Source organism: Manduca sexta, chromosome 7 (genome assembly GCF_014839805.1).
Source record: "Manduca sexta isolate Smith_Timp_Sample1 chromosome 7, JHU_Msex_v1.0, whole genome shotgun sequence".
NCBI lineage: Eukaryota > Metazoa > Arthropoda > Insecta > Lepidoptera > Sphingidae > Manduca > Manduca sexta.
This window is the reverse complement of record NC_051121.1, coordinates 12,465,055-12,532,569: the sequence shown is the minus strand read 5'-3', so window position 1 is coordinate 12,532,569 and position 67,515 is coordinate 12,465,055. Positions and strand designations below refer to the sequence as shown.

The window sequence follows — 67,515 nt, the reverse complement described above, 5'->3', positions numbered from 1 at the left end:
GTTAATATTCAATCTATGGTTGTAAAATGTGACTGTTCAACTATACTAGGCTGGAAAACTTGTGAAGACCAACCAGGGTATTGTCAAAAGATTATTTAAATTAACATCCAATCAAACTCAAAGGTCAGTACAATCATTTCTTGATACATATTCAGACACATTTGAAGGGTTAGGTTGTTTACCACATGAAGGGCTTACACATTGACACTAGAATTACACCAAAAATATGTCCAGTTCGTAGAATTCGCTATGCATTACATTCAAAACTTAAAGTAGAATTAGATAGAATGGAACATCTACAAGTAATTGAAAAGTAAATAAGCCTACTGACTGGTGAAACGCTATAGTCCGCATAGAAAGGGGCCGTTTAAGTATTACGTAAGCAGATTTATTACAATTATTTACCGCTCCCCGTCAGCAAAGTAAGCAAAGCTCTTACCTCTCTTTAGTCAATCAATGTATAGTTTCTTTTTTATATTATAATTATAACGTTATAATTATAATTTGAAAATTAAGAAAATAGATTTAGGATAGAAATTATATTTTACTGATATGGTATTCAACATAGAGTAAAGGACAAAAATATATCTTACTAACATAAACTTATGTTAAATTTTGGTGCACATATTAAACTCAAATTAACAGTCTTCAGTCCATGAAACCTGAATCCATGATTCTAAGTTTTCGATGACATTGGATTGCTTCGATTGCTGCTCAGTGTTGTGAATCTGCTCGCTTTTATCCGATTTTAGAATGTCTACGTCGTTCTTATCGAGCCATTCAACATCATGGTGCTCTAAATTTTGAATAATGCACATTAGTTCATTAGCACGACTAGCGCGACTCCTTTTTTATGGATCTTTTCGATGTGTCGATTTAGTGACTTGACGGAAGCACGATGAAAACCACACGTTTTGTATGTTCGACTTGATAGCCTCAATTTTACCGTCGGACAAAAATAATCGTAGGGCATTTGCAGGAAATCTTCGAGTGAAGCACTTAAGCGTAGAGCTTTCACATCGTGAATCAGCATTTTTTTTTTCATTTTTACTTTGGAAGAACAAGCATTATTAAATTTATTAAAATCACAAATAAATAAGTAAATGGATACTCAATTTCTCCTTCATACTTTACACGGGCTTAGGACCGTCGGAAATACCTACTTTATTTAAGCATTACTTTCCGATAAAATACCTACTTCATTTATTGTCATAGTAATAAAATAAACAGTGCGAACGAACTATGAGTACTTTTGGCGTATTTAAAAAATTGGGGCTATTTACAAAATAATCAACTAACATACCTAAACAGTTTATTTACAAATTACCTATTTACACTTCCCGGTAACGAAGCAACTGCTCGAAATGGAGTCCGCCGCGTTCGATACACAAACGTGCACTCTTAAGTTATTGTATTTAAGCTTTCGCAATGTGTCTCTGTCACTTTTCACTCGGTTAAAGTCGTCCACTGTCGCACTACGTAACTCGTCAGGTGTTTCGTGTTCCAAAAAATACACGAGTCTTTGTTTCCGACCACAAGAAAATATCCAGGGGTGTTAAGTCCGGGCTCTCGCCGGCCAAGTCACGGGGCCGCCGCGCCGCGGCCAATCCATAGTCCCGTAATGTTCATTACCAGTGCATCGTTGTCGTGAATTGCGTGCGCCCGATGGAAATGATACGGTGTAATCCGTAGGTATTTAATGTTTTCCACACAAATACTAATATTAAATTCCCGTGCCGCCATTCTCGTGCTTCGCCGAGGATCCCGCTCAAAGTACTCTAAAATGTCCACTTCGTTATCCGGCGAGTCATTCACCCGTCCTCGGCGTTGCACATGAGCCGGCGCGTGGAATTATCCGTGGTCGAGGAGGCGCTGGGTTGCAGCCAAGGTAGTGGGAGTAGATGGAACTTGAGGAGTTTCGATCCCGTGAAGTCGCAGCGGATTCAAACGATCCGGCTAGGAGTACAACCGCCTAGCCTCTTCCAAATTGTACTTACTTAGCTACAGCGTATAGCTGAACCATTGACAAATACCCGCGTTTGAATATTAGTACTGACGACTCATTTTCGTAATCAAAACAGCCTAATCGCGCGCGTGTTGTCCTATTACTGACTGAAGGACGGCGCGATGGGCGGGGGAGCGTGGAGTGTATGCGCTCGCCGTTCTGAGGCATAAGTACATCAGAGGGGTGCGCGTGATTGGCTACGATGTGACGCGACGCGGCGGTCTCTTTGTACCTATTTTTTTGGAGAATATTTTGCCACTTAGTTATGAATGGCACCAATCGTAGTGTTTGTAGTGGTGTTACCACGATTTCTCATTTATTATTCGGAAACGAGTATTCATTTTAACCCTTGAATGCGTGAGTCCTACAAACTGACAGCTGTCACGAAAGCCCAGCGGCTGTATGTGTCGGCGCGTAAAAAACGCGCGATTGCCACCTTTATAGACGATATGCGCCATAAACAATGTAATAAATCATAAATCTTTTTTTCCGTAAACGGTGTTATATTCATAAAAAGATTGTGAATATGGATACCTACAATATATAAATTTGATATTACGACTTCAGTATTTAGATATAATAGGGTACCGGACTCATTTTTGTTCTTTACTATTATCAAATATTTACATAATATAAATTATAACACAGAAGGAATTATTAAAATCCGGTTAAAAATCAACAGGTTATAAGTCTTTGAATTTCGGTGGAAGGGGTAATTAACAAGAAACAGAAAAGAGACGAAATACCCACATGTGACGTCATCGGGAATTAAGACGCGTGCGAAAGAAGAGATGAAGCGATATCCCCACATCGCGCCCACTTCTGCACATTACAATATTTTAAATATGAATTACTCGCTCATTTTTAACCAATTTTATGCAGTTTTCGCAGCAGTGCTTCTTTTCGTATTATTAGCCAGTATATATAGAATAATGTACAAAATCAAGCATAGGCCGGTCCCCTATTATTACTAGTTTTAGGTACCCGAGCTCGACACTAAATGTCGAATAATATAAAATCCAAACAATATTTTGTATGATCGTTACACTCAATACAATGTAAAAGAACTAAAGTATCAGCAAAACATCACATCGAAGGTACCTGAGACCGAAATGTTTATATTAGCCACTTGAAACTATAAACAAAACTGCTTGCGTCATCTGTTTATACTTCACATTCCAAGCCTCGGTTTTTGTTTTCTTAGGACATAAGTGTTGAATGATGCTTGTTATAAAAACAAAACATTCTTCGACCCATTTTTTTTGGATTTACCCTCATTTCACTACGCCGAAACTTATCAAATTATATTATAATTGAAAGGTCAATTTTCAAGGTCTCGAATGGTTACAAGTTTTATTTAGCTAACCACTATTTCCCTTAGAATCTATATATATTGTGTTTCCTGGAAATTAGATAACATTCCAAGTTGAAGATATCAACAATTGTAAAAAAAACATTCTATTGTTCCATTGTATGTATTGTTTGTGCTGTAGTGTTGATCCGCTAACTTTTCGACAATATTATCGACTATTATCGATAATTGTCCGAACCATGTCTTTACAATAGTAATTGTAAATCACAAAATAAAAAAACTATAGCCAATTTGTATTGTTGTTTTATTGCATGATAAGTTATAATAAAACATAATTCCCAATTTGGTATATGTAATAGTAACAAACATATTATTACACTTTACATCGCGTACGTACATATTATCTTTTCATAGAACTAAACAATCGAGACTATTTTCATTACACAATAAATAAAAGTATACAAAAAGTATATGATAAAAATGGTAAAATAAAATTGATATAAACACAATACCATAACGCATAAAGTTTGAAATACAAAATATTATAAGGGCAATTACGAAAGAAATGAGAACGTATAGGTATATTATTAGCTTGGCACTTCACGACATGAAATATAATAATAGGGTCAACAAAGACGACGACGGGAGCATATGAGAAAGTCTAATCGTTGGTAATGCACCTGACAGGTCAGCCGCATGTTTTTATGAAGATGATCGTCATTGTTGGGTCATCCGAGGCCGTAAGTATTAAAATCGGTTTGTTTTTTATTTCTTGTGTATACTTGTTCTATGACTTTTGTAACTAATGAAAATAATATCTACGAGCGTTACAACTACCGCGAAAAGTTATTATTAGTTTATAAGTACAATACGCAGAATTTTCAAGTACAATGGAGTCAACAAAACACCCGCTATTATTTTTTAGAGTGTACTTTGATTTAAATTTTCTTTCTACCTTCACCATTTTATGCCTTCTGAGTTAGACTCATTAGAAGGTTATACATCATTTCTTTGCCAGTTGATCATTCTGCGGCTGAGCTCCGTAGTACTTTTTTTCTTTTCTTTTTTTTTGTATATTGCCTCGACGGCCCGAAGCCCCGCTGACGGGGCCTCCAGCCTGAGCCGCCGGATTCCTGCCCGCTCCTGGACGCCTCCTCCCTCCAATGAAATGCATTGGAGAGAGCTTTGGCGTCCAGATCCCGGGGCAGGAATCCGGCAAGGAAATGAGTTTTCTTTTGGGAGCTTTTTCAGGACGTAGGCCACGATCGCGCTCGCGTTCTCTATTAGGTCAACCAAAAACAAAGGTCAACAAAATCTCTAAATCCTCTTTATTGAGTCTAGTAATCTGCTTATTCTGCCTGGACCATTGTTTTGGAAAATAATTAAAAAAATTAAAAGACAAGAGTGTTGCCATTTTTAAACTTTCTCCTAAAATAGTATTATTTGCAGATACCAAAACTATGTGAATAGGTGATCGCAAACAAAGCTATCGACTTATGGCAGTACTACGGAGCTCAGCTGCAGAATGATCAACTGGCAAAGAAATGATGATCATACAAGCTATTGCCATCGTTTATCAAAGTTGGATTTGGACAATTTAAATAAAAGTACTATGGATGAAGATTATGGGCAAGATCCAGAAAATCACAAACGCAGAATTCTCAATTCTGCGTCTGCGTTTGGGATCTGTATCTTTAGAAAATTTGGCGTCAGAAACGTAAAAGTTTATTTACTACAAAGAGAGGAGGTCGAGGGAGAGTCCACCACGCTAGCCTAGTGCGGATTGTTAGACTTCACCACCCTCGAATATCCTTGATTTTATCTTTTTACATAATGTGCATGAAAAAGCTCTTCCAAGAGAAAACTCTTGTATTAGATCTAAATCAAGTGAAAATTTATTTGGCAAAATATTTGGAAAATGTCCGTGGACAAAAAATGGACGTGGCCGGGGACCCAGCCGTGGACGCGGACGTGGTGGAAGGCGGGGAGTGGGAAGTCGTTGTCGGGTTGATGACCACGGATTATCCCGGATTGAAAGAAAAGGATATAGTGGAGATCTATCACCCAGATATAATAATTAAATATGGGCAAGATCAGAAAATACCCAAACGCAGACGCAGAATTCTCAATTCTGCGTCTGCGTTTGGGATCTGTATCTTTAGAAAATTTGGCGTCAGAAACGTAAAAAGTTTATTTTACTACAGAAGAGTGGAGGTCGAGGGAGAGTCCACCACGCTAGCCTAGTGCGGATTGTTAGACTTCACCACCCTCGAATATCCTTGATTTTATCTTTTACATAATGTGCATGAAAAAAGCTCTTCCAAGAGAAAACTCTTGTATTAGATCTAAATCAAGTGAAAATTTATTTGGCAAAATATTTGGAAAATGTCCGTGGACAATAAATGGACGTGGCCGGGGACCCAGCCGTGGACGCGGACGTGGTGGAAGGCGGGGAGTGGGAAGTCGTTGTCGGGTTGATGACCACGGATTATCCCGGATTGAAAGAAAAGGATATAGTGGAGAATTACTATCCACGTTTGCTTCTACAAGTTACGAAGGTACACTCTAAATAATGATTAGCATCTACTTTAGTGCGGATTGTTAGACTTCACCACCCTCGAATCTCTTTGATTTTATCTTTTTTCATAATAAATGTGCATGAAAAAGCTCTTCCAAGAGAAAACTCTTATATTAGATCTAAATCAAACGAAAATTTATTTGGAAAAATATTTGGAACTAAAGTAGATGCTAATCATTATTTAGAGTGTACCTTCGTAACTTGTAGAAGCAAACGTGGATACTAATTTTCTGGGTGATAGATGTCCACTATATCCTTTTCTTTCAATCCGGGATAATCCTTGCCCTTATGACGTCCCGTGCCATTTGCCGTAATTCGGGTGGGACGTCGTCATCGTCATCAAATAACTTTCAAGTTTCTGACGCTAAATTTTCTAAAGATACAGATCCCAAACGCAGACGCAGAATTAAGAATTCTGCGTCTGCGTTTGGGATCTGTATCTTGCCCATATTCTTCATTGTATTTTCTGTATCTTTCCCATATTCTTCATTAAATTGTACAAATCCAACTTTGATCAACGATGGCTATAGCCACTTGCCAGTTACTATGTACTAAAGTTTTTGTAGCGTTATTTTAACCTGTCAGGTGCATTTGCACCGTTTAGAGTTTATAATATGCTCCAGGTAGAATTAGCAGATTACTAGACTCAATAAAGAGGATTTAGAGATTTTGTTATGACCTTTGTTTTAGAAAATTAAAAGCATTGGAACTGCATTTCTTATTAATGATAAAAAAAATGTTTTAATTTTATTAAAATGATATTTTTTTTCACTTCTATTATTGATATAGAATTCAAAAATTTAAAAACCAAGGCAAAATGAACTGAGTATATTGGGCGACGTGATTGGAATCCTACACCAAATACAAATATTCGTTCTTTACATTTTGAGAAGAAATGCATAAAACACACGTTTAATTAACGCGAGTAAAAGATAACTGTTTTCCAACAATATTCCCGATAAGTAAAATAGTAATGATTATTATAAGTACTTCACCTAATAGTCATATTACTTTAATATATTGTTATGAATAAAATTAGAATTGTTACATAAAAGAATAGATAAACATAAAAGAAACAACATAAAGATGAAATGTAAGATATATTTTTACAATTGGCGGTCTTATGTTTCGAGCAACCTTTGCATGCACGGAAATAGATACATAATCATATTGTTGTTATTGCAAATAATTATTATAATTCATTATCTTAACCACCATCCTTACGCTCCTTGATTTTAGTTTGCTGAAACATAGTTATGTTTCTCGATCAAAGAGCATAATAATAAAATAAAATAAAACCAACCAAATAATTGCTGACTACGCTATCTTATTCCAGTTATCATGTATTAAGTAAATATCTTAATCTGTAACTTAATTTTTTAGCAAGGAATAGTGCAACATACAAATATAGATCAAACACAACTGGTTGTTTGTCACAACAGGTACTGCTTTCTTTAACAATTGTTACTTATAAATCAGTTTCAGTTTGTTTGTTTATATTATGGTTTGTTATATTTATATTATGGTAGAACCTAACCCTTTTCGTATTTGATCTTTTTTGGGCTTGTTAGTATCTCGTTTAATTCTTCGATGTCGATACAAAATTTCCGGTACTAGCATATCACTATTGTAAGGGGCGGAGTCGGCGCCATTTTATGCATTAAATGAGCCGCATGTCACGTGACCATATCACTCATCCTCTATACTCTTTAATCATTGCATGACATTACTTAAATAACCAAAACAAATTACAATAAACAAACCTAAAACAATTCTAATTAAACAAGGTAATAATATCACTGTAATAATTGGTTACAGAAATGATTAAACTTAATAACATTTAAAGGTTTTGTCATTATGTCTGCTATATTTTCTTCAGACTTTATATAATGCAATGAAATCATCTTTTTACTAACAATGTCTTTTACAAAGTTATATTTTATATCAATATGTTTGCTTCTTTACACTTCTTCCACTTCTTGTGGTATATTTATCTCTTTCTTCATCTTGACTCTCTATCTCTTTCAATTTACTGTCAGTTTGTTTTATGTTATCCTTGTTTCCTTCATAATTTATAATATTTCTATTCTAATTCCTTCATAATTTGTAACAATCGGCAACGCCGCAAAAATGGTATTTTGAGTTGTTATCTCGCCACGAGGGGTAGCGGGAGAGTGCAGGGCGCGCGGCGTCGCTCGGGCGGAGCGTATGTGTTTACATTGTATGTACGTATGCAAATAGGTAAAGTGTTATGGACACAACAATAATTACTTAATCAGTCATTACACACTCATAGCCACAGCACTTATTATACAATTTTTTTAATTTTCGATATGTCCGCCATCGTTATTAACACACGAATTATATCGACGAACAATATTGTTTTGAATTGTTCTAATAATGTCACTATTAGCGGTTAAGGGTGTTTCCGCCAAATTTCAAAATTTGGAAGAACGAAATAAAAATTCAGGTAATGATTTATTAATAACATTAATTTATTTCCCCAATTATTAAAAAGGTTCTACTTTGGGTGTACAAGATTTGTTTAAAGTAGTTTAATTCAAAATTTAAAAAACAAAAACGACATGGACACATAAGACACGGTAAGGACATGCTAATAAATATTGTTAATATTAGGTAATATAAATTATCTCATGTAAAAGAAAACCGAAAAAATAACATTTTGACTGAAATATTTTTTTGGAGCTATTGTAGATAATAAAATATGAAAGGAACGGTAAAGACATCGAAATACGGTAATGACAAGCTTTATATGGGTAAAATGTTTGAATTACTTATTGAATCTTAATAGCTATCATATGATATTACAGAGATTGAGACAAAAAGAAAACAGTAAAGTAAGTTAAAATCAACTAATTTATTGTAACATAGTTCTAATGGAACTAAAAAAAATATTGATAATCATTATTAAATCAGTCTCATTATTTAATAAAATCACAGAAAAATTACAACAAAGTCAGTCTATAAAGCAAGCAAAATGTTACTGAAACGAAACATATATTATAAATTTTAAACATAACGAAAAATATATAATAAACTTTAAAAATATATATGCTCAATATTTTCAAAGTGAAAATTCAATGTTGCGTCTATATGTGGTGCTGATAACACTGAAACAATACAGTGCCTACTAATTTAGTCTCTTTTACGTGTTTTAGGCCATCCGAATCCACTAGGTCAGTGGTTCTCAAACTTTTTAAATGACGGAACCCTTTTGGGAAGCAAAATACTTGATGGAACTCTACAATAAAACAATTGTTTTTATAAGTGTATTTTTTTATTAATCAGCATAATAAAAGTACAATGTAACAGTTACTAATTATTATTTACTTCACCACTTGGCAAGGACAATAATAGAAAACATTAAAAAAGAAAAAATCTAACTAGTGGGAGGTATGAAACTGTTTTTTATTTTTCATCAATTGGTTGATATCAGGTTTGATGGAAGAAAGTTGGAGTCTCATATCAGCTTCGGCGTCCAGTCTATTGCGATATTTTGTTTTCGTGGCTGCGTAGGTAGAGAATCCTGTTTCGCACAAATATGTAGTTGGGAACGGGAGAAGAATATCCAGAGCCATTTGGCCAAGCATTGCACATTCATCTTGGATTCTGCACCAAAAATCATTGAGAGGCGTCGTTTTGAACAGTGACTCCATACTTGTGTCTGATGACATTTCTAAAAGAGATTCATATATCTCGTTTGACATGTTTTCAGGCTTTTCCAAGTTGGGTAAAAAAGGATTATGAATCCATGAATTCACTTTAATTTTTGTATTGTGTTCTTCGGGAAAATACTTTTCAAAAGATGCGCGCATCGAACTGAGATATTGGACCAATTCTTCAAACACATCATCTTCAAACATTTCTGAGTCGTTTTCGCTAACAAACTCACTGAGTAACGTAAAGCTTTCTATTTCTTTCTTACCAATGCAAATGATCCAAAAATCTAATTTTCTTTTAAAAGCAGTTATTTTATTATAGGCCTGAAACACTGTTGTCTGTTTACCTTGCAACGATAAATTCAATTCGTTAAGTTTTTGAAAGATATCCGCCATAAAAGACAATCGGAACAACCAAGTGTTATCATAAAAACGGTCCTTCAAATTAAAAGAAGTATCTGCTGAAAGAAACATTTGTAACTCGGCTCTAAGTTCAAATAGCCTTGTTAAAGTTTTACCCCGAGACAGCCATCGCACTTCTGTATGGAGCAGCAGTGTTTTATGTTTGCTGCCATAATCTTCACACAATAATGAGAACAATCGGGATTGTAGTGGTCGTGATTTGATAAAATGAATTATTTTTACCGCTTCATCCATAACTAATTTTAGATTTGACGGCATTTGCTTCATCGCAAGTGCTTGTCTATGCAGAATACAATGACTGGAACTACAATTAGGCGCTTTATTTTTCATTCGTGACACTGCTCCTGCTGTTTTACCTGTCATCGCCTTGGCCCCATCTGTACAAATGTCAATGCAATTGTTCCAACTGAGATTATTTTCTTAAAAAAATATATTTATTTTTTTAAAAATTTCTTCCCCGGTAGTGTTTGTAAGCAGCGATGAACACATAAGCATGTCTTCTTCAAAAGAACTTTTATATGGATATCTCACAATAACCAGCAGGATAGCCAAACCAGCGACATCAGTCGACTCGTCCATTTGCAAGGCGAATCGTGTATTTTGTAGACGTGTAACTAGTTCTTGTTTGACGTAGCTTGCCAAATCATGGATTCGTCGTGAAACAGTATCGTTTGATAACGGAACAATAGAAAGATGCTTTGCAGATTTTTCATCGAGCATACATTTTGTTATGTCTAATACACATGGTTTTATTAATTTCTCAGCGATAGTATGCGCTTCACCTGCTTGTGCAATGCGATAGCTAACTAAATATGATGCCTCCGTGGCCTTTTCGTTGATAGTTTGTGTTACATGCATCATATTTTTTTGACTTTCTAATAACTGATCTTTTTTGCGAACAAAAAATTCTTTATTCTTGTCTTTAGACTCGGGGTGTACAGTTTCTAAATGTCGGCGCAATTTGGCAGGTGCCATGGAACTATTAGGAAGCAGTTTACTACAGAGCATGCAGAGAGGTGAGCCGTTGGAATCAACAAATCCGAAACTGATATAAGATTCATCATACTTCCTTCTTTTCGTCTTTGAAACCGTCGAGCTTGACGTCGTGGTATCATCTTCTGGATCGGTGATTGCTATATTCTCCGCGCGCACTGCTTTTGAACATTCAGCGTCATTAGATGTTGTTGCAACACGTTTAACACCTTTAAGCCAACGTTCCATTCTTCTTTATTTATAATGTTACACGTCAGGATAGTGGGGTTTAAATAATACACAATCGTTACTGCGTATAAGAGACTAAATTTAGTACCTACAGTGAAGAAATGTATAAAACTGAGGCAACAGAATACAGCAGGCAGTAAAACAATCAACACTAGTTTCTCGCTAGCGAGCTTGTAAGTAGGTAGTAACTTATCGCTCCGAACGCTAATCGTCAACTGACGACGGGCGGAGAAATTTAAAAATTGCGTTATAAACAATATCGACTTTATCCTTTGATGAAGTAAGAGTCGAAAGTCGCTTGTTGACAACTAAAGCGTCTAATTCAGAGGCGGCTTTTATCAAAGAGACTGCGCGCTCACAAGTATACTACCCGCTCGTTTTAAGTTTGCCGCTGGCGATAGGTATGATGTTCGAAAAGTAGCGTCAGCAAAACATAATATAAAAATATTTTTTATTTAATTGTAACAATAAAAATTGTGTACGTACATATTTGGGTAAAACTATGACACATTATAAGTTTTGTTGTCACGTGGGGGAGGGTACGCGCATTCCACAGACCGGCAAACTTAGAGCGAACGGGTTGTACAAGTATAAAATTGTTAATACGAAACTTACGAGATATTGTACCAGCTATTGTAAAACATGTTTCTACAAAGACAAATAAATAAATAAATAACGTTCATAGCGTTTTGTCTCCGCGCGGGCGCGGAGCGACCAGAGAGAGGTGTTTTGATTTTTTTTTCTAAATTCTTGCGGAACCCCGACAGAGGTATCACGGAACCCTAGGGTTCCGCGGAACACACTTAGAGTATAGCTGCACTAGGTAATTTTTAAAAAATGGAGATTGAATATTATCGCCATATACTCCAATAATTCTAGGTATCTGGTGCTTCCGAGCCTTAGGGGACTTTTTGATCAAAATCCAATCAGCGGTTTTTAATGATGCATTTGACGTAATAGTACTTAGACTATTGATCGTAGTCACAGGAACCAATTCATCAAAATCACAATTAGTAGATGTGCCAGATTTGGATGTTGATGGTGTACACAGCGTTTCAGGGAGAATGTTGGACACTTCCTTTAATACAGGATTTAATATTTGAGAGTAATGACTCTCAAATATTAAATCCTTAATTAAAGGAAGAAAATGAAGAATTGTAACAGATCCGCAAAAAGGAATATTATCCCTCATACTTTTTGTAGCAGCTAACATTGTTAATTCAGCTGATTCTGTTATATCAGGCACTTTATGGAACCCCAGGTGAGCACCATGTTCACATTCGACATGTGCTCCGCAGCTAAAACAACAGAATTTTCTAAATGTGAGATCCGGACCACTGAATATATCCCAAAGAACTTGATGCACATCAAGAGTACCTTTGAAACTTGGCAAAATAAGAGGTATACTTTTTAATTTTGCAGTAATAAAAATATCTTTAACGACTTCAATTTTTACATTTTGTATGCTTTGCTTTAATAGGTTATGGAAATCGTCGAAGTTACCAATATCCTGTCCAAAGTTAACAAGACTGTCGGCAGTTCTTTTAAGGACGGCACTGACTCCATCTGCAGCCCCTTTCCCATGACCGGACTCACTATAGTTCCAAGACAACTTGTTTAAAAATCCTGTATAATTATGTAATTGGTTCATTATCCAAAAGATCTTTTTGTTTCGATACTGGTTACTTGGAGAGTCTGTCAATATATGAATTGTGTCTACATTTGGATTTGTATGGTAAATATAATTAAGAATAGGTTTTAAGTGCGCCCAAACGGCTGCAGCATCATGACACACATTATCGCGTATGGTACAAAAAGATTGTGCAACTTTGTTGCCGGTCAATTCTTCATGCAAATATAATACTGATCTATGCAGAGCAATTCGACGACGACTACTGCCAAAATGCATAGATTGCACTTCTTCGTGGTATTTGAGTTCATAATTTTCTGACCAATCCATGTGGTTAACTGCCTCGTTACTATGTAGTGAATGTTTAAGGTTCTTCATTTCTTTATACTGTTTTTCTATAATGAAGCAATGCTTTAAAAATCTTTTTACATTATCCTGTAACTTTTCAATTAAGTTTAAAGGTTTAGCTTTTTCTTTTTCTTTGTAGTTATAATTACAATTTTCTTATTTTCTCCAAATTTGGTTTCTTTAATTTTGCACCAATAACTATATTCTATTAAGCTATCATTATTAAATTCGTTACAGATGAGGGTTTTACTTTCGCAAGCTTTGCAGTTTCTCAACAAACAGTCGTCACTTTTTGGGGTACGGCTTAACAAAGCGTAATCATTATTTTCATTAATAATTTTTGCTTTATGTAAAGCCTCAATTAATAAGTTAATATTTACGTGTTGTTGACATGCACAAGTTTCCCGATGATTGCTCTTCGGAAATACTATCCAAAAGGGTCTATATTTGCAGAACATAGAGTAACTAACTTTCATCCTTGTACTTGTTATAAATTTATCATAAAGATTTTTTAAGGTCATAAGTAAATACCTTTTTGTCTTTTTATTACCTTTTCTTGTGATAAACTCCTTTTTTCCTGCGCCTTATCTACTATTAGTATCTTCTTCATAAAATTTGTGAATTCCGTTAATAATATTTGTAAAATGTACCCTTTTGTTCGTCTTTGGTTTTCGTATGGATTTATTTTGGCTTATTAACCTATGCATTCTGACTCTATATAAATTGTTTTTCCTCTGAAGAATTTTAATTTTTCCTTCATAAAGTTTTACTTTTCTTTTTAACTGATATACTAAACTTTTGCACTTGGATTCTTGACTCTTTTCATTATTTATCGTTTTTTCTAGAGAATCTTCTTCCTTATTATTGATTATGTCATTAACTATGTTGGTTTCTTCAACGTTAACTTGGTGTGGTACAGACCTTAGCTTTATTATATCCCTAGTTTTTTTTTTTATTAATTTTCCATTGCTTCCTTATTGTTCTCTTTTCTCTTTCAGTCATCTCCGCTACGCTTTTAAGCTTTTTTGTTTGTCTTCTTCTTTTATAACGCTCCCTTTCTTTTTCCAGTAATTCTGCATATTTTTCTGCATATTTTTTCCCTTTCTTTTTCCAGTAATTCTGCATATTTTTTTATTTATTCTTTTTTTCTCTTATTTTCTGAGGTATTCCCCTTTGACATTTTGTATTAATCACTGAAATATCAACGTAATAATTAATTCATATTCATAAAGCCTTAAACTGTATAGTAGTTTTAAGGACCAACTTGATGATATACTGAATAGTGGCACTTAACCGATGCCTTACAGAGAACTCACGATAAGTGACGAATTGTTCCGTTTCGTACGATAAGTGAAATGTTCGGAGAATCAAATACCCCCTCTTCCCTTAATCCTATTCTTATTGTGGTGCCTTGAGTATTTAGGGCTACTGGGCAGCATGGTTCATTTCGAATAGTTAGATGACCCTTTTTTAATACGCTGATTTATGTATTATATAGGAAATCAGTGGTCAAACTTTTATATATATTTTAAAAATTATAAATGTTTATCATAACAAGCATAATATGTAGTGTAACAAACCATGTTTTCTTACATTCAATTGAATTTTACAAAACACCAAGAAACAAATCAGCTTCAAATTATTATTTATGCAATAAATGCACTTTACACATGTCCGATTATAATATATCCTCAACATATACGTCGTGGACATACGTTCTTTTTGTTGTAATATAAACGTGTGATAAAGAACGGTCCTTACCAAATCACTCACAAAACATAAATTCTTACATTATAAACGCCTCCTCCCCACTATCTCAATTAGTGCTGCGATGCGAGCACGTCAGTACCAAAGAGAATACAAATACTACGTAAGAAGAGACGGGACTTCCATATATAAAAATAAATGTAAGAAACGTCAAAACAGGGCTTAGTTAGCATAGCTAACATAACGACAATAACGAGCATCATAAAGTGCTACCAACATAAGATTAAAAATGAATTAGTGATGTCCATTTAGTAGGAATATCGAAATCGATAATAATCTGCATATCCAGAATATCCACCGGAATGAAAATAAAATATATTTTATTGTTATCGCGAAACCGCCTATGAAAATACTGCTGTCATTGGCGGTTTCACGACCGTCAATCTAGTATAAGGTAAAATAAAGTAGTGAGTACAATTATAATTTTTATTCAGTCAAACTTAACAATAAAAAAACAAATTGTATTTTTTTTTTCTCCTCTCTTTATCATGTACTATATGTAGTCTTTGCCTTAAACTGATTTTGAAAAGAGCAACACCAGAGTTTCTTGCCCGTTCTTCTCTTGTGTGATCTGCTATCCGAACTGGTGGTAGAGATAATATTGACGGAATCTAATAATGTAAAACATTTTTGCGGATTTAAATAAATCATTTCATTTCAATTATTCTAATACTATATTACTTAGCTGAACTCGTTAATTGAGCAATTTTATTTATATCTGCATTTGATTGTTCCCCTTCGGTAATAGCCATATTTATTTTATAACATTCATTTCTTATAAGTAAAACGGACAATTTGGTCAATAAAGCGTCTATGAAGAAGCCATTGTGCTCGTCACACACCCATGTTAAATTAACTTCTTTATGCATCGTCACACAACAATATTGAACTCTGTCATTGATATATACCCAGTGTTTCACATCACGCTCAAATACAGATACACATGAGTTTACAGTATTACAGAGATTTAGAGTTGGATAGGTAAGGGAAAGCTTATCTTTCCACCATTCTTTGAGGGCTATATAATTATAAATTTTCTCTTTTTCTGGCTTCAACGTCCTTACACTGTCGCAACATTTACGACAGTTAGTGCCTTTAACTAGTACAGAGGCCAAATAACCACTAACATAAACAACTGGTTGTTTGTCGAAACGTTCAAACAAATCCTTTTCTACATCCGTCTCAATATCTGGTAAATGTAAAATAGCATCGTTGCTATCACATAAATAATCGTCTACATCATAAGCAACTGTGTGATACGAGTGCTCTACACCAATAAAATCTTCTGATTCTGATTTTTTACTAAATACCAAATCATGAAATCTAACATCAATTGGTTATCATCAGGGTCACAATTAGCTCCCCTTGTAGGAGTACTAAGTTTCGTTAATATAGTGGTTTTGAGTGCAGCGGTAAAATGGTGGCATGTCGGATTTTGGTTTGTTGGAGAATGTTGCCTAATTAAACCGAAAAGATTCTCCAAAGAATCTTGATAGAATTGGCGCAAATTAAGGAATTTAAATACAATTGATTGTACGTAGTTCCAAATATCTTGAAGAGAACATATAGTTGTATAGCACCCATTTACACATCGGACGTTTCTTAATCTTAGTCGACTATCAGATTTTAAAAAGTGCATGGATTTGACTTTCTTTTTCAACTCTAGCCATAACTTATGATGTATACTGTTTTTGGATACATTTACGCGTATACCTCTCCTCACATCTTTTTTTGATGCTGGACCGTTAGTTATATCAAATAATCTATCTAACTGCTGAATGACATTAGCGGTTTGCAAAATTGACTCACGTTTTATTGTTCCATCAACATCTTTTACATTAACATCAAATGTTTCAGCAAATAATTTCAAAATAGCAGATACATCATGACTTAGTATTTGTGCGGCTAGTTTTACCTTCATTCTAGCGCGAAACTTAGGACTTACGTGCAGCGGTGTAATTTTTTTGAAATGAAGTGTTACTATTTTTTCTTGAATTTCAACTAAATGTGACCACTTAGCTTTAATTCCATCAAAAACCAAAATACCGCCTTCGAAAAAGTTGTTCCGGATCGATTTGAATAAATGAGGTACATCATAAATTATATAAACTCTCTCATTATGCACCAAGTAAGAGTTACTATCAACGGGTTGTCCAGATAATTTTTGAGCAAATTTAAAGCACCAACATTCGTTGGGCCTTGATCACAGACAGTCGCGATTACTTTAAACCCGATTTCGGTAACAATTTTTATTGCATTTTTAATAATGGCTACTAATTTTTCTGAAGATATTGTACCTTTGACAAAGTAGTGTGCAAGCGGCTGCTTAAAAATTTTATGCACACCTTGTGATAATAAAACTAAAGCTTTATCAGCTAAATTTCCCGATCGACCATGTTCTCCTAAATCTTCATAGCCCTCAACTTTATCATTAGCAGAATTAAAGATTAGCCTCTTTTTTAAAGACATCTCATCGAATAAAATAACGCAGGTTTTATTTTTACCCGATAATTCATTTGCCTTTCTTTTGAGATGATCAATAACCACTTTGTTAAATCCAGGATGTATTGGCATCTTACTAAGAACATTTTGTAAAGTCCTTGGACTAGGTAAGGGTAACAAATGTCTTAAATACCTATATAATTTCGGTGATTTTTTATACATTGCTATGGCTAAAGCTTTTTCATCTTCAGACCATCGTTTGCCCTGAACAGAACGATTTTGATTTCTAATTACTGAAAACATCATCGTCTTAAGAAATTTTGATTCAATATTATCGAAAATTTTTGCCTTTTTTTTAAATATTCTCATTTTCGATTTCAAATGTTCAACCTTTTTCATTAGTTTCTTTTTTCGTGGAGAGAAATTTTGATCGTACGTTTTCTCTGGTCGCCTACCCTTTATTTGCGCAGCTGCAAAAAAAAAAGCTTTTATTTAGTTAAACCAGAAACATTGAAAGTTAGAGAAAATTGAAAGATGAGGCAGACATTTGTCCAGAACAATGCAAGTTCAAGTGTCTACGAGCAATATATGAAACAAGATAACAATAAAGCACTCTATTAAAAAATCTAAAAACCCGATCATTAATGAAAATCTGGATCTAAATTAAATTTAAGGCGACATTGTATAATGCGTCTTTGAACACATTCTTGGAGAGGAAAATTACAATATTTATTAAAATTTCCCATGCAGCCAAAATTAATAAGTGCATGAGTTACACAATCAAAAAAGAATTTTTTACCACTATTAGGCTCACCTAGCACAAACATACAATTACGTTTAGGTATCTTACGATTTAAAATACTATAAAGATCATTCATTAACTTATAGCTATAAAATTCATCAGGATATTGGTGCTTAAGTAAAGCTTCCAATACCTTTACAGAATCGTAAATATTATAATAATATGAAGATAAGTTATTCCACGGACCAACATAAATTAAACGATCGAGTGGAATATTTCTAGTTCGCAAGAATATATCTTTAACAGACATGTCACACAATGTTTGGCGTATATTATGAAATGAATTTTTGATTAATTCATGATTTTTAGACCAATACTTATATGGACCATTACACCAATGACCTGTAAAAAATATATTGTGCGGTGGACATATAACAAAACCATTTAGCCATTTTTCGAGCCTGCAAATCTTGTTTCTATTTCTACATTTTTGTTGCTTTTACCTGCTTCACTAGTTCCTTCGTAAGTTCTTCCATCAGCTTCGCTACACGCGAGTCGTCCGAATAGCACAGGAACGTTGACCGCAGGGTCGCGGATTTCCACCATTCCTGCTTGGGTTTTCGCAAGCAATCTTTGAAGGGAAAGATCTCGAATTTTACCACTTTCGTACCACGCTCTCCCCGCGACTTCATAGAAATATATTTGGCGTGGTGCTTTTCACAAATATTCTGTGATATAGAGCCAGTGGTCCGGAGTGTACACTGCTGCTGTACCACACCGTCTAGCATAGCGTCTAAGGCATCGCTTCCCTCCTCCTCCTCCGATATCGCTTCCTCCACTGATGACACTCTCTGGTGGTGTCTCGATTTCGGTTTTTTCGTCAATGGTGGTAAGATCAACTCCTCCTCTTCCGATTCGTTCTCTATTGATAGGCGTCTCTTGCTAGGACGCTTCTCCGAGTCCGACTTGTAGCTTTTCGTATTCATCGTCGATTTCAAGGTTAAGAGATTTCTCAATTTTTGACCATGGGGAGCATTGAGAGTCACTGTCTTGGCTTTCTTGTGTTGTGTATTCCTGGAAGTAGCGCATGAATCTGCATCGGCACGATCCTCCACTGTACGTGCAATCGTGGATGACATGCATGTGGTCGTTGTGTTGCGAGATGATGAGTATACCTCTTCCTCTTCTGTGTCGGACTGGTTCTCGGTCTGCATCCATTGAGTATATGTTTCCCCGTATATGTCGTATAACATTGTCTCGAAACCTTGTTCCCAAGCCATCGTTTGGAAGTTCCCATACATCGTGGACAATCCTTGGTTTAAGGCCCACTCCTCGAAAACATCCCAGGATACTTTTTTTAAAGGCTTGTCTAACTTCGTCAAGTCCGCAATGAATTGTTTCATTATTTGGCTTAGGGGTCTTACCATTTTGCCGAGAGCCATGTTCCGAGTCTGGAGACTTTTTTCTTTTATTGCACTCACGAACTTGCCCATTATCTGAAGGGTCGCATCTCGATCCCAGTATGTCTTCAACCATACGTACAGTCCCATTTGAGTTATGAATCGTATTTGACGACTTCTTGAACACTTTCCGATGCCTTTGTTCTTTACAACGTTTTTCTTCTTGGTCGGTTGACTCACCACTGGAAGAGCCAGTATCGCTTGCGTATTCGCCTCGATGTCCACGTTGTTCGTAGGGTTGTCCATTTCCTCCTCGCTTTGGGCACCGTTCAAAGTTTGCTGTGAGTCTTGGTTGGGTTGTTCCTCTTCGTGGTACGACTGTCGCTGTTCCGCTTCGTCCTCGGAGCTTCTCTCGGTAGGTTCGCAGAGATAGAGCAACGTTGCCATGGCATTCGCCGTTAAACAATTTCAGTACCTGCTAGCCCCCGGAAAGACGCAATAGCAACAAACTGACTTCTTTCTTTTCCTTTTACGCCTATTAAATTAGAGTAAGATGTTTACAATGATTTGTCACTCTCATAATGAAAGAGAAAAGTGAGAGTTTTTATTGCTTCCTTGTTTTAACAACTTATGGTGTAATAATATGCGTGCGTCTGCGTGCTTATTCCATTAAATTAAGAATCAATTTGGTGTAATTTGTTACTTCAAAAAGTGTAAAAATGCTAAATACTAAATATCAGAGCGGCAACGTAATCGGATTTTCATCGTTTTAACACATTCATCCTCGGAATGTTAAAGTGTAAATATAATAGGGCTGTCAGCTATGTCGATCTGAAATCCGGGAGAAATAAGAACTAATAAAAATCTAATATTTATTATAAAGGGAAGGAAAACATTTTTTTTAGGTAGATATGGATTATTCACATGTATGAAATTTTATTAAAGCTATTTTGAGGTTAATGTTTTTTCATCTTAAAGTTGTATTCTTTAACACCGCGAGCAGCTTAGAATGTCTTTTTATTATAACCGGCAAAATCGTAAAATCTTTACATGACGTGTGGTCAAATTTAACGTGAGATTCATTAAGGCGATTATGACTTTTGACTGTAGTTTATTAACTATGCTGAAAACACGTCCGGCAGTAGCATTTAACCCTTAAATTCATAATGTAGGATGCAGACTACAAAACATTCTGATGGCTGAATAACATGCGCCTTTACCTTGAAAAAAAAAATATATATCACCGGTCGATCAGGAACAGACTTTTTTTTTTAATTCTTATGTTGGCAGTACTGGAAGTTTATTTCAAATTTAAATTTGGCTGCTAAAACTTTTTGGCGGGCTGCGATTTGAAGAAGTTGTGATTTAACTGATTTTGTGAACAGATTTTTTGGATTTTTCAAGGTAAGATGTGCTGATTTATTAGTATTTTGCTTTTATAAATAACAAATATTGAGTAGAGTTAGTAAAACTTACAATTGTAGTAGGCATGACCACAAATCTTGGAAATACTTTTATGTAGGCCATATCCTACACTATGCATTCAGTACCAAAGTAGATGTTTTATGATATTGTATGAGATATTTATAACAAAGGTACAAAATTATACTTCAGATGGCTAATCGAAGATGGACTGGTTCTGATGATGAAATAAGCGCTTATTTAGTTGACTTAGATGGTAATGAATCAGAAGATGGGGCTGAAGAAGAAGAAATTGAGGAAAATGATGAAGAGGTGCAGTTTTATAGGGACCGAGATGAAATTCGTCGAGTTTTGGAATCTGAACCAGAAGAGGCTGATGATATTCCTTTCGAAGGCGAATCTCTTAGTCCTACGTACGTAGACCCCAGTGAAGAGGATCCTCCAATAATCCAAGATCCAGAAATGGAACAGGAACCTGCTGTTCGTAACGGGCAAACTCCACGTCAAGCGATGAGAAGATTATTATGGAAAAAGCAGGGTATGAAAACATCTGAAGATGACATAGTTTTTTTGGGTAATTTACAATATGGTGAGCTGGAGTCTTTAGATACAATGTATGGTCTCTTTTCATTTTTCCTTTCTGATGACCTCTTAGAGAAAATTGTTCGAGAAACTAATTTATATGCTATCCAGAAAGACCCTAATTCCACTTTTTCAACCAGTATCACAGAGGTCCGAAATTACATAGGTATATTATTATATTTTATGTCTGTAATAAAATACCCGAATGTTAGAATGTATTGGTCTCCTAAGTATGGGTTTGCTCATATATATAATTGCATGACCATAAATCGTTTTGAGAAACTCAAAAGCTTATTACATTTCAACAACAATGAATCACAGCTTCCATCTGATCATCCTCGTCATGATAAATTGCATAAAATTAGACCAGTTATAGACCATTTCAACAATCGCTTTGCGCTTTTTCCAATGGAACAACGATTGTCGATCGATGAACAAATGTGCGCGACTAAAATATCACATTATTTGAAACAGTATCTTCCCAATAAGCCCCACAAGTGGGGCTTCAAGTTGTTTTTGTTGTGCAGCATTTCTGCTGGTTTACTCTTCAAATCAATTTTAATTTCAATCTAAGACCAATCCGATTCCAATCTCAATATCGCTGTCACAATATTCGGTACTCTTGAAAGCAATGTTGTCAACATTGGATTGAAATTGAGATTGTCCCACGATTGTGTTTTTGATGAGTGAAGTTAGTTACACACTAGTGTTGTTATACAAATTACAATAAACCGGTAAAACGTCTTATGAAAAATCTTACAAATAACAAGTCAAATAAATTAAATATGATATGGATTATTTTATGATTGATGAACTTCCACGTTTCAATTCATTTTACCTGTGAATATTATTAAATTTATGATATTACCCATGACTCTGGCTGTATGCGATAGGATCGTGGCCACTACGCTATTTAGAAAAAGTGATCCTAAAGGGTCTCCAATTTCAAAATACGAACTACGAATTATTGTTAGCGTTTAGAACATTCTACAGTTTGATTTTACAAATATTAACTATTTAAGTTTCAAGTGGTAAGTAAACTATTATTATGTGCTCTTTATACTTACAAAATTTAATATCAAAGTATTTTTTATTTGAAATTTTTATATTAGTCGGTGCATTTAAAATATAGTGTTAAAGTGAATGATTTTTTTTCTTCAGTGACAATGAATCGTCCAAGTTACGCTCAGCTCGAAGGTTTAGTGGAGTTCCTGGAGCAAAATCTAGGTATTGCTAAAGGGTTGTTACGGACTGCTCAAGCCAAAATCGAGACCAAAAGGAAATGGGCAACTGTAGCAACATCTTTAAATGCTCTTGGAGGAGCTGTTAAAGATGGTCAAGGATGGGCTAAGGTAACATTATCCATAATAAATCATTCTTAAATATGTATCTGCTATTTTTATGAAACAAATTAATTATAATATATTATGTATATTTTAGTACTGGGCAGAGAAGAAATGTGAACTAAAGAAACACTGTGCACAGTATGCTGCTTCAGTTAGGCGCACTGGTGGTGGGTCGGCAGATAACTTGCCCACATTGTCTGCCATAGAAAGAGATTGATGGCAGTAATGGGTGGCCAAGAATTTGCTATTGGCGACAAACATTTAACAGTTAATCCATTCCCAGAATTGGTAACATAATATATATTAAAATGTTTTTGGTTTAATAATTTATAAAATATTTTTTTTATAATCAAAAATCACTTTACTTTTTCAGGCAACCCCAGAAATAGCTACAGAACAAAATGAAGAAATACAGATATTTGAAAATATCCAATTATCCCCCATACCTACTACATCAGAGGGTGATGCAATGCAAGCAACATCCATAAGTAAGTATTTTAATTTGTTGGGAATGCAAAACAAAATAAAAAAAACAATACATCAATCACTATGTATGATACACATCATCAATAATATTTTTGCGCATGAGAAGAACACTTGATCATTTGTTACTTAACTTGAATTTTGTAATGACTAAAGTCTTAGTAGACTGTAAATAATTATATTATTACATTTCAGTTCCACCGATAACACCTGCGCTAGTTCAGCCCACCACACAGCCACCACGTCGGCGTCGCTCTTCAATTCGGAGGCCTGTGGATGAGATGGAACGCTTCGCCAATATTGAAGAGCGACGCGTTGAAGCAGAAATGCTAACTGCGCGAAGTCTAGCTGAATTATCACAGCAAATGGGCAATATTGCCAATGCTTTATTAGCTATCTCCAAATGCCATTTTAGAAATGGCTAGAAGATAAAAGGTGTCAGAGCCTTGACAATATTGCCCATTTATTTGTGAATGAAAGTAGTTTATATTTTGTAGTTTTAATATATTTTTTTGTATGGATTATATTTTTTGTTATGCGGTTAATCTAATGTAATAAATAAAAATAAGTATATTTTAAGTTTTAGGAATATTTTAATTATTTGTTCATAATCAATAAATTATTTGACAATATTGACAATAATTATACTTTCATTTCTTAAGCCATTAAGTCAGTAATTCATTTATGAGAAGTTATACAAGAAACAGGAATTAAGTTAAAAAACATGCAATGTCAGGAATAGTAGCTAAGATAAAAGAAATTAACAAAATCAATTAAAAAGTAAATCTTATAAGTGTTAACTAGTTACAACATGAAGTTTTTAGTTTTACTATAAGAATAATGACAAATCAAGTCTCACATTTAAAACTAGTAATCTACATATATGCCTTATATTATAATTAATTGAAAATAATAACAAAGACATTTAATATAAACAAAATCTCTCTAAACACAATGAAATGACAAAAATAAAAAATAGTATGTTATCATTAATAAAACATTTAAACTTAAAAGGTATAGATAAAGTTGTTCCTTTTAAATGGCACGTTTATCCTACTGTTCAACTACCTATAATATACCTATAGCATAAAAATGTGTGAGATTTAAGTATTCATTAATTACATTAATAGCTCTCAAAATACTATGTAATAAAAAATAATTAAAATTTTTAACTGTACCTAATAACTAAAAATATTTAAAAATATCTAATCGCAGTTTTACCACCATCACTGATACTTCATGCTTACATTCTACGTGCCCACAACTGTTGAACTAAAACAGCTCTCTTTTCTATGCCTCGCCTTAGGTCAGCAGCTGCTGTACTAGCAGTTGAATGTTGAGATATTACATTAAGGTTGTCATGTCCATCATCTTCGGAATTCCCCTCAGGATATATTATTGTATTACCTAATTTGGTAATGCATATGTTATGCAAGACACAACAAGCATTGATAATTTTGGATGCTACATCGGGATGATAATGTAGAACCCTATGCCGTAATAAGCACCGCCATCTATTTTTAAGTACACCAATAGTACGCTCCACTGTATTTCGAGCATGGCAGTGCATCTTGGTGTAATACTCTTCCGGGGACCCTACAGGAGCATCCACTATAGGTGTCATCATATATTCCCGCTGTGCATATCCACAATCACCTAAAAGTGGGTGCTAATTAAAATGTATGCATAATAAAATCTATGAACATTTCAAAATAATACTCACCTAATAAATATACATTTTCTCCATTACTGTTCAAATTGATTAAATGTTGTTTTACAGGATGCTGATTCCAAATAAAGCTGTCATGTGTAGCTCCTCCATAGGAAACATCTACAGACAAAATTTTAAATCTGCATCACTTATCTAAAAAAATATAAACAATAAAAGACACAAGTTTATTTGTTGAAAGTGAGAGAAAAAGATTCTTATTTTTATATACATACAATCATAACATTTTTGGAATGAAAATGTTTGCGATTAAAATATCTCTCTTCATTTTCTTTGGGTCTTATTATAGCTACATGAGTGCCATCAATACATCCTAAAATGGATGGAATATGATATTTTTCATAAAACCTTAAACAAAGAAAGTTATTATAGCTATTAAATGTCAATAATATATCATGTACAATAATATAAAGTTACCATAAAGGGTTAAAATAACTAGGTATTACCTCCTTTTTATTGCATCTGTTTCTTGGCGAGTTTGAGGAAATTTTATCCATTTATTTAGTACTAGTTGATGGTTAAGGGCTGCTGTTACATCTCGTATGGCGCGAGATACAGATTGCTGCGACATTAGTGTCCCATATGTGCCACCAACTAATTTTTGGTAACTGCCTGTTGCATAAAATGATAATGCCACTAAAATCTGTAAGTTAACCCTTAACCAGGCTATGGGTTGAGGTCCCCCCACATCGATTTTAGTATGTTTTTCCCAGGTTTTGATAAATTATTTACCGCAATCTGTCAAAATCGCAAAAATAGAAATATTATCTATGGTCACATAACAAAATTTGCTTGAATCGAAACGCAAATGTCACTTTTACGGCCATTTTTTCTTTGGTCGTCCGCTCAACTGTTGTTTCTGTGGAAAGTGCGGTGAATTTTAATCGTAATGGCGGATCGGAGAAAGGTAAGTCGTACAATTTTTTTATATGCTGTAGAATTTGAGTTTTTCTAGTGATATGTGCATAAATTATACGTAAGCACTTGAAAAATATCATGATATAACGAAATGAAAAATGTGGGGAACCATATAACCTTAGCCTGTGAAGGAGGTGCACATTGTGCACAATTATATGCCCATTGCCTGGTGAATTATAATCTTTATTTTGTGCTAACTTTTTGCCGCGGGTTTTCTTTTTTATTTATTCACTCTAAAAATTATGAGGAAATTAGGTTTTGTTTTATCGAAATATAACTTGTGGGTAGAGTGATAAACGTGATTTGTCATCATCGATTTGTCAGTCAGCATTTACCTACTTTAGTGTATTTTTGTTATACAGGTATTAAAAAGACATCAAATTGAAAATGCGCTTCATGAGATGTTTTCGTCGGAGGACGAAAGTGACGAACATGACAATGATTATACTGATTATGTCCCAAAATCACTGAACGCAAGGTTAAACGATATTCAAGGTATGTCTAATCGACAGTTATTACTATTAGACGGCGATGCACGTCAGTCTTACGAAGAATCACCTAACGAGGAAGTTTCACCTTGTTTTGCACTGTCTGTACCATCGCCTGACTTTCCTGAAGTGCTTGCACCCGCTGTTGATGAAGAAATAGGACCTTATGTTCCATTGTCTGCACCATTGCCTGACTTTCATACTCACCCTGAAATGTTTGCACCTGCTGTTGATGAAGAAATATCCCCTTGTGTTCCAATGTTTGCACCATTGCCTGACTTACCTACTCACCCTGAAATGCTTGCTCCTGCTGTTAACGAAGAAATGGCACCTTGCATTACAATGCCCGGACCATCTTCTGGCTTACCAGCTAATATTCCAACTTATGCTGAATTGCAGGCACGGGATAGAACATGGACTACAGATGTTGAAAATTTTGACGAGTTAAATTTCGGCAAGGAAATTGAACCTACTAAATCATATAGCTATCAAAGTCTTCCCATTGAATATTTTAGTAACTTGTTCCCTGATGAGATTTTTGAAATGATCGTCGAATACACAAATAAATACGCGAAGTTGAAACAAAGTAAATTCTGGAGCGACACCCACGTAGACGAAATAAAAGCATTCCTAGCTATAATCATTTTAATGGGAATAAATCCTCAGTCAGATATAGAGCTGTATTGGAGTGCAGATCCTTTTTATAATAACATAGAGATTAGTGGCACAATGACAAGCAAAAGATTCAAAAAAATTTTAGAAAATTTTCAGCTAAATTTCTAAATATAATCGATAAAATCGCATACTACAGGTTACTACTCATATAAATCTACAAAAAGATCACTATTACTGCAGTATTTGTACGAGGCCTGGTAAAGGGTTAAATAATAATATAAATGTTGAGTTGAGACCAACACGTAACTGCTACCATTTACTTAACGCAACGTATTTACTTACCTTAAACTCAGGCGATATATCACTTTTTCTTTTAGGCGTTGGCATAAAAGCCTTTAGATTTTGGTATATTTCTTGAAACAAATCTTTGCTAACTCTATAATTAGCTATAAATTCGTTTTCACACATAGAAAATGCTCGATCTGTGTATCGCATCATTCGACGGTCATTTCGCCTTTGTTTTAATTCACTTACATGTGATTTACGTATAATATGGTACATAATTGCTAATCTTGCCATTTTATGGACTTACTATTAAGTTAAAACCACTTAAAACGCAAAACAATTTCAAAAAAGTTACACTTTCGTTATTGGAAAAATCACAATCGCCAAACAATTTGTGCACAATATTAACGCAATATACAGCTGTCAAATTAACTCGAGTAGCGTTTTGTGTCTCGCCAATCCCGATCCCGATTCCATTTAGTTCCCTAAAATGGACACGCAATCTTAAACCAATTTGGCGCTAGTGTTGAACTCAAGAGTACGAAACGTTGAAATTCCAATATCTAGTGATTGGAATTGTAATCAAGAGTAAGCCAGCTGGTTACGCTCATAAATTTGAAGTTTATGTTGGTGACAATAATATTCAAGAACCCAATGAACCAGACTTGGGTGTAACAGGAAATGTTGTGGTGAGACTTGTAAAGATGGTACCCCGAAACATCAATCATATAGTCTATTTTGATAATTATTATACATCCATTCCATTAGCTTGCTATTTGCACAAACAAAAAATCCACTGTTTGGGTACTGTCCGAATCAACAGACTGCCTAATAATAAGTTGCCTAATCCTAAAGCTTTCATGAAAAAGTCTGTTCCAAGGGGATCTTATGAAGAACAGATGACCACCTATGATGGTACAGATATTTCTGTAACCATGTGGAAAGATAACAAAATAGTTACTTTGTTATCGACTTATGTGGGCGTTGATCCAGTCCAAAAAATAAATAGATACGACAAAACTAAAAAAGAAAAAATTCTAATTGATTGCCCACAGATTGTCAAAGACTACAACTCCCACATGGGTGGCGTGGATCTCCTTGACAGTTATATTGGAAGATACCATATATCCATAAAAACAGAAAGTGGTATATGCGATTGTTCCATCACGTTTTGGACCTTGCTATGATAAATTCATGGTTAGCTTATAAGAAAGTTATGTCACAAAAACCTGGATTTGGTGGGAAGTTATGTAACCTGGGCACCTTTCGCCTAGAAATAGCTGAAACCCTTTGCCTTTTGGGGAAAAAAAATGATGTAAAAAGGGGTAGACCAAGTTCGTCATTAGAGCATGAAATACAGGCGAAAAGGAAGAAGGGTGTTTGCCAGGTTGCACCAGTAAAATATGTTCGCCTCGACCAAGTAGCCCACTGGCCAGTTTTTTCTGACAAAAGTAATAGGTGTAAAATGCCTAAATGTACTGGATTTACACAAACAATATGTGAGAAATGTAATATCTCACTTTGTTATAACAAAAGAAATAATTGTTTTAAAGATTACCACAATAAATAAACTAAAAATATAATCTGATTGTTTTAATTTTGAGTAAAATCATTCTATGTATAAAGCTACTTACGAACGTACCTTTTTTTACTTGGAATGCATAATGTAGGCTGGATCCTACAGAGACAAAATGAAGAATTTAGTGGACTAAGACTTCTCAAATGTTTTTTTTAGTATTTTTCCAGTAATTCCCAGACCCTGAAACGTCATGTACATAATTTTTTAACTATAAATAAAAAATCATCCATTTAAGGGTTAAAATGGAAATTTCACACAGTTCTCTTAGTAAATAGTTGTCATAGTTCAGTTTATTTGGGAACAAAACCACTATAAAACACCGAACAAAACCGAGTGGGTAAGAGACTTGAGTGCGTGCGCTACGATGACGACCGGCGCGGCGAGGCAGTCCAGTTCCGGGTGATTTTTACTACGTTCTTAAAGTCAGGAGATTTTAAAATCGGTTCGCCTTTTGCCAGGAGAGTTGGCAACCCTAGGTGTACATGACCCTAGATAAGGAGCCATATGTAGATACATCACGTTCTGAATGAGTAAAAACTAAAATAAAAACCTGTGACTAAACTACTGCTTATATTTAAATGATCTTATGTGTAGGGTCCGAAAATATTACATAGTATACGTGGTTTAATTTAATGTCTGTCTGTTGTACTAACCTTGTATACTAACCATTATTACTAATTCTGCAAACTAATTATCGCTGCGAAAGGCTGACTTTACAAGGTTACCTAAAGAACGTGATTATAATTTAACAAGAATGAAATGATAATGATTCGACTGATTTTAAGAAAGAAAATTATAATGTGATAGTAAATTATACAGCTATACTGTTTTTATTCCGAAATTAAACGGATAGTATGCCAAATTACATGCATGTTTTATTTTTATCTTATATGTTGATAATCAGTAATGGATTTAGCTTTTGCATACGTTTTCCGTAAAATATACTCAATCTCGTTCGAGATTTCGTAAAGCACGAAATGTCGCGAGACTGGATTCATGGTCTCGCGATATCTCGGTTAGGTCTAAAATGTCGCGAGAATGCATTCCCTCGTAGTGTAAAGTTGAATATTAAAACAAATGTCATAAATGCAAATAATGTCTTCATAGGGGATACCCTATGGATATACTAAGGATACTTAGTGGTGTAACAGCAAAATTTAAGCCTTTCGATAAACCCGGAATAGGGGACCGGCCTAAGCTTGATTTTGTACATTATTCTATATGTAATGGCTATAATACGAAAAGAAACACTCCTGCGAAAACTGCATAGATATTGGTTAAAAAATGAGCGAGTAATTCATATATAAAATATTGTAACGTGCAGAAGTGGGCGCGATGTGGGGATATCGCTTCATCTCTTTTTTTGCACGCGTCGTAATTCCCGATGACGTCACATATGGGTATTTCCTCTCTTTTCTGTTTCTTGTTAATTACCCCTTCCACCGAAATTCAAAGACTTATTTTAACTAAGTTTGGCGACCCGACGTGATGGAGAAGACCGAAGCAAACCAGGAAACGAAGCTCGAACTCGACGTGGCAGCTGTCTCCATACAGTCCAGACTTCTACCTTTCTGGCGAGAAATTCCTCGGGCATGGTTCGTGCAATTTGAAGCCGTTGTGGACCCGCTGAAGACTTCGGATGATCAAAATATCGCTACGTGCTGCAACAGCTACAGGCAACGGACCTCCAGCACCTCACAGATATTCTTTACAATCCACCCGCAACTGACAAATATAATACTTTGAAGACTCGTTTGTTAGCTGCGTACGAAGACTCTGATGTCAGAAACTTCCAAAAACTCACCAGCGGCTTAGAGTTGGTGATCAAAAACCCTCTCAGCTGCTGCGCAAGATGCGAGAGCTTGGTAGAGGGATGATTACGGATGGCGGACTGCGTATTGAATGGATGAAGCATCTACCCGCCCAAGTACGCGTTGTGCTCTCAGTTAACACCGAGTCGTCGCTGGAGACACTGGCGGCCATGGCTGACAAGATGGTAGAGTACTCAGAACCCGCCACAGCAAAGATTGAAGCGGTATCGGGAGAAACAAGCGACCCGGGGGTACCCACACAGTTGGAAATATTGGCAAAACAAATTGAAAGGCTGACCTTGGAGGTTGCTGAACTGCGTGGACGGTCAATGCAGCGTTACTCACGCAAGAGACGCCCTGATCGTTCTCATTCGAGACCTCGACAACGCAGTAAGTCGTCTACCAAACCTGGCAACTTTTACTTATAACTTGTTGATTTTTTACCGGATTTCAATAATTCCTTCTGTGTTATAATTTATTTTATGTAAATATTTGATAATAGTATAGAACAAAAATGAGTCCGGCACCCTATTGTTTTTTCATCCAATGTTTCACGTTGAATTTCTTTCTTTCAATTTTAATGTTTTGGATAACGCTTCTATTATAACTTTTATTGCAAATGATATACACCCAAATGAACTGAAAATGTGTATAAAGTCGAGGTTCAATCAGTACTTGAAAAATCTGGTTTAGGCAAGTGTAGGATCATATTCTTGAAATCTACACATGCAATATTTGGAAAACCAAAAAACATCAGCCGCACTCACTGTTTCGGGTCCGTATTGACCACTGTTTTAAATCGTTTTCGTTTTGATTAAATGAAACGCAGAACTGGGTATGCGTTGACATTTTTTATTCGAACTGAATGAGGATGGCAAGTTAAAGCTAATCTCAGATGGCGCTGCGTATGCTTGTTCTCACTGGCGTCAGTTTGACAGTTTACGCCGCTTGTAAACAAAAGGAATAAAATCATTTTGCGTTGGAATTGAGCTATTTATCAGTGTAATGGATGTGACAATGTATTCTTCTTGGAGTCTACTTCAGTTAAAAGCTGAATTAAAGAGACGAGGTGCGTCCGTTAAAGGAAGGAAAGCTGATTTGGTGGAAAGGTATTTTTGTTATTATAATGTTTTCAGACACATTTCTTTGATATGATGCCGTGATCTTGTTTTGTAACTGATACTATGCAATCTTACATAAACTATACATTAAGTTTTTATGACTTGATACCCAGTGAACCCAATAATATTATCCAATTTTAATTATTAAAATATTCCACAATTTAGTTTAATAACTATGCGAAAATTAGTTAGGGACTAGATAATAATGTTGGTCATACTAGTTACAAAACTAGCTCTTGACAAGCTGAAGGTCTTGAATGTATTTAATGTAGGCTTGTAGCTTTATTTTGCTATTGAAGTATATATTATGTAACTAATTTTAGGATATTGTTTCAGATTACAGTTGTATGACAAGAATTTCAACTTTACTACACTACTACTTTCACCAAATCAAGAGCCCTCTATGGAATTTCCACCAGTGATAATGTATCATGACATAAATAGTGCCTCTATGTTACCACCACTTCAAAGGCATTATCTGAGATATTATTTTGAAAGGTAAATAATTATATTTCTACTTATAGATTTTTTGAGCCAGTGTATTCATATTATTACAATTACATTCTTTTATTTTAGGTTTAATAAGAAAACTGACGCTGCAGAGAAGTTATAAGAAGCAAAATGTTTATTACTTGCAAGATCTGCTTTTGTGAATGACAGTTTTTATATCAGAGGTTTTGTAAAAAAAAAACATGAAGAAATTACAATATCAAGTTGACATCAAACTTGATAGAAATGGCAGTATTGAAGAATGCCATTGTGAATGTCCAGCAGGAGCCGGAATTGAAGCTCATTGTAAGCATATTGGTGTACTGTTGTTTGCTATATTACACATGAAACAAGACAAAATAATGTTAACTACAGAGACAAAAACGCAGCAGTTGCTTTTCATAAGCCAAGGAAAACATTTTCTGGGACACCTGTTAAAGTTAAAGATTTACCTAGAAGGTCTAGCAAAAATGTAATTTTTGAAGCATACCCAATGGGGGACAATTAATAAAAATAATTATAATTCAAGAATCCGAAATTTGATCTTGAATTTCAAGTCAAATATGCCCCTTAAACAACTGTTGATACCAGCAAACCCTATTGCGATCCTACAAGACCATGACTACCTAGAAAAAAACCAGGAACAAATAATTTTAGACAAACTTAAATTAACAAAAATAACTGAACATGAAATACTTAATGTCTATTGAAATAAAAACTAGGAACCAAATTAAAAACCCACTTTGGCATGAACTTCGTAGTTGCAGAATAACAGCCAGTGTTTTTCATACGGTGTGTCACTTGAGGACACAATCCTAACAGTCTTTAGCTAAACAACTATTGCAAAAAAGAAATTTACGTCAAGAGCCACAGCACATGGCCTTATGCATGAAAAGACTGCCATAAAAAAATATTCTGAAATGTATGATCTGCATCTAGTTCAAGGAGATGATAAAGAAATTAGACAGTTTTTACAACAATTGTATGAAGCTTGAAATTATAAATAAGTATTTATATAAAGATTATTATAATGTAATCAATAAAAACAATGATTAATAACATATCAGGCTTTTATTTTTTATTTACTATACATTCTCTAAAATTACACAACATTACACAAATATAAAAATTTTTGGATGCTAATGGAACATAATATGCATTCATTTCCATTTTTAAAATCTTGAAAGTTTTAGTTAGGCCAATAAGTCGTTCAATATGTACTCTTTGTGCAGCTATTTTTCTGTCATGTAAAAGTGCAAGACCAGGCAGCTGAGCCTTACCTTTTAAAAAATGGGGAATATTTATACCAATGTTCTTGGATGCAAAGAGGTCTTGTACATTAAAACCGCGGTCTGCCATTATGCTGTCTTCTTCATCACATAATTCCATAAGGCTACTTCGCTCTATCATTTGCCTATCACTAGTTGATCCTCCATAGCCTTCAGAACAATATGAAATCAACCCTCCTGGTGTAGCACCAACTAAAAATTTTATTGTGTTTCTATTTTTGTAGGAGCTGATATGATCTGCTTGGACATTGGGTCACCAGGTTTAGTAATTGGTATTTCAGTGCAGTCAATAATAACTCTGGTGGGCATTTTGTATTCTTTGTATTCTGCAGGCATATAATAATTTATAAGATATCTTTGAGGCCATATATCTATGATTGACCACAAATCATGGACAAAATTTACCCAGGTTATAAATATGTTTGACACTTGTGTCTTGCTGACTCCAAACATTTTATATAATTCAAGGTCAGGTTTAGCTCTCCTAAGTTTAATTAACATAAGTAAGAACCAGACCATCTATATGTAAGATTTTCTGCCATAGGCAATAATGTTGAGAATACTAACTTAAATTTTTCAATACTCTCTAGACCAGTGTAGAATCGAACCGACTCATTATCACTGAGTAAAATGTCACTTGAAAATAAAGATAGCAGTGTTGATGTCTGAGTGCTCACTGTTTTCTGAGAATTTCGAGTTGAAATATGGTCACCATGATCAGCAGATGTTGAATTTAAGGATTCTTTGAATTCTTCCTGGTTATTGGTATCCGGAGTATTGAATGAAGTAGATGGCTGTGGATCTAGTGCAGGAGAAATTGGTGTAAGTATATCACTAGATAGTTGGTCAAAAAGTTTCTTTTTTATATTTCTTCTGCGAATTCTTTTTTCTCTTGCACGTGAACTATTGGAAAATATCTTCTGGTTCCATGGGAAACGTCCACAAAGTAAGCCTAAAAATAGATGAAATTTAATTAAAAACACATTTTTTTTTAAATATAATAATTATAACTGACGTAAATCATTGTTAAAAATAATACCAGTAGTCACACTCATAGACTGATAGTCTTCTTCATTAAAATGGTCCCGACATAACCTCGAGTACTTCGTAGGCGTGAAGTTTTTAATTCTCACGGCAACTATCCACTTCTTTTTAAAGTAGGATTAATTGGAAATTTGTGAATGCCAACGTTTTTACATCCAATTATGCAACATTTAGTCATCTTCATTAATATTTCCAATAATTTTGATGAAAACACGTACAATGGGGCGATAAACTGCCCTTTTATCCCACCAGGTGTCGCATGATCGACTTACCTTATCTCTGTCTTGTCAACTGTCATATACCATACAAAATTATTATTTTTATGTAAACAATCACCGTAAACACAAAACGTACTAAAATATGCCGCAGTGTTGTGCTCCAGACTGTAAAAACCAAGGGGAGCCATATATTTCCCAAGGATCCAAAACGTCGTAAAGACTGGGAAAAAGCGCTGAGAATCAAAAACTTTCAGGCAACCATGCACTCCGTATTGTGTTCAGCTCATTTTAAATCAGATGATTACTTTGGCCAAAGTAAATATACCAGTACGTATGCCCAACTTATTACAACCTCATATACACAATATTTATTTATTTATTAGTATTTATTTACTTTTGCTTAAAAAATAATTATTGTTATTTCTTTCAGGTTATGAGCCTAAAGCTAAATTTTTAAAGAAAACTGCTGTGCCTTCAATCTTCTCTTTCACTAAAACAAAATTAGAGACAACACTCGCAAAACAGCGTCAAGAACGTTTAGAAAAAAGGTGTCGGAAGAAATTAATGCTTGAAGAACCTACTTGCTCTAAAGATTATTGTGAAATATCCACGAAAAATAATGAAATATTTCTATCCACAGACATAGCATATAGTAATGAAGTGGAGTTAAAATCAAAGAATGAGGAGATATCTTTACCATTAGCTGAATGTGTATTTTATTCAAAGGGAACACAAGTTGATAATGAACACATGTTTGGGATAATCAATAGATATAAAAATGATGACAGGGCAATTCAATTTTACACTGGATTTGAATCATATAGGAAGTTCTATTTTGTGTATTCTACTTTAAGTCCAGTAGCTGACAAAATAAATTATTATGGAAGCAAAGTCCTTAGTCTCAGTACAGAAGACCAATTATTTTTAACATTAATTAAACTAAGACAAAATAAATGTATATTTGAATTAAGTAGATTTTTTAATATAAGTACCACAACAGCATCAAATATCTTTATAACATGGGTTAATTTTATATATCAACTTTGGTCAAAAATCAATATATGGCCAGATAAGGATCTGGTACAATATTATATGCCAGACAATTTTAAAAAGTACAATAGAAATGTGAGGGTAATTCTAGATGGCACTGAAATTCAAGTTCAGAAACCCAAACATCCTACTGGGGCCTTATTCTCTATCCCGCACGTTATTTTGACAGTGCGTAACAAGCACGTAACACAACGCATCATGTTTAGTACTATAGAAATTTGGCTTACAGAATACCATTCCACGCACATTTCTCGAAGATAACATGACACGGCCGCGTTACGCGTTTACACTATCATACAGAATAAGGGCCCTGCTCAGCAAGCGTTGTGGAGTAGCTACAAACATGGAAATACTTTAAAGATACTTGTTGGTGCTACTCCCGGGGGCCTTTTATCCTATTGCTCTCCAGCATATGCAGGATCTATAAGTGACAGACAAACAGTAGAAAGAAGTAACCTAATCGAGAAGTGTGAAAGTGGTGATGTCATTTTAGCAGACCGTGGTTTCAATATACAAGATATGTTTGCGGACAATAATGTAAAGAAAGAAAAGAAAAAAGAAAAGAAAAACGATTTATTAGCCACAGTCGCAACATAAATAAACACAATAATAATAATATAATAAAAATAACACAATAAACGTTAATTACAAATAATAATAAAAAAAACAACAAAAAAAAAAAAAAATTATAATAAAAAATGGCTGGTCGCGGCTGTGACCGGTAGGTGACCACTCAGCATAATGTTGTGATGTGGTGCGAACCACAGCACAACGCTGTTTTTCAGTAGTCACCTTAAGTGACGTATCAACGGGCGTTAAACTAGCCAATAAACAATAATAATAAGATGTCTATATAAAAAACAAAGTTATTCAAGTTGTGCGTAATGAGGCTCATTAAAGGAGCTGTCGAGTGCACGCACCCAACCACGCCGATTATAATATTATTATTAGTTGCGTCGGACAAGCCGTCGCAGGCGCACGTTGCTCACGTGCACGTGTCATAAACATAATAATATTATAAGAAAAATATTCACTTATAGTAGGTGTATCGAAACAATAATCAATAATCAATGCGTCGTCACAAAAACTTACAAGCAAAAGTTAACGAAGAAGTTATGGGAAACCATGCCATTAAGGATGTAATCACATGGAACAGTGATTATTCGCTGCCAGTTGCTTAGAGGTCAAACTAGCCTAATCCATGCAAAGGTCATAAAACATGCGTAAGTATTGTTATATTACGTGTCTTCGTTCTTTTGTTCATTTAATAAATGTATTTTTAAATGTAATTTAAATGTATTCTTTGTTTTCAGGGAATTAATATATGGTGGCAGTAAGACATTCCAGCAGTGACTGGCCGCGAACTTGAAACATCCCCTAAAGGCAGCAGTTTTATGTCTAGGCGTCAAGAGTGGATAAGATGTCGAACGAGCAGAGCATTTGTAGTGGTCATGTCTCCAACTTAACTTATTGTACAGGTATGCCGGTTTGTGTGTATTTATCAGCCCGAACAATAAGCTTGCCATATGCAATTTACGACGAGCAGCCATTTTTAATATATTGTTTTTATTCAAGTATGGCGTAATGTGGTTTTAACGAGCCACACCAAAACAGAATCGTGTGCATGCATTCTGGACACGCTGGATTAAGCGTCCTGTACGTGACAACAGACAGGGGCCGTAGACAATGTCGCAATAATTTAATTTAGATAAAATTAAACTGTCTACCAGTCTCTTTCTTAAGGTAATACTAAGAAAATCTCTTATCCCGTACAAAACCCTCAATCTGTAAAAACAATTTTTTACAACACCATTGATGTGACTCTCAAACCGCAGTCCCGGGTCCATGACAAGACCCAAGCTACGAGCAGTCTCCACACGAGCTATGCTTTGACCCATGATTTTAACATCAGGGTTCAATGAAATTATAGCCCTGATTTGTTTTTGACTCCCCAACACCATAAACTTAGATTTTTCTGGGTTCAACACAAGTGAGTTATTTAGAGACCATGCAGCAATCCTGTCCAGTTGCTCATTTAAAACAGAAACGGCAGAAGATGTCTGTGTTGCATTAAAGGAGATATAAAGTTGGGTGTCATCCGCATAAATATGATATTTGCAATCTCTTATATTACTCGTCATGTCCGCACTATACAAAATGAACAAAATTGGACCCAAAAGCGACCCTTGCGGAATCCCTCTAGATATATATCGTGGAGAGGAGGAGAGTACTGAACCATCGCTTTTTTGAATCTGTACACGTTGTGACCTACCGGTTAGGTAACTGTGAAACCACTTTAGGGTTTGGTTATCAAAACCGTAGTATGATAATTTAGAAATGAGTAGGTTGATATTAATTGTGTCAAAAGCTCGTGAGAAGTCTAGTAATGTCAATATCGTCCCCTCCCCCCGATCTCGCGCCTCGAGAATGTTACCAACGACATCAGCTAATGCTGTTGTGGTACCGCGGCCCTTTCTAAAACCCGACTGTAATTCTGGTAAAATCCCATTCGTTTCAAGAAAATCTGTAACCTGCAAATATACAACCTTTTCCAACACCTTGGACAAACAGGGCAATATACTTATTGGCCGAAGATCCTTACAGGTTTGAGGATTCTTATTTTTTGGAAGCGGTCGCACTATTGCTTCCCGCCATAGATTTGGAAATGTACAAGATGTGATAGATCTGTTCACTATTTCTGTAATAGCTGATAAAGACTGTGGCAGGGTTAAGTTCAGCATCTCTTTCGATATCCCATCGATTCCTTGTGCGTTGGTAGATATGTTACTTATGATTTTTTGAATTGTTTTTGAGTCTGTAGGTTTAAGTGAAAAAATATTGTTACTATAATATATATATGTAGTTGTTAATATTCCAACATTTTTAAAAGGCCAGACTCAATTACCAGGCTTAACTGTAATAAAAGATAGAAATTTAGCCAGTAAAAGAGTACACATTGAACGTTTGATTGGGCTTACTAAAACATATAAAATACTTAAAGGTGAATTACACTTATATACCTATAGCAAGTAAAATATTTTTTATATGTGTTATGTGTTGTAATTTTAGGGAGACAATAATTAAAAATGAAAAATAAAACATATCTTATTGTACTATTGTTTTATTACAGAATCATAATATTTATAATAATATTTATTAATAATTTCCTGTTTTAAATGAAATTCATAGAAATCAACAAGTCCTTTTAACATATCCTCTATGTATGTATCATCTCTGTCAATAAATATGACTTCCATATCTTTAAAAAGTAAAATATTATTAGATTGCAAAATTTTCTTCCTGTGCACAATAACTGCCCTTGAATTTGTGCATAATAGGAATGCTTTCTTTTAAGGGTTAATTTCCCATTTCTGCTTTCTATGTATGGAATAGTACTAGTATTTATGGGCATATATGACCTCCACTTATGCCATTCAGCACATTTATCTTGAGCCCTTGTTAATTTTTCTACTTCATAAATTTTTTTTGTGTCACATTTTGCAATAATAAATTATCAAGTAAATGATCTTGCATTGTCTTACATGAATACATATTATGATCATAGTCCATGCCATAGGGATTAGCTGGCCTGATAAGTTGCAAAATAGGCATTTTTGTTTCTCCAAAATTAATAGCTAAATTACATATGTATTCATGGTAATTTTCAATCTCAAGTTCCTTTGGCAATGGTTCAAAGTTAATATTTGATTTCCTTTTTTTGCCGATAGATGGCAAGTTTTGAGCTTGATTGGTGATTTGTAAAACACCTTTGAAGGTTTTTAAAAGTCATCAGGGTTTGTGTTGATACCTGATGCAGGATAATACTTTTAGTCCGACCATATCCTCTATTGCACCTAAGTAGCACAGACACATGTTTGCAGTGTGCTTCAATACCACTGCCTGCTGCACATTCACAGTGGGATTGTATAATGTTGCCTTCATTATTTAGCATTACATTCACTATGTATATCATTTTTTTCATCTGCGCTTTGCAGTGGCTCTGTATATATGTGTTAACACCTTCAATAACATATTGTGCCGTCAACAAACATCTTGCTTCATACATGGCCTTCCCTTTTGGACGAGTGTTAAATCTGAAATAAACAGAATATTGGAGTTATAATGATAATGCATTTATGGTTAGTAGCCTGTTGGAAGTGGACACTACTTCCTTGTTAAAATGAAATAATACTAAATAAAAGGCTTAATAAATGATCATACCTTTCGAAGAACGATTGTATTTCTTGCCTATTGAGAGGAGGAATAGGCGAATCTGCATTTATATCTTTGTAAGCAGATATTGGTGGACACAGATATTGTGGGTCACTGAGGGAAGTACTAGGCCCTGGGTTAGCACTAAAATTAAAATTTCGATCATATGCTTCTAATCTGGAAGATAAAACATAAGGTCTTATTAGATTAAAAAAAAAATCGATCATTTATCAATATAACCCTAAAAAATAATTATTGCTTACCGCTCAATCAATACTGCTTTTTTCCCTGCGACAGATGCATTTCTTTTACGTAGGTAATTCCTCTTTTAATTGTAGAACAGTCCGAAAGGAATACATTATAGACTTTTAAATACTCGAAAACAGCGTACACAAACTCTCACAAATGTCAAGACAAAACAATAAAACCAACTGGATGCTAGCGACATCTACCACGACCTTTGAGTTTTTCTCCCCATTTGACAGAGCGTTGGGAACAAGCGTAAACAGCGCCACTTGACAGTTGTCAAGTGGCGCTTTGGGTATTTTCTTCGAAAAACTATTTTGTCTCTAAAAATTCAAAACTTTGTCCGATTTAGGTGGTTTTTTCACTGTTAGGTAGATCGTCGCAGCGTGCAACTTTTTGTGTCGCATGTGGCGGTAGTGGTTCACTGTCCGGAATAACTGATTTTAAGATGCAGAGCGACGCGGTTTTGCTGCGGGCTCATTCGCGCGTGGGCCGCGACTACTGCTGCCTTGATTCTTTTTATATTTTGGCAATTTTTCTGTGTGATCTCATTTTTATTTCGTTTAAGAAAATTTGCTACATAGTCAGGACCGGGTAAATTGTCTTTAAATTTTAGAACAGGTCTTCCTATTTTGTCTAGGTCATTTTTAATAAAGTATCGAAAATCTAAACATTCAAGAGGATACCCCCAATCAGCACAGATATGTATATGTTTAATCATGTGTTTCTCTACTTCCAATGAAAAAACTGTCTGCCTCCTCCCTCCCCCTTGTTTTTTTTACATTTGTTAGCCAGTCGGGATCTACATTAATATGGACTAAAAAAAGTTTAATTACTGTAGGAACCCTTCCTTTTATTTCTGTTTGTTTTTTGGCCGTGAGCCACTGGAAATGATTTTGAGGACCCCACACCTGCCATCTGTTAATAAAATTTTATTTATTTAAAGGACGTTTTAAATTTATGTGGTTTATACTTTCGATAAGCTAAGTTTATACTTTTACTATGAATAAGACCGTTAATTTGTCCGTCCATTAACATTTTCTTAAATGACGATTTAAATTGTCTCGCAGAAGGGTTATTGTTAAATCCTCCCTTGGGCTCTACATACATACATAGTATCACGCCTCTATCCTATAGGGGTAGGCAGAGACTATGTATTGCCACTTTGCACGATTCTGGCATACTTCTCGCGTTTCCTCCACCTTCATTAATCCTTTCATGCATTCTCGCCGGTTCCGGGTACTTTTAACTTAGCTTGGGTTTTAATGTCATTAAAAACATTCCAGGTGATCCTGGCTGAGCTTCTATGTACTGAAAACCCTTCGTTGTCCTGAAGCTCTAAAAGAAAATGTACATATTTCCAGGATGTGTAACTCGGTCATGTGAATCAGTAATTTGCTCTTTTCTTCCTAATGTGTTTCTGAGTAACTTCAACATATTATGAAGGGTCAGGAAATATAACTACCGACTTATTTTTGACAGTAAAGTAAGGCTTAATTACGTTGACGTCTAGCTTACACGCTAAAACTATCACCATGGCAAAATTTGTAGCATCTTTGGCGGTTCATCGCCACTTTAAGTTCGCAGCTTGTCGAACTACGTACGCGGGTCACGTGACGCGTGCTGGTTCGACCTTCTACCACAGCGGCGCTGAAGTCTGCGGATACTCCAAACTGATTGGCCAACGTATCATGCCGCGACGCGATTGGTTTGCGTCACCACACTTCGGCGTTTCTCGGCACTCTCCGCCGACGACTTATGGCCGACGACACAGCGCACGAGTCGGTAAGTGCATTTGTCGATGCCTCCGCTACGTCATCGCGCCTCGAATCCACCGGCAACGACCTTGGCTCAAGGACGCAACGTGATTCGTCGACACTATAACTAAGTGTATATTGTATACCTTGATTTCTATAGCTATTTTTCTTTCTGAGTCTTCTATCTTTACTGTGATTTCTTCGCTAAAACTATCATCGTAACCTTACGGTGGTAACATGATTTATACTTACGCGCATGGTAACGGGGGTGCTACGTCACCCCAGAATAATAAATTGAATAAAAAACCACTGAGTTAATGAAAAATTAAACTTTTTATTCTTGAAACAAACTATAAGAACATTCTTGAGATCAATAGGTAACTAAATTATATTAAATTAAAATATATATATATATATATATATATATATAATTTTGGTATTTAAATACAATTCAAACAAATTTCTTCACGATGTTCAGGACATGCAGGTCTTTTGCATTTTGAACAAAAAATATTTTTTTGTCGTTTTTGCGAGAACACAACGCATATCGAGCTTGTTTTTTTAATTTGGTGGGGGGTTCACCGGACGGAACTTCTTCGGGGACATTTAGAATGGTCCTTATATTTCCCGCTAATTGTTGAGGTAAATTTGACTCCAGACGTCATTTCATGTGAGGCTCTGGTAACTGCAATGCCAGTTTTTTTAGAAATCTGCTTTTAAATTTGTTAGCTGGAATGTTCGGATGCTTAGTTTCTACATATAGAATCATAGAGTTGACCCCTGCTTGGTCTAACATACCAAAGAAGAACCTGAGAGGCCAGCGACGAGTACTCCTCGCAGTCGTGTAATTGTGAATCATTTTATCAAAGGTATCAACGCCTCCCTTTGTCGCATTGTAGTCATCAATTATAACTGGCTTCTGCGTTACGGGATTGATCTCTTCCTTATTGTGCATAGTTGACAGCAGTATCACCTTGTTGACCTTTGGAGTGAAGGAGACTAACGTTTTCTCGCGATCAAATGCAAACTGAGATGATAAAGCAGATTTTGATTTATTGGGTAAGAATGGTTGTGGTATCTCACGTTTGTTCTTTCGTAAAGTTCCAATACACGTCAGTCGATATTCCTTCAATAATTGGTCTGCAAGTGGCACCGAGGTAAACGAATTATCAAAGGTTATATTTCGTCCAGAACCTTTGATACTCTTAGCTAACTTTGTGACATAATCTGCAGCCGTCTTTGCCTTGGTTCCTTTGCCTATGTAGGGACTGGCATCAAACATATAATACGTCTTAGCATCACATATGGCTACAATTTTCATACCATATTTATCCGGTTTCGAAGATATATAAACACGAAAGGAACACTTCCCCCGAAATCCTAACTGCTCATCAATCGTAGCGTAATAACCTGGTTGGTACGCTTTCATACAACTGTCTATAAAAATCTTCCAGGCTTCCCGTATGGGTGCAAATTTATGCTCTTTATCACGGCTATCCTTATCATCAAATCTTAGGCAAAGTAGAAGAAAATTAAATCGACTTTCGGATATTATTGACTTATATAGACAACTCGTTGGCGCCCACATTTCGGTTGTACTTTTCCTGCTATCTTTGTTTACCGCAGCATAAAATAGTAAACCTATGAGTGCCTCTATCTTTGTTTTGTCTGTTTTATGAGTAAAACGTTGATCTTTATATTTGGGAGCACGTCTGTCAATTTCTTGATTCGTATATGTAAGAACTATGTCGAGAGATTTAGAAAACAAAGTCATAAAAGCATCTTTTCTGTTTCAATATAAGAATTGACTTGCACATATCTTTGGATGTTTACTATATTACGCTGAGGTGTTCTGCTTGATGATGGCGCAGTAGCAGACCAAATATGTCCATTGTTACCTCTCAGAACGCTTCCTCGAAACTGTGACAAAGGCACATCGTCGTCATCGTCTGAGCCTGAAACAATGTCATCTCTTTCGGAATGCACGGAGACGTTATTTTCATTATCAGAAGCTCCTTCGGTCTCCAAAGGCTCTGTTTCACTCTCAGAATCATCAGCAATATTACTCAAGTACCGCTCTAGCTCTTCATTATCACGAAACGCCATAACGAACTAAAATGAATGAAACAACAAAATACAGTAACATAAAAAAATACCGACGTAAATAGTAACAGGGGTGACGCAGCACCCCACACGTACCTGCAACAAGAAAATGACGTGTCGCCGCTCCCACCGCGCAACGGGTACTGACAGCTCACGGTACGACAAGAGAGAATATACGAAATGCTAGAACGAGACGGCAAATAGTTTTCTATAAATCGGCGCGTGATTGTTCGCGTGGGGTGATGGTGCACCCCTGTTACCATCCTAAGGTTAATATTCCTCACTGTGCTTCACTTCATTCTACACTTCAATACTCTACACTTGGACTTCGAGCATACTATCAGCATACACCCCACACATCCATCAAAAATTAATGAAACTATATCAATCAGTCAGTCTTGGGTAAATATTTTAATACAATTTTAATAAAAATCGTTGGTTTGCGGTTTCAAACGGAATGCTTTATGTGGCGAGTTCATACATAGGCAAAAAACAATAGACGAAAGTTTCACCTCATTTACGAATAGATGGCGCGACGTGTATTAAATTAACATTACATTTTGATAACATTCTACCACCTCCACTTTATCAAAATAACAAAATTTACAAAGTATTATATACAGTGCAGAGGTTAAGCTATATATTTCAAAAAAATGCCTTTAAATTCAACATACCATAACTAATAATATACAGTTCAACTATGTTTTTCTTGTTATCACTATGGTTTTTAACAAATACACAGGGTTCTTATTAACATTTTTTAAATCCTGAGTTACATATTGTCTCCTCAATCTTTTTATCCCATGCTAGTGATGATTGTTTTAGTCCATTACAGCTTTTCTTAACTTTAACACTTTATTTGAATTATTTATGGGAAAACCTTCAGGTAAATGCAAAAATATACTTTATTTTAGGTGACCACTAAGGAAAGCTGTTTTCATATCCAGATGAGTGATTTCCATGCCTAACTGGACACTTAAAGCAAACAACAAACGCAGCGTTGAATGTCTAATCTCTGGACTAAAGGTCTCTTGGTAATCAATACCAGCCTTCTGGGTAAAACCCTTGGCGACAAGCCGTACACGATATCTCACTTTATTGTCTGAGTCAAATTTCTTTTTAAACACCCACTTGCACTGCACAACATTCGCGTTGCTGGGAGTATCGACAACTTCCCACGCTTCCCACGTCTTGGAATGATTGCAGCTCCTCTGCCATGGCCTGCAACCACATCAGTCGCTCTGGCCACTGATGGCCTCTACATAAGTCAATCCATCTTCTCCTGCTGTGGCACACATGTTAGCAAAACCATAAGGTTAATAATACCAAAAGTTAATAGAGATGTAGACAACAAACTTATATTGACATTATTAAAAGCACCCACAACATCTAGAAAAATGCATGCCAGATGTTTGTTTTCATTAAAAGCAGAGTTGACGTCTGTATAAAAGTGAGCAAGGCTTTCCCGGGCAGACATCCCGCGACGAAAGCCAAATTTATTGTTGGGTAAAAGGCGGTAATTGCGGATATAAAATTCAAGACAAAGTTTTAGAAGCTGTTCGAAAATTTTCCCAAAACATGAGATTAATGCTGTTGGTCGATATGAATGCGGACTATTGGGAGATTTATCGGGCTTGATTATTGGAACCAAACAATCCATTTTCTACTCTTTCGGAATAAGAGAGGCGCACCATAAAGAATTTAAGATTTTTAGAATGATTAATTTTTGATTTTTGATCATTTTATATGAAATATTGTCTGATCCACACGCTGTATCACTCCGAGATTTTATGGCTGTATTTAATTCTTCTAAAGTAAATGGATCAACGAGATAGGAGTTATTGATATTTAAACGAGAGGTCCCAGAATGTAAATCATGATGGGGTTCAACGAAGTCTGGAAAATATTTCCTTAACAAATCGTTAATCAATAAGCTATCTGATGTAGTCGACATGGTAGATGATGAGAAAGTTTTATTAAATTTACGCATAGTTTGCCAAATTTTAGAAACAGGAGTTACTCGAGATAATTTTGAACAAAATTCTTGCCAACTAGTATTCCTCTCTCGTTTTATTACAATTTTTTTTAGAGCTTGTTATTTTTTGAATTCTATAAAATTTTCAAGTGTAGGATCGTATTTGAACCTAATAGAAGCATCTTTACTATTTTTGACGGCCAACACGCAACTCTCATTCCACCAAGGAACTGTCTGATGCCGAATGTTATTAACCCATTACCGCCCTCTGTACCTGCACAGGTACAACTACTTAATCGATAAATTATGTATTTTATCTGTGGTAAGTGTTGAAAGTAGTTAGAAATTACAAATCTAGATGACACTAGTTACCATATAATAAATAAAAATAGGCGGTGGCGCGAAAACAAATGTCACTTATTTTGTAATAAAATACGGAGTCCAGACACGACATACAAGGTAAGATTATTTTGTTGGTTTTTATCAAAAATAGTGAAATATTTCAACTTCTTTTTTTATTTTTATGGAGTCTATTTATTTGTGTTGGTAATAATAACATAAGAATTAAAGTTTATTACAAAACTTGTAAAGTAGGGTGAGCACCTCGAGAGGGTCGGTCCCAACCTGGCCGACAGTCAGTTCGGATTTCGGTGTGGACGCTCTACCGTTCACGCGATTCTGCGGGTCAAGTCGCAGGCGGAGGAAGCAGTGGCCAGGGGCAAAGTCGTTATTGCTATTTCTTTAGACATATCAAATGCGTTCAATTCGCTCCCCTGGCCATGCATCAACGTGGCACTGCGGTACCACGTGGTGCCGCCCTATCTCAGGCGTCTGGTGCACGCGTACCTTTCTGACAGGTACGTGGTGTACCCGGGCGCCGACGGGTGGCACCGAAGAGCGATGTCGTGCGGTGTCCCACAGGGGTCGGTTCTAGGCCCTCTCTTGTGGAACATCGGATACAACTGGGTGCTCCGTGGTGCCAATCTCCGGGGCGTCGCCGTGACGTGTTATGCGGATGACACACTGGTCACGGCGACGTCCAAGACCTTCCAGGATGCCGCGATCCTGGCGGCGGTGGGCACCGGCAATGTAGTGAGTCGAATCCGGCGGCTAGGTTTGAAGGTGGCCCTCGAGAAGACCGAGGCCATTTGTTTTCATGGGCCTCGGAGAGGGCCGCCAGCCGGTGCCCACATCGTAGTGGAGGGGGTGCGGATTCCCATCGGCAAAAATATGAAATATCTGGGTTTAATCTTGGATAGCCGGTGGGCATTCCGCGCCCACTTTGAGTTGTTGAAGACAAAATTGTCGAGGGCGGCGGGCGCTCTTTCCAGCTTGCTGCCCAACCTGGAAGGTCCTGGTATCCCTTGCCGAAGGTTGTACCACGGGGTCGTGCGGTCCATGGCACTGTACGGCAGCCCGGTCTGGGCTGACGCCCTGGGGCGGCGTTCTGTCGCCCTCCTGCGGGGCCCGCAGCGGGTCGTTGCGCAGCGGGCCATACGGGCGTACCGCACGATCTCGTACGAGGCGGCTTGTGTTTTGGCCGGATTCCTGCCCTGGGATCTGGACGCCAAATCTCTCTCCGACGCTTTTCACTGGAGGGAGGAGGCGTTCAGGAACGGGCAGCGTCCGGCCCCGAAGGAGGTGGAGGCCAAAAGGGCCTCCCTTACGGCGAGCCGCCGTGGAGGAGTGGCGTCTCAGGCTGGAGGCCCCCACAGCGGGGCTTCGGGCCGTCGCGGCAGTGCGTCCTGTCTTTGCACAGTGGCTGGACAGGCGCCACGGCGCGGCGACATTTCGCCTGACGCAGGTGCTCACCGGGCATGGGTGCTTCGGGGAGTACCTGTGTCAGATAGTAGGAACAGAGGAAAGCGCCGTGTGTCACCATTGTGAGAACTGCCCGCGGGATACGGCCCAACATACGTTGGAGTCCTGCTCAGCCTGGGACGATGAGCGCAGTGCTCTCGTTTCAGTCGTCGGAGGAGACCTCTCGCTGCCGGCCGTGGTCGCTTCCATGGTCAGCAGCCCGGAGGCCTGGCGTGCGGTAGCCCACTTCTGCGAGGTGGTCTTCTCGCAGAAGGAGAGTGCCGAGAGGGATCGGGAACGGGCCGATCCCTCCCGCCGTCAGAGGAGACGTAGGAGAGGACCCGGGTGGACGACTGACCGGCGTCTCCCGCCCTGTGGAATGGGGGCGTTTGGAGAATTCCACCACGGTATCCCCTGCCTGTCGTAAGAGGCGACTAACAGGGGCCACGAAGGGGGTCGTCGGCGGGCAGCAGGGGGCTGTCCGCCCTAGTGCATTTCTGTGCATCTCTGCACATTTGTCGGTTGACCCCCGGGATGGACGGCAGTGTGTAGTTGGCCTCACGCTGCCGTAGACGCCGAGGGCGTCCTTCGGTGCGCGGGGGCTTCTGAGCCCCCCCCCCATAGGAGACGGGCCGTAAGGCGGCACCGCGCAGGGGCGGCTGCGGTCGCAGACTAGACACTTAAACGTCAGAGGAAGCCCGCAGCCGTCCCTAATGCGCCGAAGAGGGCCACCGCGGAGTTTTAGCTGGTAGGCCGTGCATAGGTTAAGTTGTATATAGGGTTAGGGACTCGGCCCGGCGGTCGCCTGAAGGTCACCATCAAATCCGGGCGGCTCAACGCCGGGCCGTAAGGCACGGTTACCCCAGCATAACCGCTCAGTCGCCCCCCACGAAGGCTGGGCGGTAGTAATAAGGCACTTTCTCCGCAAAACTAAAAAAAAAAAAAAAAAAAAAAGGATTTGCTTCATTTGTTGTACACAGGCGGGTACAGCGGGCAGATTCGTACTAAAATTTCGTTTTGTTTACAGTATTACTTATAAGTTGAAATGGCCAATCGGAACTTATTTACCAGCTATAAGAGACTGGAGGAAGCCTTGGAATCAATTTTGGCTGATGAAAGCAATGATGAAGAGTACGATATGGTATTAGTGCCACCAGATCCGGCTGTGGTGGGTGATGAGGAAGAAGGTAATGAAGATAATTTGGCGGCTTCAAGATTCCCTATGGACGTTCCAGGAACTATTGAGATAGGTCGGAGTCATCCTGACTACGATGTTTCGGAATTGAGCGACAGTGATGATGAGCCGCTAAGACCTATTCCTGCAAAACGTGCCAAAAAATGTGATGTACATTTACCTGTATGGAGGAAAACTCAGCCAACCTATAGTTCTACTTATGAAATTACCGATATCATACAAAAGAGACAAAAATACGTTGTTGAAAGCTTAGCAGACTGCAATCCCGTAATGATGTTTGAAAAAATATTTGATCATGACGTAATGGATTTGATAACAACTAACAGTGTCTTGTACGCTAATCAAAATAATAGGCATGGTTTTGAACTTGATAGTGCATGTTTGAAAAAAATTTTTGGTGTACTGATACTGACCGGTTACCATGAATTGCCATCTGAACGTGCTTACTGGAGTTTGGATGAAGACCTTGGTGTTCCATTGATTGCTAATTGTATGTCACGCAATAGGTTTTTGGAGATAAAAAGAAATCTTCATTTTGTGGATAATGGTCTAATAGATGGTTCGAAAGATAAAATGATCAAACTCAGATCATTATGCGATTTGATTCAGCGAAACTCTAGTCAGTGGGGTGTATTTCATGAAAGCTTGTCTGTGGACGAGTCCATGATCAAATATTTTGGGCGTCATCCATCAAAACAATTTATACAAGGAAAGCCTGTAAGATTTGGTTATCGCAATTGGGCTGCGACAAGTTCAGATGGTTATTGCTACGCGTTTGATGTTTATTGTGGAAAATCCACAGAATCTTCTAATGATACCCTTGGTGCGAGAGTCGTGAAATCTTTATTGGCTAAAATGGATGTAGTTCCTAAAGATCATATCGTATATTTCGATAATTTTTTTACCAATCATCAATTGTTGCTCGATTTGGGTAGACTAGGTTTTAGAAGTACTGGAACCGTTCGAGAGAATCGGACGAAGAAATGTCCCCTGATCACAGTAAAAATATGAAGAAGAAGCCTAGGGCGGAATATGATTATAGTTTTGATACAAAGAATGAGATAACTATGGTACGTTGGAAGGACAATAATGTCGTTACAATGGGAACTAATTTTGATGACATAGAGCCTCTGGGCAAAGTCAAACGATGGTGTAACATCAGAAAGCAAAAGGTTGACGTAAATATACCTAAAATGTTTGTCAACTATAATAAAGGAATGGGTGGAGTTGATTGACCAAATGGATCAGTCTATCAGCCTTTATCGGATTTCAATAAAAGGAAAAAAGTGGTGGTGGTGGTTATATTTACCTATTTGTTAGATATGGCGATATCAAATGCTTGGCGACTACATGTTTTGCTCAGTAAAACTAAACAAGAGATAACTTACATGGACCAGTTATCTCTCAGACGAATTATTGCACGGACTTATTTACGTCCAACGAAAACTAAGAGCCGTCCGTCATCCTCAGCGGCACTAGGGGGTCGGAACAATAATGGTCATAATCCTGAGCGGATGGAAAACCCATTGCGATGTGTTATCTGTCACCAAAGAATTCGCTGGCGTTGCGAAATATGTTTGAAAACGCTATGTGTTGAACGACCTTGTTTCAAACAATTTCACCCCTAAAGCGCCCATTGTACACGGCTGAGTACACCGATAAAACTTGATATGTAAATATATTTTTTTCATTTTATCTTCTAATATAGCATATTTTATCCCTTATGGACTAATAAATAGAAAAACAATAGAAAAATATACTGCAGTTTCATTTTGGGCGTTAATGGGTTAATAGAATTAGTTTCATAGTGCAATAATTTATTGCTACTCTGTGGAATGGATTGCTCAACAGCTGTCATAATAATGTTATAGAATTTATTATATAACTCAAGTGGTTCAGATGATAAAAAATCAGAATTATCTCGCATTTTATTAACTAAAACAGAGAAAGTTTCCCAGTTGATCATACGAAGATTATAATATTTCCGAAAGTATATCATGTTTAGATTCACTAAAGACAGGAGGAAAATTATTGTTCGACAGAAGTTTAGTCATTGTTGGCAAATGATAGCTGCCTAAAGGATCATCATGAACCCACCATTCAGAATTAAGTGCCAATGAAGGACTAATAAATGAAACATCTAGTGCATTAGGTCGCCAAGTATTAGTGCCAACCGTAGTAACATGACAATCATTTAATAACACAAGACATGATGTGCATTAAAATCCCCTGATATAAAGGCCGGTTTCGGAATACTGTTAATTAAGTTGATAACTTTAGATTTCGTAAATGTAGGGGTGCAATTAGTAGGTCAATAAAAGCTAGCGATTGAGAGCGGCTTATTATTTATTGTTATTTTTATTACTACGTTTTTTAACGAATCATCACAAAAGTCTCTATGTTCTCATAATAAATACTGTTGTGAATTACTATAGCAACACCATTATGATGATTGCCACAGTGATTTCGCACAATAGAGTAACCTTTTACATTGCAACTATGATGAAGCTTGAGCCAAGTTTCAGATATAATGGCTAAATGAATTGAATGTTCAAAAAGAAATTGGGTAAAAATATGCCGATTACACAAAAGACTTTGAGCATTCCACTGTACTATATTTAACTGATTGTGGGTGAATTTGAAGAAGAAATATTTTTAGCTTTGAATGTTTCATTCAACTAAATATGTCACGCACATTTTTAGAGCAAATGGGTGTATCTTTAGTTTTATTTAAGGTCACAATTTAAACTATTGACTCAACTAAAATGTTTAATGCTTTATTGTCTGAGTTAAGAATTGTGAGAAAGTCAATATCGCGTTTATTTTTGTTTGATGGGAGGACATTTTTTTTCATCAAAAATGTCTGCAAAGGATTTGCACATGTATTTATTTTTATTCTCTCCTATTTTCTTTTCTTTATAGGACATACACCAGAAATGCTGATGTGGTTGCCATGGCAATGTACACATAAAGCTTCTTGCAGTGTTTTGTTACATGTTTTGTAATTGTGGCTTTCACTGCATATGGAGCAACGTTCAAAATTTTTGCAAAATTTAGATAAATGGCCATATCTCAAGCACCGGTAGCATTGTTTGACTGGAGGCACATACTTTGTGAAGTCATGTCTCCACCCTGGTAAATCGACATGGTCTGGAAGAACAGAAGCTGCAAATGTGATTGCTACAGTTTGGGTTGGCTGTTGAATAAAACCATTGGACCCGACCCAATCGTCGTTTATTATGAATCCAGTACCATTTAATCGTTGCGAAGTTTCCACAATTTGCGTAACGTAACTGGTCATATTTTCACATTTCTCCAGTCTGATGTTGATTAATTGACGTAAGAAAGTAAGTCTTCTCGAAAAACCCGAATCATCAATTAGAGATTTCAGTTTTGTCCTTAACCGCTTTGTTGTCTTCGCCTTCTTAATGTGCACGAACAATGATGCGTCTATAGTCAGGATCAATTTTGCGCGTGCTCTGTACTGCATCTGTCGTCGCTGCTTCTTGCTTGATGTAATTGTCTATGTCCTCAAGTATTAGCAAATTTTGAACGGCGAACGCCCAGTCATCATAATTTTCTCGACCTTTGAAAGAAAACTTGAGGTCATTATGATAATTTGATGTCACACGCGTAAAACAAACCTGCAAACTAACAACTCTGCGAATAACATAATAACTTTAATTTACTTTGCAAAATCTGAGTAGCCCATAACCTAATAAAAGTCGTTGGTTGGCGGTTTCAAACGGAATGCTTTACTTGGCGAGTTCACCTCATTTACGCATAGATGGCGCTACGGGTATCAAATTAACATAACATTCTAACAAATTTGTTAACAAATTACCGTAAAGTGGTCCTACTTTGCTCCTGCAGTGGTAATTTTGCTCCAATTTCAAAAAAAGATTTACTATCTTCTGTCTCTAATTCATTTTAAGTTATTTGTAAATTTCAAAAGGAATCGGTAGAAATAATGTTATATTGGCAACACTGATATCTTTTTTTTTTGCCCCGCCATTTTTTTAATCTGTTAGAGGTTGATGTTACGTGACGCAGTGTAATTTGAAAAATAAAAGTTTGGGTAAATCCATGTCCATCGTTTATTTGAACCAGAGAATTGAGGTAAGAATGGTTTAATATAGTTGTACATCTAATTATTTATGTGTAATCGATACTATTTCATCGTTTTACACACTAATATTAAAACCTAACCTCTTCTACGTGCAAGGTCCTACTATGCACCACAGGTTGGGGTAATTTTGCTCCGGAGCAAAGATACCCCAACATATTATTGCATATTACTATACGAAAATTATTTTCATATTATTTCGACAGTTAACGTTTTTTTCATTTAGTTTATTGAGTTAATTGTGTTTTTTTTTGTTAGATAACATCATGCCAAGAAATTACAAAAGAAAAGTAGGTACGAGAAATTATAAAGACTATACAGAAGAAACTTTGAGACAATGTTTAGCTTCAATAGAAAACCGTGAGTTAACCCAAAGAAAAGCCAGCGAACAATATGGCATTCCACGCAGGACTATCATCAACCACTTAAAACTTTTACGATCTAAAAAAACAGCTAGGCCACCAGGTGCTCCAACCACGTTTACTCCCGAAGAAGCGTTATTCGTATCTTGTATCCAAAATTTAAGCGAATATGGTTTCCCGTTGACGACCACCGATCTTCGTATTGTAATAAAATCATACTTGGATAAAATCGGTCGCAAAGTGAGCAAGTTTAAAGATAATTATCCAGGAGTCGAATGGGTGTCCAATTTTTTAAAAGAAATGATGGTTTATCACAACGATTTGCTGCGAATATAAAACGGAGTAGAGCTGCTGTTGATCGAAATACACTCACAGAATATATCCAGAATTTGAAAGAGGTTGTCAAAGATATACCACCCGAAAATCTATGGAATTTTGATGAAACGAAGCTTTCGGATGATCCTGGTCAAAAAAAAAATTTTGACTAAGCGGGGCACGAAATATCCTGAACAAATAAGAAACACCTCAAAAAGCTCTACTTCTATAATGTTCGCAGGAAATGCTGCTGGAGAGTTATTACCACTTTACGTGGTTTATAAAGCAAAGCAACTATGGAATACATGGACGGAAAGTGGACCGAAAGGGACCAGATATAATTGTAGCCTTTCCGGTTGGTTCGATATGAACATTTTCAATGATTGGTTTTTTCACTTCTATTCTACCAAGACTCAAAAAACTAGACGGTACGAAGGTTATCATTGGCGACAATTTATCTTCCCATATTTCTGTTAGTGTATTACAGGCATGTCATGAAAATGACATTAGATTTGTTTGTCTCCCTCCAAACAGCACACACATAACGCAACCTCTTGACGTTGCCTTTTTTAGACCAGTCAAAATAGCATGGCGAAACATTCTTGCTAACTGGAAAGCCAGCACACAAGGCAGTCGCGAAAAAGTTGTTCAGAAAAGTAGTTTCCCTGTTTTGCTGACTAAACTTCTTGCCGATTTAGAAGAAAATAGCGAAAAAAATTTAAAAGCCGGTTTCAAAAAATGTGGGATCTATCCCATCGACGTTATGCCGTTGTTGGAGAGATTACCACATCCTGTTAACAAAGATGCGGTACAAGATTGCTTTTTGGAAACACTCGAAGCAAAGAGAGTAGAATGGACGAAAGGAGTTAATACGAGGAAACGCCGTACCAAACTTAACATTGTACCCGGAAAAAGTGTAACAGAAGAGATTCACAATCTAGAAAATAAAGAAAATGAGGATTTAGTTCAGCCATCCTCTTCAAAACGTCCTCGCTCGCGTCGTCGCGGCGATATTGAGAGTACTTATGCAGGAAGTGATACCTTCTCTGTTCACAATTCCTCCGATGATGGCACTCTCGCAGATTTATTAGAGGAAGTTAATGAGGATCCAGAGACCACAAAAAGTACCAATTTTAAGCCACTTGTAAAAGCTGTTGGTCAATTTGTGGCATTTACATATGAAGGTGAATGTTTTCCTGGCGTTATTACAAAGATTGATAAACAGGGACCATATATATCTTCTATGAAACGATCCATTAAGTTTTGGAAATGGCCAATGCCAAAGGATGAAATCCGGTATGATTGGAACGAAATAGTAGGATGTATAAACCCGCCCAAAAAAATGGGACGTCGTGATTTTTTCGGTTCCTGAACTCGATCATATTTGGGGACTATAAAATATCAAAGTTATTTTTATAAGAGTTTTTGTTTATTTCTAAGAAAGTTTAATTTCTTTGTTAAATATTAATAGAGTTGAATTTAGAAGAGTTTAAATTTTGTAATAATATTTTTAAGCTTTCCTAAGAAACTTACTGTAAACTATTTAATGTTAAGATACTGTTGATAAATACAGTTACATAAATACATAACATCACGCATTTTATCCCCGAAGGGGTATGCAGAGGCGCAACTAGGGCACCCACTTTTCGCCATATATGTTCCGTCCCATAATGTGATAGGGGCGAGCCTATCGCCATATCGGGCACAAATTCCAGACTCCGGGCTGATACTGAGCAGAAAAACCCAAATATCACTTTGCCCGACCCGGGATTCGAACCCAGGACCTCAGAGCGCTATTGTACCGGACATGCAATACAACTACGCCACTGAGGCAGTCAACGTCAATACAGTTAACGTTTGTATTTACCTAATATTGCAGTCGTAAGTATAAAAAAATAAAAGACTGATTATTAACTTGTGAGGATTTATTATTAATATAGAGGTTTTAATGAAAAATCGTTTTTTTTTTCATTAGACCATTAAAATATACGTAGTATGAATGCCAATTCACTTTTGTCGAGATTTATTGGAGCATAGTTAAACTTATAAGGTTTCTACTTTGATCCAATCACTAAAATGACTGAATTATAGTACAAATAAAATTTAGGAGCAAAGTTGCCCAACTTGATGGGTAACTTTGCTCCTTATATATTATTTTATATATATATTAAAACGCTATAGAATTATATTTTCAGCACTGGAATACTATAGACCAAGAATGACACTTGCAATATAAATTCAAATATGTGTTTTAAAGTGAAACGTCTCTATACAGTTTTACTCATAACAAATTTGGAGCAAATTTTGGGGCAAAGTAGGACCACTTTACGGTACTTCAGCACTAATCAAATCAATAAGAAATTATCCCAAGGCATTTGCTAGGATCCGTTCATAGACGTCAATATAAAAACTAACGCATCTTTAGCCAATTGATCGTTCTTAACATTATTGTCAAAATTTACAAACTGAGGTTTTAGAGACTTTCCCGCCCTCACACCCACCACTACAACTCCTGTAAGCCAGGATCAGCAGTGGCACGCACTTTGTGACACCGAGCAGTGAAGCTCGGCGAGTCTCAGGGAAAACTAATATGTCATTATCCCGCAACGAAATTAATCAAATAGAAAAAATAGGGGAGGAGTTGGAAATATTAATTGTCCACTTCCCTCCAGAGCAATGCGGGTGACAAAATCATGATGTAAGGAGGCGATTTAACCTCAAGGATAGGGACGTTTACAACTAGATAAGCTAGTTATAAAGCACCACGGATAAAATTAAATGAAAGGGTCCTATCACATGAGCTGTTAGATTTGATTACAATAGGCATGGCAAAAACGCCGGAAAGCACGGAAATTCCGTCTAGTCTCAACAAGGTCCATGTAGTATACAACCCCAGATGTTATTTGCATACTGTTTAACATGATGTTGCGCTCTTCATGCCAGAGACCACACTCCCAAAGTACGTGATGAGCAGATTGTTCAACCTCGTAACCAGGTGTAGAGCATGGGCACGCAGGAGAATCAACCAGCCTAAATGAGAACAGTTTACCCTTAAAATTACCATGGCCGGTAAGAAATTGCGATACACAGTAATCTATTTCTAGCCAAGTTTTAATTAGGCGATCGCGAACGTACGGAAAGTATTTATATAAATGACGCCCTTTCGAAGACGAGTCCCACCTACATTGCCATTCATTTAATAACTCGTTGTGTACATCAGTGTGCGTTTTAAATAGTCTATCGATTCTTAAGAGCTCGCGAGACGTAAGAAACTTTTTATCCATATCCTCTCTGGTTGAGTAATACATAGCGGCGCGACGCTGTACCTCCAAATCGACAGGGAGTACACCCGCGAGGACAGGCAAAGCTTCTGTACTAACAGTTCTATACGCCTTGCACAAGAATATCAACGCCAATCGTTGACTCTGGAGCAGTTTCCTGCGCACAGCACCGATAGTTGCCCTATCGGCCCATACAGGTGATCCGTATGTAATGCAAGCTAAGTAAGTCGCTCCATAGATGATTTTGAGCGTAGTGAAAGACAGTCCCCACGTTGAGGTCGATATCCTTGTCAAGGCGTAAAAGTTACGTTTTGATTTTTCCCCGACGTTTTTTTATATGCTCTAGAAAGGAAAAATTTCGTTCTAAAATCAAACCTAAATAACAAACCGATTCTTTCCTTTTTACAACAATATTATTAAATTTTATTCGCGGCGGTGATTTTAATATACCTTTTAAAAGCAGTTGGAACGTTTTGTGAGGTGCGAATGTAAGGCGATTTCTTTCACCCCATTCAGATATTAATTGTAAACACGTATCCGCCAAACTTTCAAGCCCCGATCTACTATTAGATTCTATTAGTAAGAGGCCGTCATCCGCATATCCGGTTAAAGTGCATCCTACAGGTAAGGGAATTGAAAGAAAATCATCGAAGCTCAAATTCCATAAATAAGGACCTACAACTGAGCCTTGTGGACATCCCATACTCAGTGACTTCGACACGGCATGGTGGCCGAGTTTCAGTTTGGATGTTCCGTACGAGAAGTATGAGTAAATTAGGGAATATATATTCCTATAGCAGCCTCGTATTTTTAACTTAAGAAGTATCATAGGCCACCAAGCATTGTCGAAGGCACCGGAGATGTCTAAGAAGATACCGAGTACATATTTATGTTCCGATATACTTACTGTTCTTCTAACCGATATTGCCGCGTCTGTAGTCGACCTACCTATGGTAAATCCGAATTGATTTTTGTGAAATACTGGTCCGCCCGGTAGCAGACGAGGGACAATGAGGCGTTCTAGAAGTTTACCTAAAGATGGTAACAACGTAATAGGTCTATATGACTTGGGATCATCGGGAGCCTTGTCGCCACTTTTAGGTATTATTCGAATGAAACCGGAGCGCCATATTCGCGGAAATATACCTTCAGCAATACATCGGTTAAAGACAGATAGTAACGAATCTCCGGCTGATTTACACGCTTCTTTAATCATCTTGTTAGACACTTTATCCTCGCCGGAGGCTTTGTTTAACGGCAGAGATGCAACAATGGCAATAAATTCATCTAATGTCGCAAGATTTGAGACTGGAGAGTTTGGCAATTCCGCGGCCCACATTCTAATTTGGTTGTGATAATTGTTGTCATTAATAATATCATCGGGTATAAGTGAATGCAACAGTGGTTCCGTAGTCTCCTCAATACCAGTCGTATAGCTATTATTAAATTTAATATTATCGATGTAAGATAAATTAATTGGTCTATTTGCTTTAAACTCTTGGTATAAAGGAGACCACGGGCCCTCCTTATCTAACCGCGCGGCGATTTTACGCAATAAATTACCTTTCGATTTTTGTACTGCTGCTCTATAGTGCGACCTGGCAATTTTAAGTTCATTAAAAGCAGATGTAAAAGTGTCACCTGTGACACAACGCTTTTAAGCCTATTAAACCTCCTGCGCGCCCTACGAAAAATTCGGCGTAGGTGGACTAGATTTTCGTTCCACCAATCACATCTACGAGTATTTGTAATTGAACCTCGACCGATAGCAACATCTGCACAGTATGTGAACGTGGCCGACATAAGTTCAGCACATGTTTCAGGTGAGAGATCATTGCGAGTAAAATCTCTGGCATGTCTAGCAAATAAAGAGCTAAAAAAGTCCCAGTTAGCCCCTTTAGTTTTATATCTAAAATCATAGTTGTTATGAATAAAACCTTGTGTCAATCTAGGCAAGAATTCGTACACAATCAGGCGATGGTCACTACATGACGCATCCGGCAGGACACGCCACCTATCAAGTCGAACGTCTCCACTAGAAAGTGTGACGTCAATAGAAGACTCGCCCGTAGGGCTACAGTAAGTTGGTGGTGCATCGGGGGAGTATTGTGAATACCAAGATTCATCTCTGCGATGAAATCTTCGACGGCGCAACGCCGATCGGTATCGGTGGATCGATATTTGCCATACCAAAGAGTAGATGACGCATTAACGTCAGCGCCTATAATTACTTTACGACCTGCAAGTGATCGTAAAACCTGGCGGAGATGGTGTATATGTGGTCCTACCGGGTCCGAGTATTGAAAGTAACAGCTCACTATGAAAACCTTACAGCTCGGATTTGAAACCTCCGCGACTGCACAGTGCGACGTCATGAGATTACGCACTGAAGTTACAGTGAAATTAGAGTTCGCTACATAAATGCCAGCTCGTGAGCTGCTATCAAGCTGTACGACTCTGCTACGCAGTCGAGCGTGTTGATATTGTTCCTGTACAAGTACAACGTCGAGTTTATAATCCCGAACTAACGTATCTAATTCCGACGTCGCCACCCTATCGTTGTGGAGATTTAATTGTCCGATAATAAAGTTATCCATATTAAATTTATTTAATAATTAGTTGACAAAATGAGGGTTTCTAATTTATGTTTGTATGACGGACATTCCTGAGACCCACAGCGATGGTCGTGGGGTTTCTTAAAACGTTTGCAAGTTGCGCATGCGGGCTTAAAATCACGATTGTCCTTATGTGGACAAGCCTTGGTTTCATGTGCCTCGGCACAAACGGCACAAGTTGGTGTTTTAATGGTGCAGAACTTATGCACATGCCCGTATTGTTGGCAATTGAGGCAGCGGACTATCTCCACGTCATCAATAAACCTGCAAGTTGCCCAATCTATAAATAGTTTGTCTTTGGTCGCAACTAGATGTTTTCTCACTTCCGAATCAATTTCCACGCCTATCCATTTACGTCCGTGTTCCAAACTACGTCGCCGAACGATTTTTACGGATTTAATGAAATCGTCCTCCTTAATTGGCATTTCATCCTTAATATTTTGCCGATACAAAGCTGTTAAAACGGTTTGTCTTCCATTGAGGATGGGACATCTTTAATTAAAATTCGCGGACGTCGACCTTTTGGTTTCTCTAAACGTAAACCAGCTGATTTTAATGCATCCACCGACTGGAGTTTGTGAATCTGACGTTCGTTGGCAACGCGAAGTACAACGCCAGCTTTCGCGGTTTTTAACGCCTACGATTTGAAATCCGTCGTCGCTAGGTTTAATTGCATTAAACAGCGCCTGTTTCGTGGCAGACGATGACGTGAGATCAGCTGTCCGCTCGCTAGTCGGGTAAGCCACTACGCACGGGAGAGGCGCGCGAGGCTCCATTGCCGGGGCTTGTTTTGGCAGACGGAGCTTAACGGAACTCGCGTAGGTCATTTTGCCGTCCGCTTTGGGTGGAGTAGGACGGGGACAATTCTTGATACCTTCTAGCTCCCGTTGCGCATTGGCTAACTTGGTTTCGTTGCACGATGACTTTAGGGCCAACACCGAAACGATTGCTGTGATGCGCTGAGTAAAGTCCATTATCGCAGACTTATTCGCGACGTTCATACGTGAACCCTGATCATTCACGAGTTCATTTATTTTGGACAAATAATTCGCGGCCTCAGAAACCAAATCGCAATAATTATCCTCTTTTTCAATGTTATCGTCGGACCTAGGCGAAACCGTATTTTGAGATGCGGATCGATTTATTTCCGGTGAAGCATTGATTGACGGCGAATTTTCACTAAAAGTCGCTTGGGTTTTGCGGAAGAAGGAGATCTCGATATTATTCCGCTTTTACGAAAAGGGTTTGGACCCCGATCAGGCGGGTCGTCGTTATTATTTGGCATGTTAAATTGAATTAAACGCTATTAAAAATACTAAGTTAAATGGCAAATACACGGAATAGAAATACTTATTACCTTTACGGCAGCCGGCCAAGTACCCTCACAATAAAAATAAAAATAAAAGCACTTACCGATGAAACAATTTGATAATTATTTCAAAAATCCGAAATAAAACACTCAAAAACTTACGGACAACAACAACACAGAACAACACCACACAACCAGAAACAGCCCACGAGCCGATAATCAAACCCTAAACGCAATTTGCACAATTTTAATAATAAGTGCGTAAGTACGTCACCGCACCGTGCGCGCGCGCGGAGGGAAGTGAAACTGAGGTTTGTAAACTTTTTTTTATTTCTGTTTCTTCGAAACTAAGAGTGTTACGGCGCATGTCACCGTGACGCGCTCAGCCGCGTAGGCTGTGCGCTCTTGCTGCCACGACCGAGGAAGGCTTTCGCCTGGCAATACCGAAATTAAATGTAATAATAATGTGAAAATGGCGATTTAATTTTTTTTATTAGGAACGTGATCTTCAACGCATATTATGACGTGATACGAGTCAAGCCCCATTAAGGCTTTTACTTTAAATACCGTTACTTATGGCACGGCGAGTGCTAGTTACCTCAGCACTCGCTGTCTATGGCAGTTGGGTGAAGAGAACAGTGATGAACTCATGAAAAATATAGTTCAAAAGAACTTCTATGTTGATGATTTAATAACTGGAGCTGACGATGAGGAAAAATTGCTCCGCATTCAGCGTTTTATGGCCGCATTTATGGACATGCCTCTAATAGGCGGCAACACTGGCTGCCGTAGCTTCCCTCTTCCTCTTCCGTTTCTGTCATATCCGATGTCATGTACAAATAAAGTCGTTTCTAAAGACCTATGTCTTTTTATTAAGTCTACTACCAAAACATGGTGTCAGAAATGCAGAAGCAAATGCACAAACCACGGGCGACAAAAGACATCATCTAGCCAACGCGGTAGCGCTTACTTGATTATTAACGACGAACAATACAGTATAATAAGATGGCGTCAATGGCATCAAGTCGAAACACATAATACTCATGCAGTAAAGTCTACAATGAAAATTGGTAGCATCCCGCCGCTTGACACGAAAGCCACAAATACGCCACTTTCGGGGAAAAACTGACGCACGCAATTAAAAATACACTTGCGTGCCAACATGCTCGAAGATGTTACTCGGGCCAAAGCAAGGTAGCCATTTTAATGAACTTTATTGGAACAGCGATACTCTCAGTTTTTTATTCATTTAACGTCGATATAGACACAATTGCGTTCATCGAGCTCATCGATAAATTCGAAAAATATTTCCTACCTAAGTCAACATTACAATGGAGGCACAAATTATTCAATAGAAGACAAGGCATTTATGAAAATATAGCCGATTACGTTACCGACCTCAAAAATATAGCTAATCAATGCGAATTCGGGATACTCCTTGATAGCATGACACGAGATATTTTTAGTTCGAGTCTCATCACAAAAAATCAATATATCAAAGAAACAAATTCTTCAAGGGAAACCAAAGATCCTCCAAGAGGCAGTCAATAGCAAAAGATCATGAGGCTTCAAAGCAGCAAGCTAAACTCCTGGAGCCATGTACCACAACATTTATCGGTCAAGGAAGACAACAATCACAAACAGGGGTCACGACCAAATATCAACCTCGCAGTCTAACTAGAAATCAAGTATGAAATTCAACATCTCAAGTCAAAAGCAAATGTGGAAGATGTGGGCAAAGTCATCGCTACAAGTGTCCAGTGTCCCAATAAGTAAAATGTAAGATTGGTAACAAATATAATCATTACGCTAGTGTCTGTTATAATACGAAACTTCAAATTTTAGAGACTATAACAGTGTCAATTAATGAGAAGGATAACAATATCCTCTCTATACATATTGTTTTTCTATTTTTAAATAAAACAGGGCGATGTAATTAATGCTCTAGATTAAAGGAAAAATATTTTTAAAAATCTTAGTATAACAAAAAATATGAATTATGTAAAAGCCAATATAATGGAAATTTACATTATCATGCATTTTCACATATTTAGCTCAGTACTAAATAAATAAAAAAATATTCTTTATGATAATTTAAAAAAAACAATTATTATTCTTATTCAAGCACAAATTAACTTCACGTTTAGTACACGAAATTGTGGAATAGCCTTTACATTTGGGAAATTTACACCGGAGTGACCCAACTACTTTTGCCCAATGTTCAGAACCATCTTTTCTTATGTCTTTAGGAGGTGGTGGAGCTGGAGAATCTTTTCTTTTTTATTATTCTAAAATAGGTCAATGCACAATCAATTTAACACATAATAATCATTGTTATAATGTAAACCTATACTGTGTTGTTGATCTTCAATGTAAATTTTAATAGGTATAACAACTGGTACACAACTTTAACTCATAAAAAAGGTTAATACGGTCACTTTCCAATTATACGCTGTACTTGACAATTATGGTGATCTCTTTCAAGGTTTAGGTTGTATTCGTGACTTTGAGTGCAATCTAATATTAAAGCCTGATGCTGTACCAACAGTGGAAGCATGTAGGCGAGTTCCCATACAGTTTTTTTAACTTCTAAAAGAAGAGTTAGCTTCCATGGAAAAAATGGATGTCATTAAACGGGTGGTTGACCCAACAATGGGTGAGTTCAATTGTAATTATATCTAATTAAAAAGTTAAATTGCGGTTATGTATCAACCACAAAAAAATAATTACGGAATCATAAGATGTCATTATCAATTTCCTACAGTAGAAGAGATTAAAGCTGATCTAACCGGTTTCAATTATTTGACCACTTTAGAGGCTAATAAAGTTTTTTGATGATGCTCTTAAGTAAGTTTCATTGTCTAGTTTTAAAGATAACATATATGTAGATAACAAGAAGGGCCCAATTTTCAATATTAATGTCTAAATTACGTAAATCATATAAACACTCATTTGAACTATCTAATAAATCTTTTAAAGCGCTAGATGATTCTGTTAATATATTTTTTGGACTCATAAATATCTTTTAAAATAGAATTCGATAAATATTTTTTATTATCATATATATTTTTGAATTGTGCCCATATTGCATAATTATTGCTTATAGGAATAGAACATAGAAGACCTTGAGACTCACCTGACGAATTCATTTTTTAAATAATGCAGCTTTTGAACAACACTCAATTCCTTATTGTTATGAACGAGAGATATAAATAGATCCCGAAAAGTAAAATTAAGGAAACACAAGGTAAGTTTTATATGTTCAGTATGAACAATGGCGGCACAAATGTATTTAAATTATTTGTTACAAGTGATTGGTCTGAACAATGGTTTTGTAACTCCTTTATGTCACTTTTTCTGGTGTTAAACCTTATTGATTGCACAGTTGTGATATGAAGCATTATCCATTGCAATTAGCTAACATTCTTTTAAGTTAGGTGCGGATTCTGATATCCCAATATATCCTAACTCTACTTGACAGTGCAACAGTTTTCTGTATCTTACTTGCCCAAGATATTAAACCACCTGACAATGGAAAGCAAAATCCTGTGTATGATTTCCTATCCAACATATTGTTACCCCAGTCTGCATTTAGTCCGGTCAATTTAAACATTCGAAGCTACATAAATTCCCATCAAGCTGAAAATCAGTAAGGTTGTTAAAAATATGATTAAAAATAAAATTTGAAAGTTTCCACTATATGGAATTTTTTTTATTCAAGGTCAAAGGTAAAAAAAAGTGAGTATTTCGCGATTTTCAGCGAAACGGTAAGTTTTATCAAAAAAAATATCTCAGGCAAAAATTGTAGATCATAAAATAATCTACAAAAAAATGTATCAATACTTTTTTTCCTACGAGCTACCGTTTTTGAGATATAACGTATTTAAAAAGTTGTTCAAGTTGTTTTTTCCATACAGGGGAAAGATGGGGAACTTTCAAATTTTATTTTTAATCATATTTTAACAACCTTACTGATTTTCAGCTTGATGGGAATTTATGTACCTTCGCTCTCATTTTTAGGTCTAGATTGACCGGACTAATTTACAAAACCTTTAGAACTAATCTTTAACCCATGGCTTATAGTTCCCTTTAAATATGTATTTTAATATACGTTTTGCATGAGAGTAATGTTCCTCACCAGACAATTCTTAAATTGACTTAAATATCCTACTGCGAAATCAATAATCTGGGCGAGTTAAAACTAAATACAATAGACTGCCTATTACGTGTTGAAAAGGTACATTTTTATTACAATTTTGTTCCTTAATCAGATTTATCGTTCTTTATCATTGCCTATTTTGTAATTAGGCTGATATCGTTCTCTAGGTTTTATATTTTCTGGACATTGGTATCCTTTGTGACCTTTCCTACTACATTCATAGAATACATACAATACATTTTCATTAGAATTCACCAGATTTTTGTCGTTTTTATTTTATTTTTAAATCAGTGTCTTAACTTACTTTTTCAATACATATTCTGTTGTTAATTCAGTATTAGTTGTTTCAAGAGGAGCTATGGTAGTTTCGTAGGTGTCCGGCATTGTCAATTAGAGGTTACTTACTTTATCTGGCTCGCTTACTGTGCTTCCACTTTCTTCCCATTGCCTTATTAAGGCGTCAAATTTTGTGAGCGTTCATTTGTCATTTTATATTCAATCGCATCATTACAATCCTTTTCCTCCAGTATGCATGAAATTCTGAACAACTAAGAGCTAAAATTCTCTACAGTGAGTTTTGACAACGGTAGAATTCCGTTTTTGTCCGACGTTTTATTTTTATTTTACTTTCACACCCTTTGCCCATATTTTACACTTCCTACACTTATTCTTTGCCAATGTGGCTTACAACAGTCTTCTGGGCACATAAACTATTAGAATATGCGTATGGGTGCAGTCAAACATTTATATTTTTAATACCTATATATAACTTTATTTAGAAGACAACATGCATATTTTTGTTAGGAAGGAAGTGAGATGAATATAGAGTAAAACCATAAATAATCTAACATTTAACACACCTTCTACATTTATGTTCCTTTATTCAGGATAATACCCAGCAAGTCACAAAAAGAAACCAAGCAATCCAACCTTTCAATATCTAGTCTTTAAGAAGATATTGATAGCCCTTTGTTTCTTCGCCACAGGCGGCATCAAAGGGTCTTCGGCGATATTTTTCACATGGAGCAACCAACGGTACGTCGTATTGTACATCGTGTGGCAGTTGAGGTGGCACAATTGAAATCCAGATTAATACACATGCCTACTTCTGGTGAGCAACGCCAAATAACCAGAGAATTTTATTCGATCGCCGGTTTCCCTAACGTCGTCTGTGCTATCGATTGTACTCACGTTAGGATGAAATCACCTGGTAAGCTTGTTATAATTAAACCTACTTAATATTGGAGCATATTATCAAAAATATCCATTACCCTTACAATAGTTTTACTTTCTGTTTCCAGTTGTAAAGGGTTTTTTCCATTAATTTTCAAGTGGTTTGTGATGCCCGACTAAACATAAGAAATATTATTGCAAGATGGTCGGGCTCTGTCCATGACAGTACAATTTTTAATGATTCACCATTATGGGCACAGATTGTTCAGAGTAACTATGGCTATAAATTATTATTAGGGGACAGTGGTTACCCATGCCGACGATATTTGTTAACACCACTACTGAATCCTTCGATTCCAAGTGAAGAAGCTTATAAAAGGGCACACACTAAAACCAGAAACACTATAGAATGACTTTTTGGTATCCTTAAACGAAGATTTCCATGCCTACATGTTGGTTTGTAAGTCAAGCTTCAAAATGTGTCAGCAATTATTGTAGCATGCTCATTTCTTCATAATATCGCGGCAAAGCATAGTTGGATAGATGATGAAGAACATGATGAAATTACCTACTCTGCATAGCGATGCAGTGTAGGTATTTCATCTGGGGCTGGCTACCAGCCCCAGAAGGGATAAAGGAAAATTTTATTATGAGTAATAATATCATAAATACATTTTCAATACCAGGGGCAAATCCAGGGGGTAGGTTTTGGCTCCCCCTGGGCTGTTTTCATTAATTACACCTTGCAGCACTACCGTCTCTTAGAAACCTGTCAGAAATTTAAGCCCGAAGTGGTGATTGGCTTGCCCCCATCATATCGTGGAACTAGTCGTGCGATCAGTGTGTTTAATAAGTATGTAACAATTTTAA

The 67,515-nt window shown here is 36.7% G+C and overlaps 5 protein-coding genes, 2 long non-coding RNA genes and 1 pseudogene across 9 annotated transcripts; 5 read left to right on the top strand and 3 right to left on the bottom strand.

Moving 5' to 3' along the window:
* Window positions 1-9,270: 9,270 nt before the first annotated feature.
* LOC115444158 (zinc finger BED domain-containing protein 5-like) lies at window positions 9,271-11,316 on the bottom strand. The gene is given in 1 exon segment (XM_030169827.2): window positions 9,271-11,316. A coding segment is annotated over 1 exon segment (1,920 nt). The 5' UTR covers window positions 11,220-11,316; the 3' UTR covers window positions 9,271-9,299.
* A 5,300-nt stretch (window positions 11,317-16,616) lies between these two features.
* On the bottom strand, window positions 16,617-20,080 carry LOC119193823. The gene is made up of 2 exons (XM_037447575.1): window positions 18,652-20,080; window positions 16,617-17,876 (listed from the first exon to the last, which is right to left on the bottom strand). The coding sequence occupies exons 1-2, from the start codon at window positions 19,993-19,995 to the stop codon at window positions 17,865-17,867; spliced, it is 1,356 nt and encodes a 451-aa protein (XP_037303472.1). The 5' UTR covers window positions 19,996-20,080; the 3' UTR covers window positions 16,617-17,864.
* Window positions 20,081-20,107: 27 nt separating this feature from the next.
* On the top strand, window positions 20,108-23,963 carry LOC119193824 (piggyBac transposable element-derived protein 4-like). Of its 2 annotated transcripts, XM_037447577.1 has the most exons (5): window positions 20,108-22,583; window positions 22,714-22,904; window positions 22,993-23,186; window positions 23,272-23,386; window positions 23,577-23,963. In XM_037447577.1, the coding sequence occupies exon 1, from the start codon at window positions 21,163-21,165 to the stop codon at window positions 22,123-22,125; it is 963 nt and encodes a 320-aa protein (XP_037303474.1). In that variant the 5' UTR covers window positions 20,108-21,162; the 3' UTR covers window positions 22,126-22,583; window positions 22,714-22,904; window positions 22,993-23,186; window positions 23,272-23,386; window positions 23,577-23,963. The 2 variants fall into 2 exon arrangements, with proteins under 2 accessions (XP_037303474.1, XP_037303473.1); XM_037447576.1 differs by having other exon boundaries at window positions 20,108-22,904.
* Window positions 23,964-25,938: 1,975 nt separating this feature from the next.
* Window positions 25,939-28,516, top strand: LOC119193826. The gene is made up of 2 exons (XM_037447579.1): window positions 25,939-26,017; window positions 26,391-28,516. The coding sequence occupies exons 1-2, from the start codon at window positions 26,000-26,002 to the stop codon at window positions 27,297-27,299; spliced, it is 927 nt and encodes a 308-aa protein (XP_037303476.1). The 5' UTR covers window positions 25,939-25,999; the 3' UTR covers window positions 27,300-28,516.
* Window positions 28,517-30,820: 2,304 nt separating this feature from the next.
* Window positions 30,821-33,477, top strand: LOC119193827. 2 transcript variants are annotated; one of them, XR_005114067.1, is made up of 3 exons: window positions 30,821-31,915; window positions 32,264-32,425; window positions 32,504-33,477. It is a non-coding gene; the product is annotated as an uncharacterized LOC119193827 (long non-coding RNA). The 2 variants fall into 2 exon arrangements; XR_005114066.1 differs by having other exon boundaries at window positions 30,821-32,425.
* LOC119193828 lies at window positions 31,609-34,925 on the bottom strand. Its single transcript, XR_005114068.1, has 2 exons — window positions 34,745-34,925; window positions 31,609-34,657 (listed from the first exon to the last, which is right to left on the bottom strand). It is a non-coding gene; the product is annotated as an uncharacterized LOC119193828 (long non-coding RNA).
* A 239-nt stretch (window positions 34,926-35,164) lies between these two features.
* On the top strand, window positions 35,165-36,311 carry LOC119193825. The gene is made up of 2 exons (XM_037447578.1): window positions 35,165-35,294; window positions 35,398-36,311. The coding sequence occupies exons 1-2, from the start codon at window positions 35,228-35,230 to the stop codon at window positions 36,276-36,278; spliced, it is 948 nt and encodes a 315-aa protein (XP_037303475.1). The 5' UTR covers window positions 35,165-35,227; the 3' UTR covers window positions 36,279-36,311.
* Window positions 36,312-66,202: 29,891 nt separating this feature from the next.
* The window catches only part of LOC115453696, a 1,445-nt pseudogene continuing 132 nt past the window's right edge, over window positions 66,203-67,515 (top strand).

What these genes read in the sequence shown, in the direction of transcription:
- LOC119193823 (XM_037447575.1), bottom strand. Translation starts at nt 19,995, where the DNA reads ATGGCAACGTTGCTCTATCTCTGCGAACCTACCGAGAGAAGCTCCGAG.
- LOC119193824 (XM_037447577.1), top strand. Translation starts at nt 21,163, where the DNA reads ATGGCTAATCGAAGATGGACTGGTTCTGATGATGAAATAAGCGCTTAT.
- LOC119193825 (XM_037447578.1), top strand. Translation starts at nt 35,228, where the DNA reads ATGCACTCCGTATTGTGTTCAGCTCATTTTAAATCAGATGATTACTTT. An exon ending in TGGCCAAAGTAAATATACCA is followed by an intron (nt 35,295 to 35,397) that starts GTACGTATGCCC and finishes TATTTCTTTCAG; the next exon opens with GTTATGAGCCTAAAGCTAAA.